The sequence below is a fragment of the Ascaphus truei genome, chromosome 1, assembly GCF_040206685.1.
Source record: "Ascaphus truei isolate aAscTru1 chromosome 1, aAscTru1.hap1, whole genome shotgun sequence".
NCBI lineage: Eukaryota > Metazoa > Chordata > Amphibia > Anura > Ascaphidae > Ascaphus > Ascaphus truei.
Genome location: NC_134483.1, coordinates 459,215,711 through 459,287,799, shown reverse-complemented (window position 1 = coordinate 459,287,799; position 72,089 = coordinate 459,215,711).

Genomic DNA, 72,089 nt, shown 5'->3' with positions numbered 1-72,089 from the left:
AATACAGAGGGGGGAAAGCAAAGGTTTGCAAGTGCTTAAAATGAAATTCAGCACTACTCAAATAACAGTTACTGTAAATTCATGAGAAATACATTGAAATTACCAGGGTGGTTGAAAGCACTGTTAATCTGAAAGGAGTTTAACACATACATGTACAGTATATAAATATTCTTGCAGATACACTGATACAGGGCTTTAAAAACAGAACAAAAACAAAAAAAACACAGTTACTCTGAAATGTGTGGCTGAAGCAGAAAACCAAAACTGATGATCATACAAGAAGCATTAGCATAATGAAACTATTTCAGTAAAAGTAATTAAGTATGTAAGCATTCAAAGAAAATATATGTCATCGAAAATAAGGAAATATAAAAAAAGAGGCAACTAGCTTCCCACAATACCAGCCCATTGTGTTCAGTAATGCAATCCCCAGAGTACCATTCAGCAAAGTAATTTCCCATAAGTCATCCTTGGTCCAAGTAACATTTAGTACAATCTGAAAAAGTCACGCAATGCATGGAGAATGTAATGCATCCTTCATACCATACGGCATGGAGGTTTATAAGGTCCATTGCTCTTCTTCCAGCTTTATTTGTTATTCTCTTCCATTATCTCTCTATTTGATTATCATGTCAGACATTGTGAATTATTCTTTTAGGTTGTATTAGAGATGTGCAAAAGAACTCATGCTTTATAATAAACATTCCCGTGCTGTAAGACACATTATAGTCCATTCAAGTTTAATAGGCATATTTACTATATGGTACTTCTTCATAAAAGATCTCCCAGGCCACAAGACACATTGCAGCTCCCTCACTTCCATAAGGAGTCATATTTAGTAAGCCCTACTGGAGGGTACAGAAATAGGGGACCTCACTGTTTCCTCAAATACCTCAACATACCCAGGCATGCCTCAAAATATAAGAGTTTCCAGAGCATTAAATGTTTATGTTGCCACAAACTACTCCAGTATGTACGGGCATGAATTACCTCAAAAAAAGGAACAGTTGAGGAGCAGATTAATCAAGCTCTGATACGGTTTAAGCACCCAATCCAGTGTTAACTCGCGGTCATTTGATGAATCTGTCTCTTGGACAGCTACAGGTGTAGCCAACATTATTCACCAATCGATGTAGCTAAAAGAAATCAAGTTAAATGACACTGACTGGTGCATCATTTTGTGTGCATCAACATTTGTCTCATTGGCCCTGAAACAGGGCCTTTCTCCTGTCTTAAAGGCTTCAAAAATAAAGTATGTGTTTAGCTGATGAGTAGAGCAGGGAGCTGGTTAATTTCAGCAGAAGTTAATTGACCAGTGTCCACCTGGATCATCAAGCCTGCTTACAGCCTGCTGTACAGACTGCAGGGGATCTCTAGCACAGAGAGAGTATGTGCTGCTAGAGAAATCCCAGGGAAAGAGAGACTCCCTGTACCAGGCAGCATTGGTCCCTGGAAACCGCCAGAGGGATCACTCCACAGACACCACCACAGAACCTGGAGAGGACCCTGCCTACAGGTTATTTGGACTGATGTCCAAATGTTGGTAAGAGGCCTAGCCTTTCAGTATTCAGAAAGGGACTGTTTAATGTTAGTCAGTCCTCGACATAGGTTTAGGCCTGGATATTATTTTCTGCCCTCATTTTGTTTTTATTTAAAGCTGCTGGCTAATAAATCCTGCGTTTATTTCTCCTAAAACGTCTCCAGTGTTTAAGCCACTGTGCACATGTCCTACAGGCCACAACTGTCAAATCTCATGTTAAATTATGCACCCGCTTTGATGGATTAATTAGTAACATTGACTGCATCTCTGCATCTTTACATTATGGAATAGCATAGCTGGGATTACCAGCAATGATGATAAAAATACCATAACTAACAGACTAAAATATTTCCTGACTGAAATATTTTCTGAATCTTTGACTAGCATGCAGTAGGTAGTATAACACAGTAGGTAGTATAACAAGTAAAAGATTCTAAATCAATAATTTCTTCACTTATAATTCAGATTATGCAATAGAGCATTTGTGGGCAAAAACACTTTATCAATGGCACTTAATAACATAACAATATATAAACATAAAAATAAGTTGGCACGTATAAACCTTTAACTTAAAAACAACTTTCCTGATAAAAAAAAAAAATACAAAAGTGCATTAGTGTACAGATTAGTGAAATGTGTTAACACATAGTAACATGAAAGCATAAAATAAATTTAAATAATACTCTTCCTGCAATCTAACTATGAGAATCCCCCTTAAAATGATAAGATCAGTCCACTTGTAAGGAATAAGAGTTAATGAATTCTTTGGCACAAAAGGAAGAAATTTGAATATTTTAGTAGTAGTAGATTCATTAGAAATAAATTGTGAGCAATACACTCACAATACAAGAACTTGTTGTCAGTGTTTTACAGGGTTAGATAATCTGTCACGAGTTTAGTGGATGTCTTTGGGAACTTCACTGGTTCCACTGGTTGTGTCCTCACATAAAGGAAGGAAAGCAGATACAGTATAGTGCAATATGTTTTATTTGGTTCTAAAACACAGTAAATAAAATTACCACTTGTGGTGCATTTGCATGTCTCAGACAGTTCTGCACCCCGGTCTTTCCCCATTATTGCTTAGCAAACAGTGCTTCCACTGCAGTCATGGATTCTGGGTAATGACATGCAAATGAGCACAGTGTGTCACTCTTTACTTCTCCTCCATTTTAACATGGATCCCTACAAGCTTATGCCTGCCGTACTACACAGCCCCATTAAAATAATGTATGCAGCTCAACCCGTCTCTGATAACATAAATCATGCTGTAGAAAAAAACAGAATATAAATAACAACAAAAAGATAATTCTATAGATGATTCCTACTTTGAAGCAATAATTTATTATTAATATTATTATAACATTACAACATCTTCGCAAATGATCTGTTTACAGTATGTGCTTAACAGAAAATGTATTCCTGTAATGTGTCAATGACAAAACATTTGGATGCTATACAGGTTATGCTAAAGGGTATGCATTTCAGCAAACTCTAGTTTAATGGTTTGTTATTTCGGACACATTTTCTCTTCGACTTTTACAGTTTTAATTTATTATTTTGTTGCTTTCTTTCCTCACTGTGCAGTGTAGTGAAACTGAGCATAGATGCATTGTTATTGGTAAAATAGTTTATTTAAAAATATATATATATAAATATATAGAAGGAAAATAAACCTTTCAATGCAAAGAAAGGTTATATTTTACTGAAGTTTTATACTTCCATATAAAATAATGTCACATACAGTTTCATAAGCTTTTATTTTTCTCCTCACCCCCATAATCAGTGATGTTCGAGAACTGGACTGTGTCCAATATATCTTTTTTGACAAGTGTCTTCTTTACCTTATATATACATTATTCTTCCGCTTCTGACTTGCCAGGCATACTTTCTTCAGCTAATAATACCTCTCGCTCAATCAATGTATGATAACTTTAGTCAGATGCATTTTTCTTATGGATTCTCTCACACATAAATGAAAAATTGTCTTTTCTTTATTAAAGTGAATGTAATCACATTTCTATCATTCCGTTCTCTTCATTTTTTATTTATTTTTTGACCAAATAAGGTAACAATAACCTTATTATTATTATGACATTCTACACTTACATTAGTAGACATACTGTAGGACCCAATATATAAACTTAGCCTTTTATTACTGATGAGAGATAAACATGTTTGCACAGAATAGGTACATTTTAATATGTATTGTTTCTTTCTATAGTTTGCGGCTATTTCATTACATCAGCGAATCATGGGACAACAAGTGCTCAGTATGTTTACCATATTGTATAATTGCAAACATTTTCTAATTAGAAATGCCTGGCAACAAGACATGATGGTCTAAGCCATGTACTACACACCTCCATAAAAAAAAACCTCTTGTGCCCATCCATTAAATTTATAATGTCTTGAAAAAAATATATACCGTAAATATCATAGACATATTTTTTTTAAACATAAAGGTTTAGACAAAATAGAAAATCTAACAGTAGTTGTTTTAAGGAGTCGTATATTAATAGGCCATTCCTCAATATACAGATGCAGCGGCCGTTATTCGGTTGCTTTGTTTGAATTTCATGGATTCCGATTTCTTTGGGCACAATTCTTTGCGTTTCAGTGGCAGAAATGAATGAATTGTGATGTGTACAGTACAGTACTGTGTCAATTGAGCATGTTTTTAAAAACCAGAACACTAAAATTCCATTTTCTGCACTCGATAAAACGAGTCAACACGCGGTAAGGACGCTCCATGACATGGGTATTCCGATGTATACAACGCGTGATATGTTCGAATAACGGCCGCTGCATCTGTAGATAAATTCTACATTTGTTTTATGAATTCACGAAATACATGTATTGTGATGAAGGTTATTGATATAAACCACAATTCAATAAGGATTGTTATACCAGCTATAAAATTTGGTGTTAGGAATATATTTTGCCGTGCAATATTACGATTTAATGACTGATTCACTAAAAATAGTATATATTATATATATATATATATATATATATATATATATATATATATATATATGTAGCCATGTTCTAAAAATGGTATACAGTTCTCTCTCATCCTGGCAGTAAACCTGGTAAGTATACAGGATTGCCAGCATTAATCATGGAGGTTTGCCCTCACACCCTGGTGAGGTGTCATATGTAGTCAAGGGGAGTGGCAACATGCTCTGAGTCCACTGTTAGTGACATCAGAGATGTGGCTGTTTCCTAAGGTATATAAGACACAGCACTGCCCAAAGTTAGAGGTTCTCTATGTTGAAGGTCAAGTGTGTTAATTAAGAGTGGTTCTACAGCAAGTAGTGAGAGCTGCAGCAGTAAGGCTGGCAGGGCCTACACTGTGTCCAGGGACCTGGCACAGGTGGTGATCTCCCTGAGGGGAGAGGTGATCCAACTCCATTGGGAGGGCAGAGCTTCTGATAGGAGAGTGCTGAAGAAGATGAGCGGCTAAGCTGTCTGCTGCGAGGGGCAGTCTGCCTATACCATCAATAAAGATGCCCTTGTTCACAAGCACCCCAATGTGTGAGTGTGAAGTTACTCCACAGAGGAAGGCACCACTGAGGAGTTCCTCATCAGAACCATCTCCTTGCGGATGCAGAGATCCTGATGAGGTGGAGGCGCTGCACTGTATGTAGGTAGGACTCACGCACACTACCTCAGCTGCCTGTCTGGGTTGACATTCCCCATACACCATCATGCGGGAGACTCAGGAGTCCTGTTGCCAACAGGTGCACCACCAGACACGACCATGTAGTGGGGACCGGTTAGACCACAGAGGCCAATCTGAGGTTGGGTGGGTCAGGAGAGTCCAGAAAATCAGTTACATTTGGAGGCGCTGCTGAGAGAACTGTCAACAGGACAGGCTTTTTCTAGGCACACTGGGAAACAGGAGAGTGTATGCTGCCAGTCAGTGCTGTGTTGGGACGGAACCTAGGGGTAGTCAGGGGACTGATGGAGTTGTCAGTCCGCAGGGACGACCTGGGAGCTTGAAAGGAGTTGGGGGTCTGGAGACAGGGCTATAGCTGTCCTAGTCACCTTGAGGTAGTGCTAGTTGGTAGGATGCCTAAAGGGATAGCCTGTAAACAAGGTCAGGAATCCTGGAGAGCTTCTGCGCTAGGCTGACCAACAGAGGTAGACGCCCCAGTACTGCATGGAGATGCCAGAGTACTCTAGCCCATACCAGACCACTTACCGCTGAGAGCACAGACTGGAGAGAGAGGAGAGACACAGCATACACAGAGAGAGTGAGCCTAGCCTGAGGTAGAGCAACACGAGTCAGACCTACGTTAGGTACACAAAGTGGTGCATCGGGCAATCTTTACTGTATCGGTATGGCAGCTGCCCTGCAGAGAGGAGCTCCATGTACAATAACAGCATACACAGTGAACAAATGGCGACCACAAGAATGGAGGATCCGCGCAGCGCGGAAGGTCCAAGATGGCGGACGGAGGCAGATTGAGAGAGCGCAAGGGTCTCTGCCGATATTTATTGATTAAAATATTTCTACAGCAGTTAAGAGCATAGCTCTATGTCTTCACTGTCTCACTACAACGCTGTACTACCAGCCTTTAATTCACTATATGGACCTTTGTATTGATACACCCAGTTAAAGAGGTGTTTAGCTCTGTGTTTAGCAGGGCTGTGCTACTAACCTATATACACTCACTTGAACCACTAACTGAATATTTGCCCAATTTTAGCCTCAATGTACCTCGGATCCCACAATGTGTAACAATATGACCTGGTAAAATATCACACTGTGGGACTGCCTCCTGCTACTATGGGTCTCTGCAGGAATCACTGATCTGAATGAAACACTACAGAGCATACAAATGCGGAGACTCAGAGTTTTGTCATAACAACACAAGAATGACAACACTGATAATAAACTTCCAGGTCTGCTAAGTAAACATAGCAATACTCTGTGAAATTAGATACATACACTGTAGGCACATTCATAAGAGTGCAGGATACAATAACGCTATCTGTGTACTCCCCGACATTCAAATATATATGCACGGGGTCTACGGGGCAAAAACTAAGGGGCGCAAGGGGCGACACGGCAAGTTTTCACCGAAGTGAACACAGACACTTTCAAACTTACTAACAAGTCTGTCTATAGCTCCAAAATTACAGCGTTCCTGCGCGCCCAGCTAAAACACGCAGAGCAAACATCTCCATATGTATAGTGGGTATTAACCCCATCACTGCTGAAATACTATACATGTGATCAGAACGAGGTAGCAACACACCATCAGGGTATATCTACACCCACACCAGAGTAATACTCACCCAGCCAGCCACACTGAACAGCTAGGGACTCTCCATCTACTGTATATATATGCATGGCTGATCCTAACGGTGCATCTACTCGCGGGACCACACACTGCTAGTGGTAACAGTAAAGTACAGAGGCATAGAAGAATTAAGCTTAAGGCATAGGGTGTAATATATCTCTGCGCCACCAGATGTCACATCTGAGTAGCTAACATCCACTTCAGGATATACCTTGATATACCCTGATATACATTTGAGATATGCTGAACATCTAAGGCACCACAGTGAATTGACATAAGCTACACCTGCTGATGGGCCCAGAGTAGTCCCTCTGGACCTACCGTTGTGACATAACTAGTGTCTTTTAATATAGTAAATACTAGTTTTTCAATATTTGCTATTTTTACTGCACAAATCACAATTTTGATTAAAATATTTATTATTTTGTTAAACACTTTTTTTTCCCCTGACCACATTTATTCCATAACGGTCTGCGGTGCGCCTACAAAGGGATTCTATTCTGTGTACCTCTCTAGATACACTCTTTTTCCGTTCAACAGAAGAGCAAGCTACTGAAGTGACTTTGGCTAGCCTGCTGTGGAGTGGCGCTAAGGCTGTGGCCGCGCCATTGTGGTCCTGCCTAGGACCGTGGGGTGATACCCTGGAGGACAGTATGGAGGACATTGTGGTGGTATGTGGTGGAGATGAAGGATCTGCTTGCCAGCCGGCAAGCGCTATACAAAAAGCTACCTCAGTCGCTAAAGTGATTGGCAATGTAAACCAAGATGGCAACTCCCGCTGCCCTGGGAGACCGCGTGGGCTGAGTGCAGAAAATGCTGAAATTGCTAATGTTGCAAAAGGAAAACCCCACCTTGATGGGAGGTATGGCGCGAAAGCTGCAGCCGCGCCCTCATGGACAGTAACAAGTTCAGCCCCAGTGCTGGGTCACCCTGTAAACTTGTGGGACCCTCCCCTAATCTCAACCAGGGGGAGTGGTTTCCAGCTGTGCCAAATGAGGCTGGAGCTAGAAGAGGGAGGAGTTAACAAACCAGTCCCTGCCCTTCAGTTGCGAGGAGCCGACATACTGGGAAGACCACTGCAAAAGTGTCTCCCTTGAGGAAGATTTGGACATTTCTGCCCATCCCTATTCGGCTCCAAGAGGCTTCCTGGTGCTCAGGGCTGGGGGGAAAGAGACTGTCAGATGTTTGTACATGCAGTGTCGGCTTCCGGGTGGTTCTGTCAGTACCACGTCCCAATGCCCGCTATGCGGCATTCATTATCTATGGGCCGTACAGCCCTTCGTACCAGGGCAGACCGTGGAGGCGGGGGCAGACACAGCCATGCTGACGGCTGAAGCCCCGTGTGCGGCCTGGAAGGAGCCCGTGGATCCCGGAGTATGGGGATCGCTCCTAATGATAAAAACGGAGCCTGAGGAGAAAAGGGCCTGCACGCGAGGTGAAAGCCGAGCACATCATCAGCGGTCCCCGACGGGAGTGCCACTCCCTGCATTGGAGTTTGACTCCTCGGACGAGGAGCAAGTGACCCCGACACCATTGGTGATGCGCCTACCGGCGGACCACTGCAGCGGTGCTGTCAAAGAACCGGCACGCACCTGTCTTACGACAGAGCGGAGTCCCGTGTTGCCGGTACAAAGACAACCCGAGAGGAGGAGTCCCACGGCCGTGGTGACTGGCGGAGCAGATGGCGGAGGAGGAACCATCCCAAGCCGACGGAGCGGTAAGCGACATCCTTGCCCTCCCCAGACGCCGGTGGTGGCAACGGCGAGAGAAAGCCTAGCCCAGGCCCGAGCAGAGCGGAGAGCAGAACCATCACTTCCGGCGGTGGATGTCGTTCTGGAGGAAGAGGTTCCGGTAGGGAACCCAACGCAAGATGGCGGCGAGTCCCGCGAGATCCATGACATAATTTCCGGTGGGCACAGCGGAGCCGGATGGAAGATGGCGGCGTCCTCGCGACCAAGTAGCTGTACCAGATCGCCTGGATCCAGGAAGAGCTGGCAGGCCCTGCGGAAGCCTGGGAGCAGTGAGACGGGAGAACCAGAAGGCCAGTCCGATGGCACCGGGCAAGGTAGAGGAGAGATGCGGGTCGTAGCCACGCGAATGCCGATAGCACTCCCTATGCCCGACTCCCGGCCATAGTTAAAGCCACTGTCCCTGTCACTTTTTCCTACAGGTCCCAGTCGAGCCAAGGGTTGTCTGGGGAGTCCCGAGCCACCTCGGAAGAAAGGACTGGGGAGAACTTGGACTATGGCGAATGTTTCACGTCGGATGATGGGTCGGGTGGGGGAAGGTACATGCGACAGGTGTCCTGTTCGAGTGATTGCCCAAGTTCAGTATTAAGGTCACCAGTAGGCCCAAAAGGTTAGGGTCTAATTCCCGATTGACCGGTACCTCGGGGATATCCTCAGGGGGAGAGCAGGAGGATGGTGAGGGTACTGTAGCGGTACCAGAGGATGCTGGGGAAAGAGAGACCAGGTGGTGGGCACCCAAATTTGAAGGGTACGAGGCCTGGCTGGATCGCACTAGATTCATCTTAAGAAGAGAGGGGACAGTTGATTACTGGTGGGGAGTAGGTCAGTTCAGCGAAGAAGAATGGCAGGAAGAACTGAGGCTAAGGTGGCATGACATCAATATGGGGGTAGTGGATCCCAAGGGGACAGCCAGATTTAGGGACCCCGTAGCACCAGATGAACCCTTGTCGTGGGTGCTGCCAGGCAAGGCCGGTAATGTGAGGCTAATCAGGACTAACAGGGCTGAAAGGGCTATAGTGACAAGGTACAAGAAGTCCCACGGGTTGGAGTATCCTTATGTCCCTGAGCCCTTAATGCATGAGATAGAGGACCAGAGGCATGGATGGTTACGGGAAACCATAGAGGAATATATCCTGACTAAGGGTGGCGGATGTGCTGCTTACAAGACGGAGGAGAGGATTTCTCAGTTAATGAGGGTATGGAGCATTGGGCGCAATGTGTACATGCATAGGGTAGAGTACAGGCCGGAGAACGGCCACCCAGGGAGTACAGCATGACGGTTAAGGACATTGCTGGCCGGGAAATAAAGAAGCCAGGCCCCAGGCACTATTATTAGGACGAGAGACACTGGGGTCCACTTTAGGATAGTGCTGTCTGCTGGCCAGCCAGCATTATAGCTGTTACTACGTTAGTATGAGAACTGTATATATGAAAATCTGATCATGTATATTGTTATGTTTTGCAGTGCTTCCTGGAAGAAGATCTGACAAATTTAGGTCCCAGACGGGTCATTGGGATTCACCAGGGGGAGAAAGTAGCCATGTTCTAAAAATGGTATACAGTTCTCTCTCATGCTGGCAGTAAACCTGGTAAGTATACAGGATTGCCAGCATTAATCATGGAGGTTTGCCCTCACACCCTGGTGAGGTGTCATATGTAGTCAAGGGGAGTGGCAACATGCTCTGAGTCCACTGTTAGTGACATCAGAGATGTGGCTGTTTCCTAAGGTATATAAGACACAGCACGACTCAAATTTAGAGGTTCTCTATGTTGAAGGTCAAGTGTGTTAATTAAGAGTGGTTCTACAGCAAGTAGTGAGAGCTGCAGCAGTAAGGCTGGCAGGGCCTACACTGTGTCCAGGGACCTGGCACAGGTGGTGATCTCCCTGAGGGGAGAGGTGATCCGACTCCATTGGGAGGGCAGATCTTCTGAAAGGAGAGTGCTGAAGAAGATGAGCGGCTAAGCTGTCTGCTGCGAGGGGCAGTCTGCCTATACCATCAATAAAGATGCCCTTGTTCACAAGAACTCCAATGTGTGAGTGTGAAGTTACTCCACAGAGGAAGGCACCACTGAGGAGTTCCTCATCAGAACCATCTCCTTGCGGACGCAGAGATCCTGATGAGGTGGAGGTGCTGCACTGTACAGAGGCGACACGTTTTATTTGAACTTGGCTAGTTCCGCAAGCCGGGAGATGTCCCGGCTTGCTAGCCGAATCCCCTCGGCGTGCCACGCGTCACCGATGCGCGGTCACGCTTCATCGGGTGCCTGCGCCCCCTGCGCGCGTGCCCAGGGCTCCCCGAGGGAGCCCTGGTGTCCCGCGATGTGGGGGACGGCGGTGGGGGGTTCCGGGGGACCTGGCAGACCCGGAGAGGGGAGGGGGAAGCCCCGATCGGAGGGCCGCTCCTCCGAGGCTTCGGCGCGCGCCCGGGACACCACGGCGCGCGCCCGGTTACTGTCGCGGCGGAGACCAGGTAAATGCTCAAATAAACTTGGCCGCGACAGTATGTAGGTAGGACTCATGCACACTACCTCAGCTGCCTGTCTGGGTTGACATTCCCCATACACCATCATGCGGGAGACTCAGGAGTCCTCTTGCCAACAGGTGCACCACCAGACACGACCATGTAATGGGGACCGGTTAGACCACAGGGGCCAATCTGAGATTGGGTGGGTCAGGAGGGTCCAGAAAATCCGTTACATATATATATAAATATATATATATATATATATATACACGTGATAGTCGTGTGTTACCGACCAAATTTGCATTTAGGTGATTTACAATTGTAGAGGATGTCCAGTGTGGTCATTATAATAATTTCTTCCACTAACACCAAATATCCGCATGCATTTAGCAAACTTTACTAACATAGGAAATGTGATCGGAATAATAACATTACACATTGGTACTAAGCACATTAGGGAGAACTTGTGACTCATTGAGTAAAGACACTGAGTCTATAAACGACACTGAGGTTGAATCAGGGAAATCTTATTCATTTCCCGGTGTCAGCTCTTTGGGCAAGTCACTTTATCTCCCTGTGCATCAGACACCAAAATCTTAACACTTGTAATCTATAACCAAAAGTAATATTTTGGTGTTGTCTGACAACAAAACTCTTTTCCCCATATCTACATTATCATCTGTATGCTTTTTCGAAAACAACTTTTCGGTCTAAATTACAAGTGTTACGTCTGGAACACTGCACATCACACAGTTAACACCATCCCAACTGTCAAGCATGGTGGTGGCAATATCATGTTATGGGAATGCTTCTCTTCAGCAGGGACTGGGAAGCTTGTCAGGATAGAGGGGAGAACGGATGGTTCAAAGTACAGGCGAATCCTTGAGGAAAACCTGTTTGAGTCAGTCAAGACTCTAAAACTGTGGATGGAATTCACATTTCAGCAGGACAATGGCCCAAAGCACAAAGCCAAAGCTGCACTGCGGGGTTGAACAAGAATAGAATTAATGTTCTTGAGTGGCTCAGTCCAAGTCCTGACTTGAAGACAATTGAACATGTATGGTGAGAGTTGAAGATTGCAGGTCATCGACAATCCCTAACAAACTTATCGGAACAGGATCAATTTTTTTGTGGGGAATAGGCAAAACTGTCCCGATTCTATTGTGCAAAGCTAGTAGAGACGTTTCCGAAAAGACTCATCACAGTAATAGCTGCCAAAGGTGCTTCTACAAAGTACTGAATACTATCTGAATATTTACAGTATGTAACCAGTAAATTGCACTGTTTTTCTTTTTTCTTTGTTGACATTTAACCTCCTCATGTGTTCAATTTAACCACTAAAGTTTCATACAGTAGCTTGGAATAAAAATAGTTCGTTTGAAAAAAATGTGCATACATTATTTGTAATTAAACAACTTGTGAGATTATTGGTAGGGAGTGAATACTACTGCAAACCACTGTGTATATATTTTCTTCTTCTTCTCCAGCAAAAACCAAGATCCAGGATCTGGGGGACCTAAATCCACCTTTAGGTATGATCTAATGAATTCGTTCTTGAATTCCTATATTAACTACTGTATGACTATACCGGAGCTATGTGGAGGCGTGAATAGGTGTTTTTAGAGGGAACACCTCTTTTGCATATCATTAGATATCCATTATGGTTAAAAAGGCACATCATGATTAGCGTTAATTAGCTTTTAAGATACTTGTAAACACTTAATTATGTGTTACTTAAGTTAATGCCTTATTAAGTCAATAACAGAGCTTTGTGGTTCTGGGCCATATTTGGCTAATGTTTCACTGGGGATCCTCTGGATCAATGTAAATATAAATATAGGATAAGGAAACAAAACACTATTAGCAAGTTCGGCTCAAATAACCACTGTTCTACATGACCATATGTGATAGTCAAAATAGCACACTAGAACTTTCAATTAAGAATGTATATTTATTAAAATGTCATACAAATAGTTTAATCTATAATACATTTATTCTCAATGTAAATAAAGGGTAAATGCAACCATACACTGAAACTGCTTGTATGAATGCCCCAAAATGTATGGTAATGTTACCATAATATAAATCATGTACTGTATATCAAACATAACACTAGTTAATGATACCTAAACATTCTTGCAGTAAGGCTGCGAAGATACATGGGTGGTCTGAGTATAGGCTTTTATTCAGCCTTAACCATAGAACACAAAGAGCTTACTTTTAGAGTAAACCAGAGCAAAAAGTACTGAACACGGTAGTGCCTTTTTCCCGAAAGGGACAGTCCTTAGTCTCTGCCAGGGCTCTATCCTCAGAAAGCTCAGAAGAGTTAAAGTCCAGCATGGTCTTGCAGAGTTCCAGGGTGGGTAAATCCCTGGATCTGAGAGAGTCCAGACTGCTGTGACATCAAGGCTTTTAACCCCTCCTAATGAGCCAGCTGAGTCCTGGCTAATTACCTCAGCCTGCTCTTAGACTACTGCCACGCTGCCTGCGCTGCGTGCGCATCTGCAAGGCTGGCGGCACGTGCAGCTGAATTCCCTGGTCTGCAGTGAGCTGCAGGGGGAAAGACAGGGGGCGTGATGGGGGAGTGACGGGGGCGCGGCCATGACGTCACCCGGCAGGTTCGCCATCATTGGCTGAATCACAGGGGCGTGGCCTAGAACTCCATTACCCGTGTCCATCTCAATTTTCGGGTCTGGAATAAAAACGCATTGCGTGGTGGCCCCCCCTCGCAGCGGGCCCGGCCCAATTGAGAGGTGGTTCTTGTCCCCGCAGTGCCCGCCATAGCGAGCGCTGCAGTAGCCAGTGGGAACCAAGCCTTAGGCTAATATTTACCAGAACCCTGCTGAACTCCCTGCATAGATATCAGAGATGGAATTGGGAAAAGCGTGAATAAATAAGAGTCATAATTAGAGGATCATTGCAGAATGACAAATAAGTTTATTGCAGTGTACGTGCACACGCAGAGGAGAGTTTCAAAATAAAACTCCCCCAACGACATGGTGGCATACAGACCTTATTTATTCAAAAAATACTAAGCCCACGCCCCATATACGAGGTTGCGTGTGCGTCACTACGTAAGCATCTAAGATAAACAAAATATGAACATGAACACAACGAGTTAATAACATTATTATGGGATTCATCTTAGAAATGAAATGACTCAGCTAATATTCCTTACACGGGCCGGTGACTTTTCCTCTACATACGGGACTTCATGTGCACCTCCCTCGGAATGCGAGACACTGCGTTATCTGTCTCTTATTTTCATAACATTGGCACTTTTGCTCTTCTCGTCAAGGTTTTTCAGTTAGCTGCGTAGCTTATTATCACTTTAAAATTGGAAGCAAAAATCTCTTTCAAAAAAGTCTATTCTCATACCCCTTTCATTCAGACAAAACCTAAAATGGATGCTGACTTAAAATGGTTGCTTAGATCCCAGTGCTGTTATGTCAGACCCCCCTTACGTCATATTCTCACTTTGTCAGAATCTACCCTGTCAAGCATAAAAATATATACTACAACATCTCCAGAATCCACTCCTTGTACCCTCCCCTTAAAAAAATACACAAACGACCTTGATGAAGGGCAAGAGAGTCTCAATGTCTAAAAGACAACATGTTTAATAATTCTGCTACCATGTGTTCTATAATGTATGTCCAAATTGCCAGAAAGCAGCCATAGTGGAGAAAAATTATTATGCAGTTCTTAAGCATGTTAATAGGCATCAATATACTATATAATTTATTCCTTCAAAACGGAGCCATATCAAAGTTCCAATTCAATGCGTTTGGTTCTGGATCCACCGTCCAGTTTCTAAATGCACCGCTGCTTTCTGTTATAGAATAAACTTTTGAGCACAAGTGTTCATGGATTGTAGTGTATTTCAGTGCTGGAGGGGCCAGCAATGCATCGCAAAACACTACAGAGAAGGCGGAAATGTTGCAGAATAAAGAACCATGTCCTCTTTCGGAGCCCTGTCCGTGCCCAGTCTTCCATTTAAGAATTTGACATTTACCTTTATGTTTTCACTGTATGACTGTGGCAATGTCCTTTAATATCTACAGTACATGCAGGATAGTAAAATAACAAACAGCAATATGTCAATGTAGAAATAATCCGCTGATATGCTGTAAACTGTTAAAATAGTAAATATGATACAGCATTTTCAATCATTCAGCATGGTACTGACATATTGTTAGTGCTCATGTTCCTCGCTGGATATCATCCCACGATACCAAACATTACCATATGAATCATTTTAAAAGTTCCATTGTCTCATTTGTTTGCAGATTATATTCATGTAAGAAACAATGTTCCCACGTTGCTGAATTTTTAACAATTACATAAGTCTGATGTTAAAAAATAGTAGAAGAGCAAAATATTTCTACATCTGAAGTAAGCTGCAGCTCTTGTACAGTTATTAAGTGAGAAGCAAAACTAATTTTCAAATCAGTTTAAAGAAAAGTTATTCTTAACCCCAATTATACTATTTGTACTAGGAATTTAAAATACCACTCTAGGTGGGCTCTTTAAAAATAAAACTTTGTATGCAACTACATTTCTTAAGCAATACATGTGAATAAAGTAATATAATCAATGCCAACATTGCAAAACAAATAATCCTTCTGGGCTTTATACCCACTGTTAACTTAGGCATTGGGATTCCATCTGTTTTGTTTTTGTGCTTTTGTGTATGTTAACTATTAATAGCAGGTAGACATCTGGAAGTAAGATACAATTTGCCTGAGAATTGTTTGCAACAAAGATATCACAGGCTAATTGCATTATCAATCACAGGGAGATGAACCTCTTAACTAATGCTATATGCAAACAAAAAGTAGAAAAGTCAATTATTTTTATTTTTCTATACTTTTATCACTCTATTTTCTCCTGGGAGAAATAAATAAGTAAAATACATAAATTAGCATATTAAATTTGCAAACAAGCCTTGTTTAATTTAAAGTGCTTTTATTTGTTTATTGTGTTACAGTATGCCTATTTTTACATAGTTACATAGTTACATAGTTGATGAGGTTGAAAAAAGACGTAGGTCCATCAAGTTGAACCTATGCTAAATTTAGACAACAGATACTTTATCCTATATCTATACTTACTTATTGATCCAGAGGAAGGCAAACAAAAAACCCCATTAAGGGGAAAAATGAATTCCTTCCTGACTCCAAGAATTGGCAATCGGATTTATCCCTGGATCAACATCCTTCCCATGTATACTTATTTGGTATTTCCCTGTATACCTTTCCCATCACTCCTTGAAAAAGCGCCATAGTAGGCTTGAAACGCGTGGGAGAGTTTTTGTGTGCTGTCTGTTTTTTGTTTTTTATGGAGTTTAATAAAATAGCATTTTTAACCTCTTTGCTAGTGAGTTCTTACCTTTTTTCGTAGAGCGGATGGACCACCGATCCTTCCCCTTCTCTGCTGTCACGTGAGAGGATCAGCGTTCACCACCGCATGCAGATGCAGATGCAGACACAGAGGGAGACGCTTCTTCAACAGCTTCAGGACTGGAGCTGGAAGCAGGGAGAGCAGAGCGGTGATCCCTTGTGAGTCACGTGGACTCCACACCGGGCACGATTTGGCCAGGGCTAGGGAGACTGAGTGAGTATCTCGTTGTCCCCACTGTATTAGCCCTCTCTTGCTTAATCCTTCACCAAGCGTTATAATCATCACAGTCTTTCAACCCTTATTCCCAGTGTCAACTCCATTCATTATTTATTGATTTTGCCCTGCCTGGCATCACTCACTTATACTCTTGGAGCTCCTACACGGTTGTTGTTTCCCATTTATCTGTATTAAACCTCATCTGCCATTTACCTCCCCAAGTTTCCAGTCTCTCCAAGTCCTTCTGAAGAGAAATTACATCCTGCTCTGATTCTATTACCTTACACAATTTAGTATCATCAGCAAAGATGGAGACTTTGCTCTCGATCCCAACCTCAAGGTCATTAATAAACAAGTTAAAAAGCAGGGGTCCCAGTACCGATCCCTGAGGTACTCCACTCACGACTTTAGCCCAACCTGAAAAAGTTCCATTTATGACAACCCTTTGTTGTCTGTCCTTTAACCAGTTTTCAATCCAGGTGCATATATTATTACTGAGCCCAATTTTCCTTATTTTGTACACCAACCTCTTGTGTGAAACCGTATCAAAAGCCTTTTCAAAATCTAAGTAGACCACATCAACTGCATTACCCTGGTCTAAATTCCTACTTACCTCCTCAAAGAAACAAATAAGGTTTGTTTGGCAAGATCTATCCTTCATAAATCCATGCTGACTATTACTAATAATTTTGTTTTCCATTAGGTATTCCTGAGTATTATCCCGTATTAAACCTTCAAGTAGTTTCCCCACTATTGAAGTCAGGCTTACAGGTCTGTAATTTCCCAGTTGTGATCTACAGTAGCTCCCTTTTTAAATATAGGCACCACATCCGCTTTATGCCAATCTTGTGGTACTGAGCCTGTGGAAATGGAGTCCTTGAATATTAAATATAATGGTTTTGCTATTACTGAGCTTAACTCCTCGAGAACTCTTGGATGTATGCCATCGGGGCCAGGTGCCTTATTTACTTAATTGTTTTCAAGTCGCTTATGAACTTCTTCCTCAGTTAACCAATTGTTCATTAATATGGAGGTTGTGGCTTCCTCCTGCGGCACTACTATTGAACTTGATTCTTCCCTGGTAAACACAGAGGCAAAGAATTTGTTTAATACCTCAGCTTTTTCATTATCTCCAATAATCTGCCTACCCATCTCACACTGAAAGGGTCCTATATTTTCTTTTCTCATTTTTTTGTTATTAAGCTACTAAAAGAACTTTTTAGGGTTGACCTTACTTTCTATTGCAATCCTTTTTTCATTATCCATTTTTGCTAATTTGATTGCCCTTTTGCAATTTTTGTTACATTCCTTATAATTCTGATACGATGTCTCTGTCCCTTCTGACTTAAAGAATCTAAACGCCTTCCTCTTCTTGTCCATTTCCTCCCCTACCTGTTTATTTAGCCACATTGGTTTTGACTTATTTCTTTTATACTTATTACCCAAGGGTATACACTGATAAGTGTGCTTTTCTATATAGAGGAAATCAGGGGAGCATCATTACCTATAGGAAAAAATAAATACAACCATAGTGCAAAACGTAATAACAAAATACACTAAAATGGCAGATCTCTCTCAAGAGAAAAAAGACGCTAGATGGTAACACTGTAACCACAGGCTAGCGGCAAGGAGCAGGAGGAAAGTGCGTCCAGGACAGAGACACAGAGTCAAAAGATAAAATGCCAAACTTTATCCGACAATGATAAAATTGGAGGCTTACGAGATATCAGATGTTTAACAGCATTGGTGTATGGTAAAGTTGTTCGCCGAGTCGCGTTCTCGGAATCCCCGTACACTGCTGCCTTATCCACCGATCTCCGACCTCCGAATTGCTGGAGCCGATACGTCACATCCGGTTCTTTCAAATCGTATGGAAGACGCCACCGGAGCTTCACAGCAGTCTCTCCCTCTGGATCTAACACTGGGGGGTTACGCTCTATGCATTTCGCCGTGCGTGATGACGGCTTCGTCAGGAGTAACTCTAACCCCAAATCGGATACTTTATATACCCTTCTGACTTCAAATGACCTTTCCTCCTATTGGTCAAATTGTCACATCTCTGAATAATTGGGTAATTGGCCACATAAGCTCTCCCACTAATTTAAGAGGTATCACAGCAGTGTTATACATATCAATTAAAATACAGCCTATATTCTTTAATACACATAGCTAATAAAAATTACATAAAACACCATTGTTTAAAAAATGCTTCTCAGTACAACAGAAAATCTAAACTATTGCACCAATTGCTCATAAAATATAAAATACAAATATCATCTTAAATTTTAAATTTTAAATGAAACACAATTATTTCCCCATTTGTTTCCCTAATCATATAGAGGTTGGCGATTGATGCATCTCAAAAACAAGAAAAAAACTTAATTAGTAAACAGATTATAACACAACCAATGTACATTATGAGTATTCTTATTTGAGCTGACTTCGTATATCATGAGCATAATATTTAAACATTACCATGTTCATAAAAAAGCATTTAATTCGAAATCTATGTTCAAACCCAAAGGTACAAGTGATTTTAGTGTAAAGGTCCAGAAGCTCTCTCTCTTTCTTAAAGCAACACCCCTGTCCCCACCTCTCCAGTGTGGTAACACTTGTTCCAAAACTGTAAATTTAAGGCCTGATGTATCACCATTGTGCTTTTGTATAAAATGATTTGACAGATGATGTGTGGTAAGCCCTCTCCTTACAATCCCAATATGTTCTAGAATGCGTGTTTTGACTGTTCTTGATGTTTGGCCTACATATTGTAATCCACAGGGACAGTATATGAGATATACAACATAGTCAGATTTACATGTTAGAAATTGTTTAATATGAAACCGTTGACCCGTAACATTAGATGTAAAACTGTATTTGTCCTCTGCTCTATGTTTACAGGCCCTACACGTGGTACAGCCAAAAAAACCTTGTGTTTTTGTCAACCATCTATTGCCATCACCGGTTATTTTTGGCAAAGCACTAGGGGCCAAATTATCTTTAAGTGCTTTTGCTCGTTTGAAAATCACAGTTGGTTTTTCAGGAACAATTTCCCCAAGTACAGGGTCATTTTTGACAATGTGCCAATGTTTATAGATTATTTTTGAGATTTTGTCAGACTGTCTATTATAATTGGTTAGAAATGAGAATTCAAAATTCTTTTTCAAACCTGTCTTTTTGCTGTTATATAATAGATCTTTTCTGTCTAAACCCTCTATTTTTGTTATGGCATGTTGGATGGTTCTATCGTCATAGTCTTTCTCTCTGAACCTGTCTTGTAAGAGAGCTGATTGGGTGAGAAATTTTTTTTCTTCAGAACAATTTCTCTTTACCCGTCTTATCTGACCATGTGGGACATTCTCTAGCCATTTGGGATGGTGGCAGCTCTTAGTGGATATATAGTTATTTGTGTCTACACTTTTGAAGAAGGTCTTGGTTTTGATTGACCCATCTTCAATGTAGATCATTAGATCTAGAAAATCCACTTTTTCTTGACTATAATCACACGTAAACTCCAAATTTAATAGATTATCATTTAGATAATGGGTAAACTGTTTTAGTCCTTCCTCATCTCCCTTCCAAATGAATATTATGTCATCTATATATCTTCGCCATAGGCACAAATTCACACCCAGCTCTGCAATGGACCAAATATGGTCTTCCTCCCATGCTCCCATAAGGAGGTTTGCATAACTGGGTGCAAATTTTGTGCCCATGGCGGTACCGCACTTTTGCAGATAATAAGTCCCCTCGAACATAAAGTAATTGTGCTCTAAGATGAATTTTATTCCATCAAGTATGAAATTTGCCTGTTCGTTTGACATGTCAGGATCTTGTGATAGTACTCTATCTACTGCTTCATGCCCATCTCTGTGGTTAATACATGTATACAGTGACTTAATGTCACAAGTTACCAAAAAACATCCTTCCTCCCCACACCTGATTGTCAAGCACACGTAAGATGTCTGTCGTGTCTTTTAGGTAGGAGGGAAGTTTGGCAACATACTTCTGCAAGTATATATCAATATATGCGGATAGATGAGATGTTAAAGAGTCTATGCCTGCTATTATAGGCCTCCCTGGAGGGTTGGTAGTACTCTTATGCAATTTGGGGAGGTAATAGAATATTGGTTTGATAGGGTTAGTTCTATACAGATAATTGTATTCCTCTACATTAATTACCTCCTCCATTTTACCTTTAACCAAAAGGTTCTTTATCTCTTTTAAAAAATCTGACGTGGGATCTTTGGTGAGGGGTAAATATGTATTCCTATCTCCCAAAATCCTTTTGGATTCGGCAATATAGTCCGTTCTGTCTAGGATGGCGACTCCACCTCCTTTATCAGCTTGTTTTATGACTATAGATGTGTCTTTTTGTAAAGTTTTCAGAGCATCTCTTTCTGACTTGTTCAGATTGTTATTAAATCTACCCTCACTTTTCACTAAACTTTCAAAATCTGATTGTATTAGCTGGGAAAATACATCTAAATTGTTACCCTTTACATGTTTTGGATAAAAAGTAGAGGGCATTTTGAGACCAGAATGAATTAATACTGGTGCTACTTGTAAAGGTTCTGATCTGTTAATTACAATAGTTTCTTTCTCTAAATTGTCAGTAGTCCTTAGTTCTACTTCTTTTAATCTAAAGAATCTTTTTAGAGTAAGCTTCCTTAAGAATCTCTGTGCATCTAAAAAAAGGCCAAAATTGCTTGGCCCTACAGTAGGAGCAAATTTAAGGCCTTTTGAGATCAATGATTTTTCTGAATCTGAAAGTAATTTGGAACTGAGGTTAAAAATGTTATTTCCTAATTCTTTCTTTTTTTGAGGCATTTCTTTTTCTCTTCCTCTTCCCCTTTTTCTTCGATTCTTATTCTTTTCCTTTCTGATGAGGGGTCCCTCTTCATCAGAGGAGCATAACGATTCGCTCCCTGAAGTGAAGTGGACCCCCCCTCCCCTAAAAAATCCTTCTTGTTACCATTTTTTGGGCCAATTTTAGTGAACAGTTTGTCTTTTTGAGCATCTCTTTGCTCTTTTCTAGTGGTCACTATTTCTACCTCAGAATCAAAGTCTGTACTTATTATCCTTTTTGGAGTTCTTTCAACATTAATATGTACCTTGGCTGGTTTAGTTGATTGACGAGGAGATTTAAACTGTTTGTTTCTCCAATTGTCTCGTTCAGGACTTTTCCTATACTTGGTCTGTATATCTTTTGTATTCTTGCTGGGTTTTCTTTTTTCCCTAGATTTATCTCTTTTTTGGGTAGATTTTTTAGGGTTTTTTTTACTCTTTGTAGGATTAGGGGATTTGGGGGATTTTACTTCTAGGGGTTTATTTCCTTCCGAACTATCTTTTTCTTCTGGATCACTCCTTCTAGGAGGCCCATCTTTGTAATCCTCCTCATCTCTAAGAAACTTTTTCACCTTTTTTGTGATAGTCTCTTTTCTAATTTTATCTAATTTGTTCTGCAGATTGGTGTCTTTCTCTTTGAACAAAGCAGTTTGACTTAAATTACCAAGTCTAAGTTCAATCTCATTGATCTCTACATCAATCTGCAGAACATGGTTTTTCTGTTGTTCAATAACCAGGCTCATAAGATCCTGTGAGCATTTTTCTAACAGATTGTACCATTTTTCAACAAAAACCTCATCTTCAAGATCTATAGACGGGTGTTTTTTAAGTCTTAAACCTCTTGGGACTCTGCCACTTATAATGTATTGTTCCAAAAAAGTGTAGTCCCAAATTTTTTTAATGTCTTTGATAAAAAGCTTTTCCAATTTCTCAAACTCAGATTCCAAAGTATGTGACTCCTCAACTATAGGATCAGAGTCCAAGTTGAGTTTTAGAATACTGCCGAAGTCCACAACCCTTGTGTGTCTTCGTGAGAAAATATTGGAAAAGTTAGTATCAATTACTATATCTTCCATATTATGTGGTGCTGCCTTACTAGTGATAGAAACAAACAAATACTATACACAAAAGACACTAGATGGCGCTCAACACTTATAAACAAACATGCAGTGATTAAAGTGATACTATAATAATATACAACATAAAGTGCAATGAGTGTTATAGGAAAAAAACTCAAACCCTGAATGGACTGTTTCAATTGTCCACAAGAAAGCACAATATAGAGGAAATCAGGGGAGCATCATTACCTATAGGAAAAAATAAATACAACCATAGTGCAAAACGTAATAACAAAATACACTAAAATGGCAGATCTCTCTCAAGAGAAAAAAGACGCTAGATGGTAACACTGTAACCACAGGCTAGCGGCAAGGAGCAGGAGGAAAGTGCGTCCAGGACAGAGACACAGAGTCAAAAGATAAAATGCCAAACTTTATCCGACAATGATAAAATTGGAGGCTTACGAGATATCAGATGTTTAACAGCATTGGTGTATGGTAAAGTTGTTCGCCGAGTCGCGTTCTCGGAATCCCCGTACACTGCTGCCTTATCCACCGATCTCCGACCTCCGACCTGCTGGAGCCGATACGTCACATCCGGTTCTTTCAAATCGTATGGAAGACGCCACCGGAGCTTCACAGCAGTCTCTCCCTCTGGATCTAACACTGGGGGGTCACGCTCTATGCATTTCGCCGTGCGTGATGACGGCTTCGTCAGGAGTAACTCTAACCCCAAATCGGATACTTTATATACCCTTCTGACTTAACCAATAGGAGGAAAGGTCATTTGAAGTCAGAAGGGTATATAAAGTATCCGATTTGGGGTTAGAGTTACTCCTGACGAAGCCGTCATCACGCACGGCGAAATGCATAGAGCGTAGGTCGGAGATCGGTGGATAAGGCAGCAGTGTACGGGGATTCCGAGAACGCGACTCGGCGAACAACTTTACCATACACCAATGCTGTTAAACATCTGATATCTCGTAAGCCTCCAATTTTATCATTGTCGGATAAAGTTTGGCATTTTATCTTTTGACTCTGTGTCTCTGTCCTGGACGCACTTTCCTCCTGCTCCTTGCCGCTAGCCTGTGGTTACAGTGTTACCATCTAGCGTCTTTTTTCTCTTGAGAGAGATCTGCCATTTTAGTGTATTTTGTTATTACGTTTTGCACTATGGTTGTATTTATTTTTTCCTATAGGTAATGATGCTCCCCTGATTTCCTCTATATTGTGCTTTCTTGTGGACAATTGAAACAGTCCATTCAGGGTTTGAGTTTTTTTCCTATAACACTCATTGCACTTTATGTTGTATATTATTATAGTATCACTTTAATCACTGCATGTTTGTTTATAAGTGTTGAGCGCCATCTAGTGTCTTTTGTGTAAAGTGTGCTTTTCTAACAATGTTTTAAAGACTCCCATTTATCTTCTACATTTTTCCCTGCGAAAACATCATCCTATTGTATTACTACTAGATTAGACCTCATTTTATTAAAATCTGCCTTTCTAAAGTTTAAGGTCTTTGTTGAACCCAAGTAATCTGTTTTTGATAATTTATTTCAAATGAGACCATGATATGATCACTGTTACCCAAAAGTTCCAGGACTTGAATATTTGTTATTACTTCTACATTTTTTGATATGACCAAATCCAGAACTGCCCCTCTCCTGGTTGGTTCCTCAATAATTTGGGTCATATAATTGTCTTTAAGCACCCCCAAAAACCTGTTTCCTTTTGTTGTAACGCTGATCTCATTGCCCTAGTCTATGTCTGGATAATCAAAATCCCCCATTATGCAAACATGACCCAGTTTTGATGCCTTCTCCATTTGCAAAAGTATTTTAGCTTCCTCAATCTCACAGATATTTGGTGGTTTAAAGCATATTCCCAAAAACACTTTCTTTATACTTTTATCTCCACTGCTAATTTCTATCCACAAGGTCTCTACATTTTCATCATTCCCTTCATAGACATTAGCCCTTGTAATAGGTTTTTGATCCGGTTTAACATATAAACATACTCCACCTCCCCTTCTATTTGTTCGATCCTTCCGAAAAAGAGAATAACTCTTTAAATTAACTGTCCAGTCATGAGTTTCATCCCACCATGTTTCAGTAATGCCTATGATATCATACTGCTCCCTTGCAGCTATTAATTCAAGCTCCCCCATTTTATCTGTCAGGCTTCTTGCATTAGCAAGCATGCATTTAAGTTTTTTTTGAGCCTGTAATATTATCTTATCTGCTCCTTCCTTTCTGCTCCCACTAGGTTTAGTCTTTAGAAGTTTTCTCGTATTATCTGTATTTACTATGGGTATCTCACTGCTTGTCAAACTTGCACTTGCCCCCATTCTACCTCCATACCACCTTGTATCCTCATCTATTCCATTTAGTTCATTATCTGTTTCATTCCCCTCCCCCCTCCTTTCTAGTTTAAAATCTCCTCCAACCTTTTTAGCATTCTCCCCCGTAGCACAGAAGATCACTCTTCATTGAGGTGCAATCCATCCCTAGAATATAGATGGCACCTCTCAGAAAAGGAGTCCCTGTGCTCTAAAAACCCAAACCCCTCCTTCCTGTACAACTTTCTTAGCCATGCATTAACCTCCCTGATCTCTGACTGTCTCCCTGCGGTAGCGCAAGGCACTGGTAGTATTTCAGAAAATACTACCTTGGAGGTCCTTGCCTTAAGCTTTTGGCCTAGATCCCTGTAATCATTTTTTAGGACCCTCCATCTTTCTCTAACTGTGTCATTGGTGCCAACGTGTACCAAGACCACCGGGTCAATCCCAGCCCCCCTCCAACAATCTGTCTACCCGATCCACAATGTGCCGAATCTGAGCACCCGGGAGACAACAAACTGTTCGGTTCATGCGGTCCCGGCATCTGATTGCCCTATCTACCTTGCTAATAATGGAGTCCCCTACCACCACAATCTTTCTTTGTATCTGAGCATCTTGAGTCCCCACTGTACTGGAGGAACTATTCCCCTGGCTGCTAGGGGAATTAGTCTCCTCCAGCCTTGCCATTTCTGCCCCAACATTCCCAATATCTTCACTCAACATGGCAAATCTATTGGTATGTGTCAGCTCAGAAACGACCTGCCTCTCCCTATTGCCCCAAATGGTTTAGAAGTATATATTTTATAGAAAAACTGCATACAAATCCATCTAAACCTCAAAATATAGTAAGTAATATTATTCACATAATGTAGGGCATCTTGTATTAGAGAAAATGAACAGATAGACCTGCCATAAAAAGCTACGTGGCCAATTCTATAAAGAAAACAAAGCAAGTCAATGCCAATTTATTTAATCAGCCCATAAGATTCATATTTACAAAGCAGGGTTATTCCATAAAACACCTTCCGGACAATTAATATGTCTTATGGTGGTAAAGCTTTGTTTAGTACATATGACCCTAAATGCCTCCTTCTTTATTCTAAATTGATGTCGTCACACCCCAACCAACTTAACCTGTGAGTGTTCCTAAAGGAATTGATTACTTCTTAAAATATAAGGGAGATGTGCCTACTGTATTCCCTCTCCATCAGATCTTTAGTAGGAGTTAGTCTACTATAGTGTAATTAAAAGCTTAACGATAACAAATTCAAGCAGATTTTTTTCTCCCGTTTTGAATATTATTACTGCACTAAAAGTACAAGATAAAAGTAGGATGAAAAAACTGTTACAAAGAAATGTATGAAAACAGACTTATACACTATTCATTGCTATAGATATAGACATACTGATTGTCTCCGGCACTGGGGCAAGCTGTAAGAATGCTGTGGGGGGGGGGGGAGGGTTCGATCCTGAAACTTGGACCCCTCACAGTGATATCATGGCCGGTACTGTCTCCAGAGCAGAGGCTTTTTCCCTTTCCAGAAGCAGCTTTGAAGACAATGAGTCTGGCTCCATATGTATGTGATTTGAGGAATATTACTCATGCATATAGTTCACACCTTCTAATGAATATTAATATATTCAATGGTTAATTTGAGTTTATTCCCGGTACCTTCTATAGGGCTGACTTTATCCTGTTCCAAAACTATTGATCTATTGATAACATATCTCCTCCTTATCAATCCCAACCAAAATATATTACCTATCTTGCCTTCGAGTAACTAGCTTCCTATGTCTGATCCATCCTTACTGTATCTTTACTGTTTTCCCATTCTAGTATTTCAGTGAAGCATGTGTAGCCCTCTTTCCCCTACCCTCTGGGAAATGTTCTGCTATCAGTGTCTTTCTGTGGCTGGTGGTGCATACCTGTATGTAAACAGAATGCCGGAGATCTCCGTGGTGGTGTGGGGAGTGTCCTGACAGGTTTGCGATGAATTCCTCAGTGGTCAGCGCCTCCAGTCCAAGAGGATCCTGAGGATTCAGGATGCACCTCATGGACACTTCTTTCCTTTAGCCATTACCATGCTTCAAAGACTACACCATGTGTATATTTGACTGAAGTTTAATCATCTTCATAGTACATGCACTGAATTGTACATCATTGTAACCTATCCCATCTTGGACTTGGCCTCAGCCACTTCTCTTTACAGAGTATATATATTCTGGCATCTTCCAGTAGCACTCCTTACTCCTTGAAGGTTAGGATAAGATTTCTATCTCTCTAGAGCTATCCCTGACTGAACCAACTCACACTCACTGCTCTACACTACATAGAAGAACCCCCTCCATTCCCTGGGGAGTGTCTAGTAAGCCAGCCTATTTCTGAACATTATAATGAATTCCCTGAACATTAGAACATTAGAATGAATTCCCTTTTAGGAATCATGCCCACACTGCCCACAACCTATGTGGCACTTAAGGTAAGGAATAGTAGTCCAGAGAGACCTGGCTACACATGTCAACATAAATTAGGAAAAAGTCCAACATAATTAGAATGTAAAAATCATAGTTTGTTGGTACTGCATACACAACTCCGTGGTGGCCTGATGGTACTGCATACACAACGCAGTGGCGGCCTGATGGTACTTCATACACAACTCAGTGGCGCCTGAGAGTACAGCATACACAACTCTGATCCCTGTGGATTATGCAGCTGTGCTGATGACGGGTATTGTGCGACATCAGCGACTCTGGGTCAGATCATGGGACTTTATGCACGGCCAATCAGCTACTCTGGTTGAGTCAGTTTGGTGGGGGTATGGGGGTATTTAAGGGATCCACTGGCCATTAGTCTCAAGCACCACCCTGAAGTTGATTCTTATATTTATTTATTTTTCTCTCTCTCTGTAAGGAATCCGCTCCACGGTTTACTGGTTACCTTACCTTGCAGACCGGTGCAGTCCGGGAACAGCTTTCCTGAGGTTTGCTGCAGCCTGGATTCACTCAAAGCAATACACACTCCCTCTGCTATCTACTGCAGCTGTGCAGCCTTTCATTGCAAACTATACTTGCATTCACTCATTAGGGGCAGGACCTTCACACCCCCGCCGGGGATTGGCCCGCTGGCCTTTAAGTATTGCTTGCCCATAATGCTCCTTGCCGAGCATAGTCCTTACTGGATGTCAACTGTTTTGCCACAAGCTCTCGCTTGTTCCCCTTTGCTGATACCAGGTCACGCCCTGCGTCCTTCAGCTTCCTTCAAGCCGCTTGTTCTCCAATGCTGATTCCAGGTTACGTCCTGCATCCGTCAGCTCCCTGCAAGCCGCTTGTTCCCTTATGCTGATACGGAGGTTTCCCCTGCGTCCTTCAGCTTCTGTTCTCCTGTGCTGAAGCAGAGGTTTCGTCCCTGCGTCCTTCAGCCTCCTGGATTCCTGCACTAGTAGAGGTTCGTCCCTGCGTTCTGCAGTCTCCTGGATTCCTGCACTGTAGCGGAGGTTTCCCTGTATCTACAGCTTCCTGGTTCCTGGGGCCTACTCTTTCCCTAATATAGAGAGGCCGTGTCCTGGTTCCTGCGCTAACAGTGGATTCCCTTGCCCGCTCAGGACTTTTGCGTTGTAGCACTGGTGCACCCGTACAGCAAGACGGTGTGCTATTCTGGTCTGCCTACCATCTCCTGTGACCAGCACCATGGGCCATGGTCGTCGCTCGCGCAAAGGCCAACCCCGCGCTCCTAAGCTGAAGCGGGTCTCTCCTATCTCCTTGTTGCCGAACTCCTGCATGGACAATGTTTATCCTGACGTCTCCTGTTCTGACCCTGGCTTGTACAACGACGACTCTGTCTTCTCCAATCCTGATCCTGCGACATACGACTACGAACTGCGCAACCCGGATCAGCCTGCGCGGTCTCAGGTCGGTGCTTTTACAACCCCACCTCAGCCCCGCGGTCCGACCCTGGTTTGTGGCGAGCAGAACCCTGACAGTATGCTCGGCCCTACAAACTCGGACCCCGCTGAGGTGTGGGTTGGTAAGTTTTTTCCTAAAAACCTGTCCCAGCCTGTAGACCAGTCCCAGTTTGAGGATAATTATTTGTGCGATATAATACCTCTGATGGAAGATCCGTTTATGTTGGAGGGCTTGACTCCCTTGCAAAAGAAATGCCGTAATAATCTGGTTTATAAGGCTTACTGCCTCAGAGACTTAAAACAGTATCTGGCCAGTGTTTTGGCCATTGCTAAAATTGCTTGCTCCCCTGATTCCCCTTTAACTGGGGAGGAACTGTGTCCTGTGGAACTGGTCAACGCCTGTAGTACACTCAATGCCCTGACAAAATCCTTGGACATTCCTATAGTATTCCTGGAACCTTCCGTCATGGTGGCTCTCGCTCACGAGACGCTGCATGTACTTTCCCGTGCATTGGATGATTGCTTGTTAAAACAGGATCGTCTCTTAGCCGCTCACGCCGTCGTTTGGCGGTATCCCTCGGCTACCAGTCCTGTTGCTAAACCAGGGGATGTATCTCTCTCTCCGGGAGATAACCAAACAGAACTATTACCAATATCTCCCAACGTAGTAACTGCCACAGTCCCAAGCTCTGATTGTATACCCGGGTTCCCTTACACTAATGATATGTCTACATTAACCCCTGCCGATCAGTCCTGTGAGGTCCCCTTGGAGAACACATATGTGTCACTAACTAACACTAAGGTTCTTGTATCCGAGAATAAGTCCTTTAGTTCTCCTATTTCTAGCTTTGAATCCCTCTCTCTAGGTCTTGAGGGTTTTCCAGCTTTAAACTCTGCTAGACAGTCCTGCGCGCTTTCCCCGTCAGAGAAAGAATCCCTAAGTTCTGTTCCCAGGGTTATTTCTGTATTAACCTCTGTGGGGCAGCTCTCTGAGTTTCCTTTGGTAAATCCCTGTTCTCTGTCAGCCACGGTCACGCCCCTAGCTTCAGACGAGAGATTCCGGCTCTCTTCTAATACAGAGAAAAGGTTACCTATGTATTACTCTCAGGCAATGTCTGCATTAACCCCTGTAAATTTTTGCTGCCTCCAAGTTAATGCCTTCGTTGTAGCCTCAGAGAATGAGTCCACAAGTCAGACAGCAGAGGTTGCATTGAGGGATTCCCATAACCGTACGGAGTCTCTAGATATTCTTTGCTATAAATCCCCTGCTTCAGCTCAAGTTTCCGCAGTTTCGTCTCCGGAGACTTCGGCTAAAGTTCTGGTTCCTGTTAAATGTATTCAGGAGTCAGGTTTTTCCCTAAGCTTAGTCACAGAGTTCCTTCTCCCGGGTATTTCACTGAACCAGCCTGTCGCCCACATAGCGGTGATCCCTGCTTCAGCGCATAGTTCCCACATTATGGAGTCTGCAGTAAGTTCTGGTTTCCCAGACATTCCTTACCAAATACCTACTTCAGAGACCAGTACAGTTATGATTAAACCCCGTGTACTGTCTGAGTTCTCCTCCTCTTTAAGCTTAGGGTTAAAGGCATACTGTAGTCTGTATGTCTCTCCTGGGGTTCATATTATGTTCCCAGGAATGTTTGCTGACGCACGGTTTTCTCCCAAAAGTGACGCTTTTCCATATAGATTAGTAAAAAGCTTGCACACTCTTTTTCTTTTCGCTGAATTGTGTCTTTCTAGTTTTGAGACTCTGAGAGGTAATGATTCCCCTTCTGATTCTGAAGCTCTTCCTACAAGGAGTATCCTGTCTGGGGGTCCCCCTGATTTCTCTCTCCAGGCTAATTCTCCAGGGATCAGCATATCTGTGGTCACTCCCTTAGTACTGTCTGAGGTCACCATGCATATATTACAAGTCCTGGGGTTTAACTCTGAGCTGTTTAGCTGTCCTTCCTTTGCTGAAACCCAGTCCCTCAGTACTGTGTCTAAATATGCCCCAGCAAACACGGGGTTACTCTGGGAAGAAATTAAAGCTCCTGTCTTAAAGGGTATTTTTTCTCACATGTCCAGCAAATTTAGAATCTCAGTAAGTGTTTCTATGTCACTTATCAATACATCTGATTTTTTCTCTAATCAAACCCAGATACCCTCACTATCGGTTAGGAGTCCTGTGATCAGAGATTTTGCACTAGAAAACACACCAATTCATGTTTTTGTCAGGTTAGGTACCCCTGTGGTTAGGGCCATTGCAGTTTTAGAGAGGACTCTTTGTACTCCTAAGGTGCATGTCATTAAGAGTTTTCATAGTTCATACTTGCTGCTTGTTGATTCTCAGGGCCCTGTCATTGAGGTACAGACTTCAGATTCTGATGTTAGCTTCCCTCCCACCACTACCCTGGCTCTGCCTTTTTCTCAAGCTACTGATTTGAAGATCCCAAGGACTATCCCTGATTCACTGACAATATATTCTCCCAATGAAGATTTCCCAGTATTAGAGAGCTCTACTGTTGTTTGCTTCTCTGCTCCTGCTAAAACATGGTTTTGTCCCTCGGAATTTTCGGTTGCCCCTGTTATTTTCTCTCAGTTGGAAATACTCTGTACGTATCCCAAGATTTCGGTCCCTATGCCAGGTTTACTGCTTGCCTTGTCACCTTCCATACCAATACCGGGAGATGCTTCTAACCAGCCTATACCTTTACTAACCATTACTTGGGAGCCTTCTAGAGGAAAAATTCCTCGCAAATTCCAACATGCAGTGGTCAGCCAAGACTTTTTCTGTTACAAAGTTTCTCCTGGTGTATTCGATCAACTATCAGGGCCGCTGATCCTAGATTCAGGTTTCTTTATTAAGGACTGGGCTTTCAGTGGGGGTTCTTCTACCGTTTTTGCTCTGGAACTCTCTGGTTCTTCACAGCCCTGGATTTCCAAGACATTTTGCAAGGCAAGCCATGTACCAAGGATGTTTCCTCCATCAATCTTATATCCTAGAACTGTACTCACCAAAGAACTGCTTGTTTACGGAGGCCCTTTCTACCTAAAGAATTTTAGGAACAACTCAATGTCCCCAAGGCCCATGGATGGTCCTGTCTGGCCACAGTTCTCACCGGGGGGTGGGGGTACACTAAGGACTAATCATGAGTCTCTGGAGTACGACTCTAGCCCCAATCCTAGACGGTTCAGCAACAATTCCCGGGCCTCCAACTCTATGAGTGCTCATGTTCGCCCGGAGGTCTCGCGTGAAGGGGGGGGTACTGTAAGGAATCCGCTCCACGGTTTACTGGTTACCTTACCTTGCAGACCGGTGCAGTCCGGGAACAGCTTTCCTGAGGTTTGCTGCAGCCTGGATTCACTCAAAGCAATACACACTCCCTCTGGTATCTACTGCAGCTGTGCAGCCTTTCATTGCAAACTATACTTGCATTCACTCCTTAGGGGCAGGACCTTCACACCCCCGCCGGGGATTGGCCCGCTGGCCTTTAAGTATTGCTTGCCCATAATGCTCCTTGCCGAGCATAGTCCTTACTGGATGTCAACTGTTTTGCCACAAGCTCTCGCTTGTTCCCCTTTGCTGATACCAGGTCACGCCCTGCGTCCTTCAGCTTCCTTCAAGCCGCTTGTTCTCCAATGCTGATTCCAGGTTACGTCCTGCATCCGTCAGCTCCCTGCAAGCCGCTTGTTCCCTTATGCTGATACGGAGGTTTCCCCTGCGTCCTTCAGCTTCTGTTCTCCTGTGCTGAAGCAGAGGTTTCGTCCCTGCGTCCTTCAGCCTCCTGGATTCCTGCACTAGTAGAGGTTCGTCCCTGCGTTCTGCAGTCTCCTGGATTCCTGCACTGTAGCGGAGGTTTCCCTGTATCTACAGCTTCCTGGTTCCTGGGGCCTACTCTTTCCCTAATATAGAGAGGCCGTGTCCTGGTTCCTGCGCTAACAGTGGATTCCCTTGCCCGCTCAGGACTTTTGCGTTGTAGCACTGGTGCACCCGTACAGCAAGACGGTGTGCTATTCTGGTCTGCCTACCATCTCCTGTGACCAGCACCATGGGCCATGGTCGTCGCTCGCGCAAAGGCCAACCCCGCGCTCCTAAGCTGAAGCGGGTCTCTCCTATCTCCTTGTTGCCGAACTCCTGCATGGACAATGTTTATCCTGACGTCTCCTGTTCTGACCCTGGCTTGTACAACGACGACTCTGTCTTCTCCAATCCTGATCCTGCGACATACGACTACGAACTGCGCAACCCGGATCAGCCTGCGCGGTCTCAGGTCGGTGCTTTTACAACCCCACCTCAGCCCCGCGGTCCGACCCTGGTTTGTGGCGAGCAGAACCCTGACACTCTCTCTCTCTCTCTCTCTCTCTCTCTCTCTCTCTCTCTCTCTCTCTCTCTCTCTCTCATTAATTTTTTCTTTTTATTGTTTGATTAATGTAACTGTTATCCACATTTGTGGAATATTGTTAATGATATACTGTAAAAAAGTTTTTCTTTGTGTCTACTGTTATATGATAGGCAATATTATTTCATGTCTGGAATTATGATAAGAGTAATTAAAGAATATCCAGTATATCATTCACAAAGGATTTGAAAAAGGCAATTTGGCACAAGACATTATGAAATCCCACCAAATGATACATCCCAAGTGAAGAGTGAACGGGGAACAAGAAAAGTGGGACAGTCCCAATTTAAAAAACATCAAATAATACCAATAAAAACAATTTAACTATTACATGAGAAACAGTTGCATATTAAACACTTGGCAACTTTTGATAAAATGGTCATAAATCAAAATCAATCTATAATCATCTTCAAAGAATAACATAAATTGCATCAAATACTGTAGATGGTACTATCCACAGACTGAAATGAACAGGTACCATACTGTAGCCCTACAAAATAAACTGATAAACGAGTTCCACATTTAATCCCCTGATTGAGCAAGTGTCAAATGTGTCTATCCAAAAGGCGTCCTTTGATTTTTATTTATTTTTTACTTTTATTGTAGAAATGTTAAAACTGTTATAAGGGGTACAAAAAGGAAATAGGGGAATGGTGAATAAATAATACAAACAGTTAAAGGGGGTGAATGGTCAATAAATATAATAAACATTTACAGCATAAACATGTACAGGGGAAAAAATGAGAGAGAATATGACGTAATATTGTGACAATTATAATGAGTATCAGTGCTTCAAATGTTCTAAATAAATAATCTCTTATAGTATTTGGGTATTTCTGCTGTCTCCACCAGGGATCCCAGGTCATAATGAAGTAGTGCATACTGTGGAATCTTGACTTAAGTAACCCCCATTAATACCCCCTTCTCCCTTAAATCAATAATAGATCAACACAATTGTATAAAGACTTTTTGGAGTTTAACGGCCACAGATTTATTTATATACAGTAAAAACCATCATAATGTAACCATTTAACACCAACGCCTGCCACACGTCCCGTTGCCATATATTGAGCCCACACATACATATGACTCGTGACCCTTTGCTGATTGGATAACCAGCTCAGTCCACATAATATATATATTACAGTACCTTGTGAGAACACCTATTCCATTGGTGATGCTATCCATTATGCCACTTCCACCATGCTCAGCAAGGCATTAAGCTACATGCTGCCCAAGTCCAGAGTCTGGCAACCTCTCAAAGCCCTGCAAGCTGTGGCAATAATTACACAGTCAATCTATATTTCACACTTGTATTGCTGTTTCTTTTTGTTTTATTTTATAAATATAAATGGCAGTTATTACAAAACATTCAATAAAATATGTAATCGTCGATGCCAACACCCGATCCAATGATGAACACATCACACATCATTTCCACCCTACCAAAACAAAAAAGGGGTGTGAAAAAAGGGATGGGTGTGAAAAAGGTGTGGGTGAGTGAGACGACTCTCAAAGCTGCCAGAGGTACTATAAGAGGAAGGGGTCGCCCCCTAACTCCTGTCTATATGCCGTCTGAATACTCCTCCGCCTACCATTCCTGAGACACCGAGCCTTATCCCCTTACAGCCACCCACTGAAAGCCTAACAAAAGGGAGGGATGAGGGAAGGGGGGGCACCCTATGCCAATAGCTCCTGGTTTACTTTAATAAAGAATGTCTATTTTTTCATGTAAATAATTTTCCACATCCATTAAAAATATGAGCAAGTTTTGGGGATGTTTTCTTTCCAAGATGCTACAATACTGTACAGTGGCTTCCTTCTGCTTTAACCTGTCTCCAGGATAAAGATAAAACAAATGGCACACAAGTTATATTACTAGCCTGGGTCACCCTTTGTTTTAATACACTGTTGCATGCTGTTTAGCTGCTTTCAATGATATTTGTCTTATATTCCCAGCTTATAAATGTATTCATCCTGCCATCAATTCTCTTTTCTGTTACCGACTCCTCCATGATGATCTTCTTTTCTCTCAGGGATTCACTGTGTGGTAAACTCCTGAGGGTAAATAGAGGATTAAAACTCTTTTGATGAAGAACATTCTTTTTATCAGTGGATTTATTGCAGATGTCTATGTGAGTTTACACAAAGTCCTTGTGGCGATATTTACTAACAGCGCTTGCTGTTTCTGGTTTGAGGTTCCTCCTGGTCTTCTTGTGATGTTGCTGTTGACTGTAGTCTGGGATTTCTCTAAAAAAAAAAAAAGTAATTTTATCAGTTGAAAAGGTTGAAAATGTGTTACTCAAGCTCCTCTAAGGTGCATGGTGTTGGCTCAGCACAGGTGTGGGATTGTTATTGTTGACCCTTCTAGGAATTTACTTGATTGTACAAATAGTCATTAGTGTCTCATCTAAATTATTCAAATTTGGATTGTTCAGTCTCAGCTTTGTGCTGTGCAATAATGTTTTCTAGTTAACATTTTTTGCAGTTACATTTTTCAAAGAGGATCACTGATGTCATTCAGATCTAGATAATGTTAATGCACAGTCATTGAAGTGGTTTATACAGTCCATCTATTGTCAGCAGCATCAAGTCAAGGCTGTACTCATTGAGAATCCTATCATGTTTGTCACAGAAGTCAAGATTGTCTTTGCAAAGAGTTGGTTTGAAGTTAATATGCAAGCCTCTGGAGATCCTGCTGGCCTTATAGTACTCCGTCAATGTTGATAAGTACACAGTAGTGAGAAATAAATCTTCTTGCGTTTAGAGTATTCAAGTCATCTTTTACTCTTCTATTTTTTAAAGCCATCTTCCTCCTCTTCTTCTTTTTTTCATCAACAGGTTGTGGCCTCTTTACAGCCTTCTGAGCGGAGCCCAGCCTAATATAGGGCCAGGCCCATCAAAGAAGGCCTGAACTCACAGGGTACATCAGATTGGTTGATGTACCATGTGCTCCCAATCCTATTGGTTTATGTTCCCTGTAGTGTCCTCACTTTTACCTGAGATGTCACTTCCATCGTGCTTAGATTGATTTTTAATGGTTTTTTTTTTTATTGTTGGGCATCGGCCCTTTATTGGATTCTCAACCAAGATGGGGGAAGTGCCTTGGGGTGATAGTGATAGTTGCCCTGGAGTGGATGGGGGCAGGGATGGAGGGTGGCAAGAGGGTTTAATCCCTTTGTTACCATAGCGGTTAGTAACGTATTTTTATATTGTTAATTATTCTATTGTTTTATCGAGCTTACCATTGATTGTCAATGTGGCTATGTAGAACCCAATTCAGAGGGTTTAGGTAGCCTCAGTGACAATCAATGGATTTATGGTTAAGATGTAATTAAAAATGTGTTTATTTTTTCGATATGGACAAAAGCACTATTAGCCACATTTGGCTATTGGCCATTGGTAAGGGGTGAAATGTCTGTTGGGGGGGGGGGTAGGGGTATTGGGGGGTGATAGAAATAGTTGCACCATGGTATGTGGTTAGGTCTCCCAGGGAGGAGTGGTAGTAGGAGTTATATTTTATCACGTATCCAATGCTGGTTTATCTTATCTTGCCTATGTGTATAATGACCAACATACTGGCCATTATATACATAGGAAATATAGGCCTATGCCAGCCTGGAGTAGGTGATAAAATATTGGTGGTATTTCTGCCATTAATACCATTGAGATAAATATCGAAATGATGTATTAGGCCTCTTTATCAGATCTGATATTTTTAACGGATCTAATAAAAAGTGTGTTATTTGTGGCGGTGCAACATCGATATATTGCACTATTAAATTAAAATTAAGCCCTTCCACATTTTTAGGTTACTGCAGCTTCATGCATCTGGCCCTATGTCTTATAATTGTTTATTTTTATTTAACCATATTGTACATTGTTTTCCTATTACATGACAAAGCACTCACATCTGCATTCTTGTATGATAGTCATATAAAATCACTTACACCACTGTTTTATCCATTATCCAAATGAAAAAATCTTATCCAACAAAGAAGAAGATCCAATAATGACTAAATAGAAGGTATACATATCAGGTAAAACTTGAATTCCTGAAATTATCTCATGTTGTTTTTCCTGCTGTTGCTTATGTTGCTTAATTGAGTCTTTTCTTAACAGCTAAAAGCCACTAGGTATTATGGTACATTTCTCAGCAGGAACATTATATTTTGCACAGATCAGTTTAAGAAACTTGTTTATTTAGCAAATTCCTGTAGTAATTAGGAATTTTAAAGAACCCATAATAACGCCAAAGAAACATACTAAAAAATAATGTATTTGGACTGTACTCATCGATATGCTAAAGCATATTGTAAAAACAAAGGATCAACCATGGAATTTTGTGTCTTACATTAAAATATGCTTACATTTAAAAGGATTACATATTAGGAAAAAATGTGATATTCAGCATTGGGCTTTATATGTAAAAGTTTTCAGTCAGCAAAACTGGACAAAGATTAAGCACATTTATTGCACCTACAGATGCAGCGGCCATTATTTCAACAAATCACGGGGTGTATACCTCAGAATACCAATGTCATGGCGCGGGATTGCTTCCAACCGTACAGCCTTAAGACGCGAGTGCAGGCGAGTGCATAAAATGGCATTTTAGTGTTGTGACTTTTAAACACCTGAAATTGACACAGTAGCACAGTACTTTACATATTACAATTCATTCATTTCATTGCATTTAATTGCACACAATCCATGAAATTCAAACAAAGCAACCGCGATAAACACGTGTGCCTGGGGTGATTGCCGCATTCATGCCGCGTGGAGTACAGCAGCGCACACGAAAATGGCGCCATGATTTCTTAAAATAATGGCCGCTCCATCTGTAACTTATAAAAGGGAAAAAAATAGGTAGCAAAAAAAGACAGGTTTTTCTGAGACGTTGATAATCTTAGGTTTTGGATAACTTGTTGAAATAACCTTTTTCCATTGAAGGTGTAGTGATCACTAATATTCATACATTACAGGTTTCTGGAACATTAATCAGTTGAAACCCTTAATAAACATTATTCCTTAAGTGTACTGCCATATGCATTCTACTTATGGGGAGATACAGTACAGTACTATACTCCAGATCAGAGACACTCAGTTAGTAAACTGCACAACAAGGTATTTTACTTAACCCTTGAATTACTCACACGTTTTCAATTAACATTTTTCAACATACTGTATATAGATGTGAACTTTTTTTTAAGGAATTTTAAATTGACTGAAATTGAAAACTATGAAATTGTAAATATATTTATAGATTTTTTTTTACACGTTAACATTGTGTTATTAGCTACCATATATTTTATTGCCAATCTTTGTTAAATGTACCTTAGATTGTAAGCTCTTCGGGGCAGGGATTTTCTTTCCTATTGTCTGATTTTGCTGCATGTGACAGGGCTGCTTGCACTATTGTATAAGTTAAATGCATGTTTGCTTTCTGGCATCAAGTACACCACTTTATTTTTCTGTTTTGCTTTTTGCTGGGCCCAGCAATCTTTTTTTGTTTGACTTTATCTGAAACTTTACTACCCTTTAATGTGGTGTCCTGAGGTCAGCCAGTATAACGCAGGTCTGGTTGGTGTTAAACACACTTTGATGTTACACAGCCATGGGCAGTCTCTGTTATAAAGGAAAGGGGCGTTTCCTTCCTGCATACCATTCAGGGTGGATTATACAGTAGCGACATCTTTTATTGCACTAAATGCCGGCGGCATGCCGGGATCTACCCCGGCTGCCGCCAGTAAAAACCGCGCGCCGCCGCGTTTCCCCCACGCACCCCCCCTCCACTTCGCGCGCAATTTACCCCCCCTTCCCGACCCCGAACCCGGCTCCTGCTCTGCCCCTCTGCTTCCCCGCACCCCCGCTTACCTTAATTTGATCTCCAGGGGTGTCGGGGAAGCCTGGGGAAGACGGGGAAGACAGGGAAGCCGGGCGCGCATGTGACTGTGACGTCACAGTGCGCCGCCACGCGCTGCGGCTACCCGCTTCCCAGACGCATGCAGCCGGCGGCTTTTACTCGAATAAAAGCTGGTACTGCTGTACCATGGTATGGAGGGGGGGAAATTAAAGTAAGTGATACTGAATGTAATTTATTTTGCAGAGTAAAAACATGCATGGGATGTTTGTAAAATGTACTGTTGTTTATTTTGGGGCTTGCTATAGAAAATTGTATGTTGTGTGAAGTGTATTATGTTTTCAAATTGTGAAAGTTTTGGGAGACAACTCCCCTTTGTGGTATACTTAATTTGGTCCAAATTAACCAGTAATAAAAGGGAGGGAGTTTCTTTCCCTGGTGGCCCTGCTGCACTCCTTGTTGCTGCTATATGATATGGGGTTGTCTCTATCTGCACTCCTTATTGCTGCTATGTGATATGAGGTTAACTCTTTCTGCACTCCTTGTTGCTGCTATGTGAGATGAGGGTGTCTGTGGAACTTCAGTGAAAGGATGCAAACTTTCTAATGCAGATATTGCTGGCTACTCTGTGGCTGGAGACATCACGCTGGGAGAACTGGTTGTTGTACACCTGAATGTGGAATCCCTAATAAAAAGAAGGTTCAGAGAACAGCAAAAGCCTCTTTCATTCTTCTCAGGGTCTGATGCTGCTACTTCTTTCAATAAAGGCTGGGACTCAACCTTTCACACTGCACTTATTGTATTATTATAATTTCCTGTTCTGTATTCTTTGTGAAGCGCTGAGTACACTTTTGGCGCTATATAAATAAAGGCATTCAATTCAAATGTTTTGGCTGTAATTGGTAAATGATAAATTTTGTAGTAAGGTTACAAAATATTAATCTTGTATGCAAAACTAACATTACACAACTATACATTTCCTGTAGAAGAGTGACAAGAAAATTATGGAAAAGTTTTATATCTTATATACAGCCCGATATTCACATGAAAAAATCGGGAAGTACAGTAGATAAAAACTAAAAAATTTCGATCATTTTCTCTCCATTAAATGAGAATGATGAGTCATTTTCCCAATTACATACTACAATTTGCTGGGGACAAGGACAAAATAAAACAGTTTTATCACTCGAGGATGCAACTGATACATTGTCATACTCATGCTTTTCTCATATCTAGAAACTGGATAGATATCTATCCTTTAAAGTACAATATTAAATTCATCATCTAACTTCACAGATCTAGTTTAATATCCTCTAGACATATTGGTCCATATTTAGCAGTACAATTAGATGCTTTCCTGTGCTGGAAGACACTTTATGGCCCATTCAAGTGAAATTAATCTGCCCAATAATTTTCTGTGAGCCTATTTATTTGTTCATTTATACTTGTATATTTACCTATGCTTATTCCATTATCACAATATGCAAAATCACGAATATCATAATACAGATGTAGCAAGACACTGTCCTTGTGGCCATGGAAAATTGGAGCCCGATCACAGCCCCTTTTTCGGCCAAAAGGACACAGTGTTGTGTGTCCTGTCCAGCTCATTTGGTGATTTAAATGACCAAATATGGCCATTTATGTTCCTTCTCATGATGTAGAGACTCATATACATAATCCATGGCATATACATAATCCAGGGTGAAGAAAGTACAGTACAGCCCTGCATATCGTACCTTCAGCGCTGCTTGGAAACAGATCCAGATGGAGAGCTGGAGACAAGGCTGCACTTCTGATCTAAAAGGAAAGAACCGGTATTCTGTCCCTGTGGATGGACCAAAAAAATTAACTCTGCAGAGTACCATTCAGAAGCATGGAACCCCGCAGAGTTAATCTTCCTAATTAATCTTCCTGTCCTCGGGCCGTGAGAACTGTAGCTGCAGTACCACAACAGTGCGACGGTGAAAATCACGACAGTGAGGTCAGTAAGTCTTGTTACATCTGTAATCAAAGAAAAAATTATATCACCAAAAGAGATGTGAAAAGTGAAATACTACTGTATATAATAAAAAAATCATTTGTGTATGTATTGTGTAAAATCACTATATAGTGAGTGATAAATGTGATAAGGGTTAATACCTTAACGGTGTATATGTGCTAAATGCAAATATATCTAACCAAAGTCAGATAGTAGAGAGGGTTTGGGGAAGGAATAGGAGGTGTGTAGATACAGAATACACTGTTGGGCTGCTTCATACGAAGGCCAATCCGAATAGAATAAAGTGCATATAGAAAGTTAGAAGCGCTTACCAAGATGATACATAATGTATATTGACAAATATAAATACCATTTATTAAAAATCACAAAAACACATTTTGGGGTGCATCAGCAAAAATGATGAAGTCGCGCAATGACGAAATGCATAGGGCTGATGTCATGACCCCATCATGTGGTCTGCATAGAAGAGGAATCCCGAACAACCCCAGATGAGGATCTTTACATTTTTCATAGTTCCTTTGCTACACTTTAGCAATCACTGACAAGTCATTTGCATACAGCTCATTTGCATACAGACTGTCTTATGAGAAATTACAGATAGCTCTAATATGAAAATTTAAATATCAAAGACAGTTGAACATTTCTTACGGTACATATCGGGCCTGACTTACCTTAATTTTTTTGTTTATCACAACACATGAATACGACACTAGCCTTGTATTACATGGATTATCCAATGTTGAAAAAAAAATACTTTTCTCTATAAATGTTCTATGTAGTTTATGGAAAATGTCTTCCATCAGGAGTTTACATAAATGAACTGTTGAACCAAACACAATTGCACACCACTCTAGCTCTTGGATTGAATCTAGGTTTGTGACCAAGTAGTGTCAGTGAACACAATTATTTTCTCCAAGACTTTAAAAGTAGATAACCAATTTTCTTCAACTTAAATTCAAAGTATAACATGAATGGCTTTTCCTTTGTAGATTAGCTTTACTTGATTTCAATTGTTATAGTAATGTCAAATAGCTTCACATAGTGAGATCAGACTAGCCAAGCACACATCCAATGCTCACATTAGCATATTTCAACTAATTTGTCTGAACTATGAGTGGAATTCATGATATCGGTGATTACATGTTAATTGCCATTTCCCCTCTAGGCCAGTATTAAGTAAAGCGCCTGCATAAAGTTAAACATTCTGTACGTGTTTCTGAACATGACATTACTGTGTCAGGAGAAGTGTGAAAATGAATACATGAATATGGGTAAAATTACCTTTGCTAGAGAAATAAAATGTACCTTTTACATGTAACAGGTGTTCCCACACCCTCTGGGAGATTTCACTGTTACCTGGTATTGTTGTGCTGCTCACCTACTAGGCTTTCAGGATACTGAGTGTCTATCGGTGTTAGTTGGGGACTAACAGGACAGGTTTGAGTTTTCTTCTCAGTTCATACCTTGGTGCAGCGCCTCCATCTCTAGCAGGTCCCAGCAGAACTGGGTGCAGTCCCTGCAGGAGAACCCTCTTGTATTCCCCCTGATAAACTGCAGTCACAGACAGGAGTATGAAAAAGTAATTGGTTCTTTATTGCAGCAAGTACAGCAGTACACAGCATACTTCTTCAAAGGGGTCCCTGGACTCAACCCCCAGGGCTTGAGGCCCTAAAGGTCTAAAGTAGGAAGTCCAACTGTTGTGCACTCCGGTGAGCATCTGCTGGGGTTTTGATTGGGTATGCGCGTCTGAGGAGGGGGCTAGGGAGGGGGTTCCTTAGCTCCCCTATTCCCTGGTGGAATAAGGGGTAGTATCTGGGAGCTCTTACATTTTTTTAAACTGGACTTGGCCAGATCATTCATCACGCCCCCTATTTATACCCTTAAAACTTGCCCAAATTGTTTAAATCAGTGTTTCCCAAAGTGTGCACCGCGGTGCCCTGGTGTGCCGCGGCTTGGCTAGAGGGGCGCCGCGGCTTGGCTAGAGGGGCGCTGCGATCAGGGCCGCCAGCACCGGGAAACAAGGGCTGCTAGTTAATTTTAAAAAAAAAACCTCTGAAGCCGGCGCCGGGTCTCCCTGGCAGCGCCGGAAGTAAGAGAGAGGGAGGCCCGGCGCGCATGCTGGAGGAGCAGCACCGGGAGACAGATGTCTCCCAGCAGCACTGCAGCCTCCCCCCCTGCAGCACACCGGCCCTCCCCCCACGTGGCACAGGCCCCCGCAGCACTGACCTCCCCCGTGCAGGGACCGGGCCGTTCAGCCATACCCCCCCCCCCCCAGGCCCCACGCAGCATAGGCCCCACGCAGCATCGGCCCCACGCAGCATCGGCCCCACGCAGCATCGGCCCCACGCAGCATCGGCCCCACGCAGCATCGGCACGCAACCCCCCTCCCCCCGCAAGCCACCGGTCTACCATCATCCCCAAGGTAAATATATGTATTGGGGGTGTTGGGGTAATTTTTATATGTATTGGGGGTGTTGGGGTAATTTTTATATGCATTGGGGGTGTTGGGGTAATTTTTATATGTATTGGGGGTGTTGGGGTAATTTTTAAATATGTATTGGGGGTGTTGGGGTAATTTTTATATATGTATTGGAGGTGTTGGGGTAATTTTTATATATGTATTGGGGGTGTTGGGGTAATTTTTATATATATTGGGGGTGTTGGGGTAATTTTTATGTGTTGGGGTAATTTGTATATGTATTGGGGGTGTTGGGGTAATTTGTATATGTATTGGGGGTGTTGGGGTAATTTGTATATGTATTGGGTGTGTTGGGGTAATTTGTATATGTATTGGGGGTATTGGGGTAATTTTTATATGTATTGCGGGTGTTGGGGTAATTTTTATATATGTATTGGGGGTGTTGGGGTAATTTTTATATGTATTGGGGGTGTTGGGGTAATTTTTATATGTTGGGGTAATTTGTATATGTATTGGGGGTGTTGGGGTAATTTGTATATGTATTGGGGGTGTTGGGGTAATTTGTATATGTATTGGGGGTATTGGGGTAATTTTTATATGTATTGGGGGTGTTGGGGTAAAATTTATATATGTATTGGGGGTGTTGGGGCAATTTTTATATATGTATTGGGGGTGTTGGGGTAATTTTTATATGTATTGAGGGTGTTGGGGTAATTTGTATATGTTTTGGGGGTGTTGGGGTAATTTGTATATGTATTGGGGGTGTTGGGGTAATTTGTATATGTATTGGGTGTGTTGGGGTAATTTGTATATGTATTGGGGGTATTGGGGTAATTTTTATATGTATTGGGGGGGGGGTGTGATTGTGTATATATATATATATATATATATATATATATATATATATATATATATATATATATATATATATATATAAAAAAATTAGGTTTTTTTTTGTATGCATTTGGGGGGGGGTTGTATATATTTGGGGGGTGGGGATTTTTTTGTATGTATTCGGGGTTGGGAAGTTTGGGAGTATATCTTGTGGGGGGAATTGTGGGGGGGAAGACGGAATGAGTAAGCGTGGGGTAATTGACGGAGGGAGAGGAGAGAGGGGGTGAGTGAGGAAAAGAGGGAGTAAAAGTGAGAAGCAGGGGAGAGAAATACATGCGAGGCGGGAGGGTGTGAGAGAGAGTGTGAGAGACAGTGTGAGAGAGAGTGTGTGTGAGAGAGAGAGTGTGAGAGAGAGAGTGTGAGAGAGAGAGTGTGAGAGAGAGAGAGAGAGAGAGAGTGTGTGAGAGAGAGTGTGTGTGAGAGAGAGAGAGTGTGTGAGTCTGCGTGTGAGAGTCTGCGTGTGTGAGAGAGAGAGAGTCTGCGTGAGCGTGTCTGAGAGAGCGAGAGTCTGCGTGAGAGACATACCAACTGCGCACTGCAACTGTTAGGTATGTATATACAACTTTGTTTTCAATTTGGGCGCCGTGGAAAAATCCTGATCACCTTAGGGAGCCTTGAAAAAATTCTGATCGACTTACTGTAGGGAGCCTTGAACCGAAAAAGTTTGGGAACCACTGGTTTAAATGATGGAAATGGCCATTGACCAGCTGTCATCCACCACTATTTTGACCAATGCCAGTTGACAGGGGAAGCCTTCACACGGACATTCTGTTCCATGGCCAAGTGCCATATAGACAGATCGCTACAGTGTGCAGGGCATACCTACTATAGATTGTAATAACATGTAATGTACCTACAATCATTGTTATGTGAAAGCCTACAGACAAGGGTGTTTCAGAATTCCTTTAAAAATGGGTTTAATACAGTAAAAAATCAATATGTCACTGTTTTCAACTTTCAGGCAAATTAAGGTGTGGTGTTTTATTACCATAGATAGCTTTCTATTCCTAGGAATATAATGTAAACACATTTTTATTATAAAGAATTCTGACTATATTACAGTAAATATATTTAGCAATAGTCAAACTGGCCAAATCCATGTATTCCTAAGTAATTTCATCCAGTTGACTATTTAAAACAAATTATGTTTAAAAAATGGCAAACAATCTGTTAGAGGTCTTATCAGTATGCCAGATGCTCCCAAATACTGGTAGTTCACATTACCATGGCCCAGAGAACATTAGCTAATGCATGCTCCTCAAGATGGGATTAATCTGTAATTTTAATTTAGTATTTCACTAAATAATAGAGATCACTCTGCATCAGTGCCCTTAAGGGCAATTAGTGTCTTCTTTTAGAAAGATGGACAGATGTTTTTGTTGAAAGACTGGCATCTTCCCTCATAGAAAATTCCTATAAAAATATTCATATTACGCATGTCACTTGATATAAGTGCCATTTCCCAGGAAACAAAATTAATAACTATAATCATTTGTAGATACTTATACAAATAAATAAAACACATACTGTAGCTAATAAGAATACAATTGTTGTACATTGATGTTATTTGAATTTACTGAAAAATACTGTATATTTATTTCCCGATGTTATTAACTATTCACAGACTCTAAAGTCATAAATGTGAACAAAATAAGGAAAAGTGAAGGCCTCTCCATCCTCATTTCACTTTGTGAGTGGTAGTATGAAACAGAACAAATTAAGTCATACTTTTTCCATTTAATTTAAGAAATTATGAAATAAACTTTTATCCCAATGCGTTATTTTAATATTATGAGAGGGAACTTAAATAATAGGAACTACTCCATTAAGAAATATCTCATATTGGGGAATTTGATGTGCAAGTACAGTATACTTATTTATTTTTAAAATGTTTTACCAGGAAGTAATACATTGACAGTTACCTCTCGGTGTCAAGTATGTCCTGGCCATAGAGTTATGATGACAAATACATGGTTACAAATACATAGTTACATTAAGTGAGCAGGGCTAAACATTATAAAGTATACAAGACATTGCATGCACAGTTAAAGATATAGTTACATAGTTACATAGTAGATGAGGTTGAAAAAAAGACTTCCGTCCATCAAGTTCAACCTATGCTAAATTTAGACAACAGATACTTTATCCTATATCTATACTTATTGATCCAGAGGAAGGCAAACAAAAAACCCCATTAAGGAGAAAAAATAATTCCTTCCTGACTCCAAGAATTGGCAATCGGATTAATCCCTGGATCAACATCCTTCCCATGTATACTTATTTGGTATATCCCTGTATACCTTTCCCATCTAAAAAGATGTCCAACCTTTTTTTGAACAAATCTGTTGTATCTGCCATCACAGTCTCCATGGGTATTGAATTCCACATTTTAACTGTCCTTACTGTAAAGAACCATTTCCTTTGTTGCTGGTTAAATTTCCTTTCCTCCAACCTTAAGGGATGGCCCCGAGTCTTTTGTACTGCCCGTGGGATGAATAGTTATTTTGAAAGCTCCTTGTATTGTCCCTGAATATATTTGTATATAGTTATCATATCCCCTCTTACACGCCTCTTTTCTAATGTAAATAAATCTAATTTAGCTAGCCTCTCCTCATAAGTTAGAATGTGCATCCCCTTTATTAATTTGGTGGCTCTTCTCTGCACTCTCTCTAGTTCCATAATGTCTTTTCTTAGGCTTGGTGCCCAAAATCGTACTCCATATTCAAGGTGTGGTCTTACTAATGTTTTCTAAAGGGGCATAATTATGTTTACTTCCCGTCCATCCATTGCCCGTTTGATGCAAGAAAAGATCCTGTTTGCCTTTGCAGCTACTGCATGACATTGGGCACTATTGCTAAGCCTGCTGTCTACAAGCACTCCTAAATCCTTCTCCATCAAGGATTCCCCCAATATATCTCCATTTCATTTGTAAGTCGCCTTTTTTATTCTTGTATCCCAAATGCATAACCTTACATTTATCTGTATTAAACCTCATCTGCCATTTACCTGCCCACGTTTCCAGTCTCTCCAAGTCCTTCTGAAGAGAAATTACATCCTGCTCGGATTCTATTACCTTACACAATTTAGTATCACCAGCAAAGATGGAGACTTTGCTCTCGATTCCAACCTCAAGGTCATTAATAAACAAGTTAAAAAGCAGGGGTCCCAGTACCGATCCCCGATGTACTCCACTCACGACTTTAGCCCAACCTGAAAAAGTTCCATTTATGACAACCCTCTGTTGTCTGTCCTTTAACCAGTTTTCAATCCAGGTGCATATATTATTACTGAGTCCAATTTTCTTTATTTTGTACACCAACCTCTTGTGTGAAACCGTATCAAAAGCCTTTTCAAAATCTAAGTAGACCACATCAACGGCATTACCCTGGTCTAGATTCCTACTTACCTCCTCAAAGAAATAAATAAGGTTAGTTTGGCAAGATCTATCCTTCATAAATCCATGCTGACTATTAATAATAATTTTATTTTCCATTAGGTATTTCTGAATATTATCCCGTATTAAACCTTTTAGTAGTTTCCCTACTATTGAAATCAGGCTTACAGGTCTGTAATTTACCGATTGTGATCTAGCTCCCTTTTTAAATATAGGCACTACATCTGCTTTACGCCAATCTTGTGGTACTGAGCCTGTGGAAATGGAGTCCTTGAATATTAAATATAATGGTTTTGCTATTACTGAGCTTAACTCCTTGAGAACTCTTGTATGTATGCCAATGGGGCCAGGTGCCTTATTAACTTTAATTTTTTCAAGTCGCTTATGAACTTCTTCCTCAGTTAACCAATTGTTCATTAATATAGAGGTTGTGGCTTCCTCCTGCGGCACTACCATTGAACTTGATTCTTCCCTGGTAAACACAGAGGCAAAGAATTTGTTTAATACCTCTGCTTTTCCTTATCTCCAATAATCTGCCTACCCATCTCATACTGAAAGTGTCCTATATTTTCTTTTCTCATTTTTATGTTATTAAGGTACTTAAAGATTTTTTAGGGTTGACCTTACTTTCTATTGCAATCCTTTTTTCATTATCCATTTTTGCTAATTTGATTGCCCTTTTGCAATTTTGTTATATTCCTTATAATTCTGATACGATGTCTCTGTCCCTTCTGACTTAAAGAATCTAAACGCCTTCCTCTTCTTGTCCATTTCCTCCCCTACCTGTTTATTTAGCCACATTGCTTTTGACTTATTTCTTTTATACTTATTACCCAAGGGTATACACTGATAAGTGTGCTTTTCTAACAATGTTTTAAAGACTGCCCATTTATCTTCTACATTTTTCCCTGCGAAAACATCATCCCATTGTATTACTACTAGATCAGACCTCAGTTTATTAAAATCTACCTTTCCAAAGTTGAAGGTCTTTGTTGAACCCAAGTAATCTGTTTTTTGATAATTTATTTCAACGAGACCATATCATGATCACTGTTACCCAAATGTTCCAGGACGTGAATATTTGTTATTACTTCTACATTTTTTGATATGACCAAATCCAGAACTGCCCCTCTCCTGGTTGGTTCCTCAATAATTTGGGTCATATAATTGTCTTTAAGCACCCCCAAAAACCCGTTCCCTTTTGTTGTAACGCTAATTTCATTGCCCCAGTCTATGTCTGGATAATCAAAATCCCCCATTATGCAAACATGACCCAGTTTTGATGCCTTCTCCATTTGCAAAAGTATTTTAGCTTCCTCAATCTCACAGATATTTAGTGGTTTATAGCATATTCCCACAAACATTTTCTTTATACTTTTATCTCCACTGCTAATTTCTATCCACAAGGTCTCTACATTTTCATCATTCCCTTCATAAACATCATCCCTTATAATAGGTTTTAGATCTGGTTTAACATATAGACATACTCCACCTCCCCTTCTATTTGTTCGATCCTTCCGAAAAAGAGAATACCCCTTTAAATTAACTGTCCAGTCATGAGTTTCATCCCACCATGTTTCAGTAATGCCTATGATATCATACTGCTCCCTTGCAGCTATTAATTCAAGCTCCCCCATTTTATCTGTCAGGCTTCTTGCATTAGCAAGCATGCATTTAAGTTTTTTTTCAGCCTGTACTATTATCTTATCTGCTCCTTCCTTTCTGCTCCCACTTGGTTTAGTCTTTAGAAGTTTTCTAGTATTATCTCTATTTACTATGGGTATCTCACTGCTTGTCAAACTTGCACTTGCCCCCAATCTACCTCCATACCACATTGTATCCTCATCTATTCCATTTAGTTCATTATCTGTTTCATTCCCCTCCCCCCTCCATCCTAGTTTAAAATCTCCTCCAACCTTTTTAGCATTCTCCCCCCTAGCACAGAAGATCCCTCTTCATTGAGGTGCAATCCGTCCCTAGAATATAGATGGCACCTCTCAGAAAAGGAGTCCCAATGCTCTAAAAACCCAAACCCCTCCTTCCTACACCACTTTCTTAGCCATGCATTAACCTCCCTGATCTCTGACTATCTCCCTGCGGTAGCACATGGCACTGGTAGTATTTCAGAAAATACTACCTTGGAGGTCCTTGCCTTAAGCTTTTGGCCTAGATCCCTGTAATCATCTTTTAGGGCCCTCCATCTTTCTCTAACTTTGTCATTGGTGCCAACATGTACCAAGACCGCCGGGTCAATCCCAGCCCCCCCCCAACAATCTGTCTACCCGATCCGCAATGTGCCGAACCCGAGCACCCGGGAGACAATAAACTGTTCGATTCATGCGGTCCCGGCAACAGATTGCCCTATCTACCTTCCTAATAATGGAGTCCCCTACCACCACGATCTTTCTTTGCATCTGAGCATCCTGAGTCCCCACTGTGCTGGAGGAACTATTCCCCTGGCTGCTAGAGGAATTAGTCTCCCCCAGCCTTGCCATTTCTGCCCCAACATTCCCAATATCTTCACTCAACATGGCAAATCTATTGGGATGTGTCAGCTCAGAAACGACCTGCCTCTCCCTATTGCCCCTGCTTCCCCTTCTAACTGTCACCCAGCTACCTACTTGCTCCTCACTAACAGCAACTAAGCTACCTACCTGCTCCTCACTAAAAGCGCCACCATCTGCACCACTAGTTGAAGCAAGGGCCTGCTCAGTGAGCTCTAATTCCCTTTCAAGATTGCCAATGTCCCTCAATATTGCAAGTTGCCTCTTCAGATCAGCAATCTCTGATTGTAAAGAGACCACCTGCTCACACTTCTCATAGCGGTATGCTCCTTGGAACAGCTGCTCCAAGTGCACATACATGTGGCAAGATGTGCATTGAGTGGAATTTTCAATCCTGCTCATTCTAGCAACTATGAAGTTTAGAAGTACTAACAGTAAACTGTACTTCAATAAACTATACCTTGTTTAACTGCTTCCTTGTTCAAACTGCTTCTGGTTCTAACTGCACACACTTTAACCAGCCAGCACTTCAATCAACCACACAGATCAATCAGTACACGCAAGCTCAGGATTCGTTAGAAGCCTCTGTTTAAATAGAGACACCCACCAGGTGTGTTAGGTTATCAATTAACTAACCCCACCCACTGCAGGTGTGTTAGGCCAGCCAATTAACCAACCACACGCACTCTGCCTCAGGCAGGAGAAAGGGAAAAAAAAGTTACAGGCTTCAAATTACAGCACACTTTAAAAATAGATTAACCCACTGCACACTCCCCAAAAACAGCCACCCCTGCTAGTATACCCAGTACTTCCCTTTCCTTCTGGTTCTAACTGCACACACTTTAACCACCTAGCACTTCAATCAACCACACAGATCAATCAGTACACGCAAGCAATCAATTACCTAAATAAAACCACTAGCCAACCAATCAATTAAAGAAATTAAACCATTAGCCAATCAATTACCTGCAGTAAATAAAACCACAAGCCAACCAATCAATTAAATAAATCACACCACTAGCCAATCAATTAAATAAATTACACAACTAGCCCAAAAAATAAATGTAATAGAACATTAATAGAATTGTAAGAACTAACCAACACTACAATTAATTTATACAACCACTAGACAACACCAATTTAAACCAGTAGCCAACAAAATACATAATTAAATAAAAACGCAAAATAATCTGAAAAAATAAATATATAAAAATCAAGCCATCACAATTCAAAACTATTTAATCTTAATAATAAAAATACATAGAAAATATAACAGTCAATAGAAGAAATGCATTTAACAAAAAATGCATTGGCTATTACTGTATTCCTCTATACCCTAAACAGGCACAGATTAATACATTAAAACAAATACAGTACATAATCACTGCACTTCTCCATGTAAAGAGCATGCAGCTAGTGAAGGAATTGCAATATATATATATGTAACGGATTTTCTGGCCTGGCCTGACCCACCCAATCTCACATTGGCCCCTGTGGTCTAACCAGTCCCCATTACAGTGTAGTGTCTGGTGGTGCACCTGTTGGCAACAGGACTCCTGAGTCTCCCACATGATGTTGTGTGGGGATTGCCAACCCAGACAGGCAGCTGAGGTAGTGTGCGTGAGTCCTACCTATATCCAGTGCAGCACCTCCACCTCATCAGGATCCCTGCGTCCGCATGGGGATGATTCTGATGAGGAACTCTTCTGTGGTGCCTTCTTCTGCAGAGTAATCCCAGACTCACACACGAGGGTATCTTTGATCAAGGTCATCTTTATTGACGGTTCAGGCAGTCTTCCCCTCACAGAGGTCGTACTTAGCCGCTCATGTTCTTGCTGCACTCCATCTGGAAAGTTCCTCCTTCTCCTAATGGAGTTGCTTTCCACCTCTCCCCTTAGGAAGATTCAACAGCTTCTCTCTGTCTGCTCTGAGCTGCACAGACTCACAGCTAGCATGAGACTACTGCAACACTGTTGCAGACCATCACGTGCCTCTCACTGAACAGAGGCAGCACAACACAGGAAACTGAACCACTAACTTTAGGCAGTGCTGTGTCTTATATCACCTCAGGAACTGGCACATCTCTGATGTCACTAAGGGTGGACACCAAGCATGTTGTCACTTCCTTTGGGACATATGACACCTCACCAGAGTTTGAGGGCAAACCTCCATGATGACTACTGGCAATCCTGCATACTTACCAGGTTTACTGCCCGCTTGAGAAAGAGATATGTACACCAATTTTATACATGGCTACATTCTCCCCCTGGTGGAACCCAACGACCCGGCTGGGATCTAAATTTGCAGAACCTTCCTTCAGGTAGCACTGCAAAACACAACAATACACATTACAGTACATATCTTCATCATAACATAATAACAGATACATCCTAACGTAGATGTATAACAACCAGGATTACTCCCTGATGGAGTATCCATTAGTGGTACTACCATACCCTCTTAAGGTGGCCTACGCACAGCATGGTCCACTGGTTTTAGAGCAACCATGCTGTAACACTCTGGGTGACATACTGGACACCCACAAACAGCCCATAACTCTGGCCTGGATGCTAGTGGACTGAGAGGATCATGCCCATACACTTCCTTAAGGCATGTCCTGGAGATGTAAGCTATCCTTTCTGCTGTCTCAGTATACCAATTTTCATCTGATACTTCACGATCCCAATTTTCTATGGAACTATCAGTATCCCAATTCTCCTCGTCTGATCCTTCCTCATCATCAGAACTATATCCTCTATCCTCATCTGTGGAATCCATCTCAAACTCAATTTCTCCCTCCCTTGGATGGTGAAAATAAAGTAATAGCTTTTGGTGATCCCTGGCAACCCTTGCTGACACTGGAGGTACATAGGGGGTTCCCCGGGCAATAGGCACAATATGAGCAACATTACCCAAATCCCCAGAAGACACTCCTGTGGACCTAGAATTGGACCCAAAGCGCTTAGGCCTACATTTTATATTAGCATTGCAATCAGTATGACTCTTTTCTCCTATGCATTTCCCACCCCGCTCCCTCATCGGATGTAAAGCAATCACCCCAGTCCAGGTTCTCCCCAGTCCGTTCATCAGCGCTGCCCTGTGACTCCCCAGACCACCCTTGGCTCGATCGGGACCCCGAGGGAGACGTGACAGGGGCTTTAACTATGGCCGGGGGTTGAGCATAGGGAAATACTGCCGGCATACGCGGGGCTACGACCCGCAACTGTTCGCTACTTTGCCCGGTACCATCGGACTGGCACTCTGGTTCACTCGTGTCCTTGTTCCATCCGGTTCCGCTGTGCCCACCGAAAATGATGTCCTGGATCTCGCGGGATTCACCGCCGCCATCTTGCATTGGGCTCCCAACCGGAACCTCTTCCTCCAGAACGACATCCGCCGCCGGAAGTGATGGTTCTGCTCTCCGCTCCGCTCGGGCCTGGGCTAGGCCCTCCTCCGCCGTTGCCACCACCGGCGCCTGTGGAGGGTAAGGATGTGTCTCACCGCTCCGTCGGCTCGGGGTGGTTCTTCCTCCGCCATCGACTACGCCAGTCACCACGGCCATGGGACTATGCCTCTCAGGTTGTTTCTGCACCGGCGACACGAGACTCCGCTCCGCCGCGACACAGGTAAGTGCCGGTTCTTTTCCAGCACCGCAGTAGTGGTCCGCCGGTAGGCGCTTCACCACCGTCGTTAGGGTCGCTTGTTCCTCTTTCGAGGAGCCAAACTCAGACTCGGGAGTGGCACTCCCGCAGGGGACGGACGGTGAGGTTCCGGGTTCTCACCGTGTTTGTAGGCCCCTTTCTCTTCAGGCTCTGTTCTGATCATTAGGAGCGATCCCCATACTCCGGGATCAACAGGTTCTTTCCGGACCACGCACGGGGCTTCAGCCGTCAGCATGGCTGTGTCCACTCCCGCCTCCTCGGTCTGCTCTGGTACGAAGGGCTGCATGGCCCCTAGGTAGTGGATGCCACATTGGGGACACCTTGCCGTGGTGCTAGCTTCTCCGCCGGATAACCTGCACTGCATGCACAGGCACCGCAATGTCTCTTTGTCCCCAGCCGTGACTACCAGGAAGCCTCCTGGCAATGAATAGGGATATACCCCAATGTCATCTCGCTCTTTGTAGTGCTGGTTACGGGAGACACTTTGCGCAGTGGTCTCTCCTGTTCACTAGCTCCTCGCAACTGAGGGACAGGAAGCTCACATCCAGCTCCTCCCTCAGACAACTCGGGTCTCGCTTGGCAGAGGTAGAGACCCCTCCCCCTGGTGAATATTTGGGGAGGGTCCCACAAGTTAATTGGATGCCCCGGCACAGGGGCTGAACTTTTCACAGTCCTGGGGGGCGCAGCCTCCGATTTCGTGCCACTACCCCCTGAGCATAACTCCTTATTTGGCGCCAATCCCGGCCAATTTCCTGCAGCCACCTGCTTGCAAAATCCTTGTCCTCTTTTCCGCGGGCAGCACTGATTACAGGAACTACTTTCTGTAATGATACGGCCGGTTCACCAGCTCCTTGCTCCGCTGGAGTCATGCTCACGGGGCATAATTGGAAACCACTCCCCCTGGTTGAGATTAGGGGGAGGTCCCATAGATTTATCGGGTGACCCAGCACTGGGGCTGAGCTGGTCATAGTCCAAGAAGGCGCAGCCGCAGCTTTCGCGCCATACCCCCCATCAGGGTGGGGTTTTCCTGTTGGCGCCACTCCTGGCCAACTCTCTGCAAGTCCCGCATTTGCAGAATTTTCTGCAACTGGCCCACGCGGTCTCCCAGGGAAGCTGGAGCCCCCATTTTGATTTGCATCACCAATTTCTTTAGCAACTGAGGTAGCTTTTTGTGTGTTGTACGCTGACTGGCAAGCAAATTCACCATTTTCCCCACACATTACGACAATGTCCTCCTCGCTATTAACCGGATTAATACTCCGCGGCCCTAGGCAGGATAAAGAACGGCGCGGCCACAGCTTTCGCGCCACTCCACACCAGGCTTGCCAAAGTCACATCAGTAGCTTGCTCTTCAGCGGAACGCACACTACATGCGCTCCCTCCATCTGCCTCCGTCCGCCATTTTGGACTTTCCACAATGCGCGAATTCTCCACTTTTACGGTCGCCATTTCGTTGCTGTACTTTCGATTATTGTACATGAAGCTCCTCTCTGCGGGGCAGCTACTGTACCACACCGGTACAATAAAGATTGCCTTGATGCACCACCTTGTGTACCTAATGTAGGCTGGTCTCATGTTTGCACTACCTCAGGCTAGGCTCACTCTCTCTATGTCTGCTGTATCTCCTTCCTCCCAGTCTGTGCTCCCTTCGGTAAGTGGTCTGGAATGGGCTAGAGTACTCTGGCTCTTCCATGCAGTACTTAGGCGTCTACCTACTGTTGGCTAGCCTAGCGCAGACCCTCTCCAGAATTTCTGACCATGTTAACAGGCTATCCCTTTAGGCATCCTACCAACTAGCACTGCCTCAAGGTGACTAGGACAGCTATAGCCCGGCTCCAAACCCCCAACTCCTTTCAGGTTCCCCGGGTCGTCCCTGCGAACTGCCAATACTCCATCAGCCCCCTGACCACCCCTAGGCTACGTCCCAACACAGCACAAAGTGGCAGCATATACTCTCCCTGTTTCCCAGTGTGCCTAGCAAAAGCCTGTCCTGTTGACAGGTCATCTCAGCAGCGCCTCCAAATCACTATCAATAGTGCAACAACAATAAATATACTAATATCACTCTAACATGCTACCAAGAGAAATGAATAGTGAATGCAGACTTGCTTGCAAATCTTACAAGCAAATCTGCATTCACTATTCATTTCTCTTGGTAGCATGTTAGAGTGATATTAGTATATTTATTGTTGTTGAACTATTGATAGTGATTTTTAGTAATACTGTGCATCTGGAAAAATATTTTCACCTCTTCATGTGTTTTTAATACTGCACTTTCATTTTGGTTACAGGACCTGTTGCTGCTGGTGATGTGACGTCATCATGTTCAAACGGCTCAGTGCCCCTGCTCCCTATTGCAGTCTGCTTCTGCCTACACTCCCATGGTTACAGACGCTTTAGTTGTGTCGCCATGGCAACGGGGGATGCCTTAGAATGACTGGTGTGCTCACTGGCTCCACCCGCAGGCGCACATGTGCGGTGTGTCTGGCATTGATAGCTAAGTGTAAACAGAGGAGTGGTGAGGCTGAGCTGCTGCACAGTTATGACAGGGCTCCCATGCGCCTACAGTACTCCCGTTTTTAATTACAATCAGCTGGTTCTTGATTATGCACACAGGTGGGTGATGGGTATATATGTTTTCCTTGGGCAGTGTTCTCCAGCACGCCCCTGAGGAAGGTCATATACAGGACCGAAACGTTGGATTTATATGTGCCTGCTTTTTTTCTAATACACTTTCTAATACACTTTTGCAATATACCTTGAGTGCTGTTTTTTGTCTCCTTGGTGGGACACCTGATTTCCCATATATATATATATATATATATATATATATATATATATATATATATATATATATATATATATATATATATATATATATATATATATATATATATATATATGGGAAATCAGGTGTATATATATATACATACACACACAGTGGTTGACAAATCACCAAAAAATCTACTCGCCACACAAAAAAATCTACTCGCCACCTAGTACCAAACGTGTGCTGCTTGGGCCAATATTTACTCGCCCGGGGGTTAAATCCACTCGCCCGGGGCGAGCAAATGTATAGGTTTGTCGAACACTGTATAATATATATATATATATATATGTATGGTGTAAATACCTATAAGAAAAAAGGAGACTTTTGGTATACAATACATCCTTTGATCAAATAATGCCAAGCCTGCTAACCACGTCAAGGTAAGTCTCTTTAGCAGGTCCCTACGCTAAATGCATACTAGTGTTATGTGAAATAAGCCCAGAGCGGGCTTTAGAGTAATACAATAGCAGTCAATGGGCAATGAAAAACATAAAAAAAAGAAAAATCCAAAGAAAAACATGTAAAAAAAAAGTACATACATTCAATATTTATTTTACCTTTGGAAGCGTTGGCGCTCCGAATCCTGGGGAATAAGGAAGCTCTCATCCGGTGACATCACGAAACTTAATCCAACGCCATCTACGGTGAAGATCCTGGCCAGGTAACAAAATTCTTCATTCTTTCGTCTTCCATCCTCTTCTTCTTTCTTCATCACACCCTTGACAAAGCTGCCCGCCTCAGCGAAACGTAATCCGGGTTTGTTTGCGCAGTGACATAGTGTTGTCAGCAACCCTACTCTACACGGGGATATTTTCCTGCATTCCAGTCTCTAAGTAACATTATTGTTATCACTATGATATAGCTTGTATTTTTTCTTGGTAGGAAGCTAATTGTTGCATCATTTTTTGTGTTGTAACAGACTGGATTTTCTGTGATTTGATATCCACTCCCCTATCAGAGCCACAGTGTTTTTATTATCTATTGCATTATCAACTGTTATCAAGGGGCTGCTTAAAGGGGTATCTGTGTTTACACTTGCTATTACCAAGGATGTGGCATATATGTCACTAGTGTTATTAGACCATGACCACTATCTACATTTTTTTCTAATAGTACATTGCAACCTATAAGTTTTATGAAGATATACTACAGAGGGATTGTTATTTTCCCCTCGGACTATCTCAAAGCAACCCCTTTGTTACATTTTGTTTTCTCTCCATCATAGGGTAGTTTAAGAGTTATTACAATCATAACTCTCTTCTAATATTAGGTACATATTACATTAGGTTTATTAGGGCACTTTAGCAGATTAGTATAATCCATAGACACCACTCCAAACTAGTATAATATTACTCTAGGGTGCCTTAATTATGATCACTAGATTGACTGTTCCTTTATTCCTAGTTGGAGGGATTACTAGGACATTAGAACATCTGTGCTTTAGTTGATATGTCTTAGTGGTTACCATCCCACTTTGACAGTATATATCACCTGTGGCTCTGTTGTCCTTTTCCTTGATTGGCTTATTCGAGCCAATTTGGCAAGCGGCTATTTACCGCATGCATTTTTGTGGTTATAGAATTTTTTATAACATATCCACCTTTATTCGGCGTATCTCTTACCGCCAGGTGGGCTTATGTATTTGTGTCTAATGTTCCCATTTATTTTATCGGTCCAAGGACCAATTAAATTTGTCGTTTTCGCTTCCAATTAATTTCTGTATTTTTGCAGTTCAATTGTGGACTGTAGGAGGACATGTGCAGAGGTACATAATGGAGACTGTTTTAAGGTGAAATTAAAACAAGGCTTTATTGTGCCTGTCGCTTTAAACACAGCAAAAATCAACATCAGAGAAATAGTGAGCCCAATAAAACTTGCTCCACTTTGGCATATATGTATCCTTCTATTCCAGCCCCTTTTAACTGGTTGGCTACAAGGCTATTCATCAGCCCAAGTCATAGATATATATATATATATATATACAACAGTCAATGGGAAATAAAGTCTTATCTGTTTCCAGGGTTGCTGCCTTTTCTCTGGATTATCAGCATCCAGGTTTAGAAGTCTTATTTGTCAGCTCTTCTGTTCTCTTGGTCAGTCTCTCCTGGGAGACTGAAGAACCTCTGCTCTGTTTCCTTGTTCAGCTCACACGTGAGCTAAGGAGTCTCTCTTCCTGTCTCAAAGGCAGGCTTTTTATACCACCTGCAATCAGCCAGGTGGGGTTAGTTAATTGCCTACCAGCAGTTAACCACCACACTGCTGGATTAGAGGCACATTTGTGAACAGGGATAAATCCCCTGTTACATGGACACAATTAGATTCTCAGGTGATAGGCGAGTGCATGTTATAGGGAACTTTTGTCCGAGCCTACTTTTCCCCTTTCCCCCTCCCATTTTCCTCTCCACCCTCCCTCCCTTTCTCAGGGGTTCAGCTCAGTTTTTCATGTGTTCTTCATCTGTGACTATTTCTTTAATTTCTTTATCTTCTGTCTGTCTTCTATCTTCATATGTCAATCCAATAGCCCCATGTTAAATCCACGATGTTGACACGTCGGCTTCTTGAGCTCAAATGAGACGTCACAGCCTTAAATATTGCCAGTGATGTCACATTTGAGTGGCAAATGGTTCTCACGTCTGTGATTGGCTGTAAGAATCATGTGCCTTTTTTACTTTTTTGGGGGGGTGACGTCATGTAAAGGGACTGAAGCCAACCAATCAGAGTGGCTGTGCTTCCTTTCCCTTTAACATGATGTCACCAAATCCAAAATGGCTGCCCTCACGTGGTTCAGTACTTCAGCCAATAAGATTGTGAGAACTATAGTCCCAAACTGATTGGTTGTAGTAGACCATGTGACAGAGTAATTTCTGGGAAAGGATGTGACGTCATGCAAAGGGAGTCACATGGTCTACAACCAATCAGATATTACATTTATATTTTGGGCTGGTGGTGTGATTTATTTAATTGATTGGATGGCCAGTGTTTTTATTTCTTTAATTGATTAGTTGGGAAGTGGTTTAATTGATTGATTGCCTATTGCTTTTAATTTTACAATTTGCGTGTTTAGGTGCTTGTTGTATTGGTTTTATCATTGTGTATACAGTAGGGCCCCGCTTCTCGGCGCCCCGCTTTTCGGCGATCCGCCGATGCGGCGGCACCGAGGAGGGGGCCGCCGTCTTGGATCTTAAATCGCGCATGCGCAGAACGGGCGGTTATACCGGTCACGCATGCGCAGACCGTAGTCGGAGCGCGCACACTGTAGTTTGCGCGCACAGACCATAGGTCGCGCATGCGCAGAATGGCAAAAATGCCGATTTGCGCATGCAAACATCTGAAAATCGCCGGATCCACTTTCCGGCGATTTTCACTATACAGCGGGCCCCTGGAATGGAACCCGCCGTATACCCGGGGCCCTCCTGTATTGGACATTCAGGCTTTTGGATTAGGTTGACCATTGACTGCTATAGAAGCTTATGCCCATATTATATGCGTATGATGTACTACTATAACAATCAATCGATACAGGGTGGGTATAGTGGGTCAGGGGTGGGTGGATAGGCCTCCTAGGTGGGTTGTCAGGCCTCCTGGGTGGTAGTGGAGCAGGGTGGGTTAACCCCTTAATAACTATAGCGTTTATTAACCAATATGGTGATTAAGGGGTTAGGGGCCATTAGAGTATTGTATTGTATGTCTTTATTTATATAGCACCATTAATGTACATAGGGCTTCACAGTAGTAATACATGTGGTAATCGAATAAATAACAGATAATATAAATAACAGATCATGGGAATAAGTGCTTTAGACAAACATAACATTAAAGAAGAGGAGTCCCTGCCCCGAGGAGCTTACAATCTAATTGGTAGGTAGGGAGAACGTACAGAGACAGTAGGAGGGAGTTCTGGTAAGTGCGTCTGCAGGGGGCCAAGCTTTATGTATCATGTGTTCAGAATGTTCACAGTGCTATTCGTATGCTTCTTTAAGCAAGTGTGTCTTAAGGTGGGTCTTAAAGGTGGATAGAGAGGGTGCTAGTCGGGTACTGAGGGGAAGGACATTCCAGAGGTGTGGGGCAGTCAGTGAAAAAGGTTTAAGGCGGGAGAGGGCTTTAGATAAAAAAGGGGTAGAAAGAAGACATCCTTGAGCAGAACGCAAGAGTCGGGATGGTGCATAGCGAGAAATTAGGGCTGAGATGTAAGGAGGGGCAGAAGAGTGTAAAGCTTTAAAAGTGAGGAGAAGAATGGAGTGTGAGATGCGGGATTTGATTGGAAGCCAGGAGAGGGATTTCAGGAGGGGAGATGCTGAGACAGATCGAGGAAAGAGTAGAGTGATTCTGGCAGCAGCATTTAGGATAGATTGTAGGGGAGACAGGTGAGAGGCAGGAAGGCCGGACAGCAGGAGGTTACAGTAATCAAGACGGGAGAGAATGAGGGCCTGAGTCAGAGTTTTAGCAGTCGAGCAACAGAGGAAAGGGCGTATCTTTGTGATATTGCAGAGGAAAAAGCGACAGGTTTTAGAAATGTTTTGAATGTGAAGGGCCAATGTGAGAGAGGAGTCGAGTTTGACCCCTAGGCAGCGTGCTTTGGCTACTGGGTGGATGATCGTAGTTCCAACAGTAATGTGGAAGGAGGTAGTAGGGACAGGTTTGGGAGGAAGTATGAGGAGCTCTGTTTTAGCCATGTTGAGTTTAAGGCGACGGAGGGCCATCCAGGATGATATAGCAGAGAGACATTCAGAAACTTTGGTCTGTATAGCAGGTGTAAGGTCAGGTGTTGAAAAGTATATTTGTGTGTCATCAGCATAGAGGTGATATTTAAACCCAAAAGATGTTATTAGGTCACCTAATAAGAGTGTATTTATTATGTATGCTATCTGGCAATGGAAGACATGGCCCTGCAGTATTCTGACAAGGACGCCCTTCGCATTGGCAGGGGTAAGTAGAACATTTTTTTTACTTTGTTTATGCTGCCTGGCTAATGTTGTGTTTAATAATGGGCAAATGATCAATTATCCATATCAGGATAATAGTTATTTTGCCCATTACTGTACTGCATGTGTTTGGTGGGGGGGGATGTGTATTTATTGAAATGTAGTCCATGTTTATTTTATTTTTAAAACAAGAATGGTACCACGGGCCAGCAGGGACCACCTGAGTAATTTTTATTCAAGTATTTTAACTTTATACTTATTACCAGTGTTCGACAAATCACCCAAAAATCTACTAGCCCAAACAATAAATCTACTCGCCACCTAGTCCCGCCCCAAACCCCGCCCCGAACCCCGCCCCTAACCCCGCCCCTAGTCCCGCCCCCAACCCCGCTTTAAAATAAAATACATTTAATAAATTCCTAGTCAGAACAACATTCGTTTTTGACATAAATGTATTTATTGTATTACATTATACTACAATTAGTCCTTGTTACGTGTGTGTGTGTGTGTGTGTAAATGTCGGATCTAGAAATAAAAGCCAGGTGTGAATTACTAGTTTCCTGAACCCCTTAACCAGTGTCTGGACATCCCCGCTTCACAATATCTAAAGCAGCAATCCCGCCTGGGATCTTACCTGATCCGCAGTCCCTCAATGTCCAGGTACCCTCATTCCCGCAATGTTATACATTGGAGGTGAGGTGTTCCCTACCTGTCTTCTGGGTTATGGGGGGGTTCCGATGTCTTCTGTGTGAAGCTTGAGTCAGATCTGGAAGAAAGCAGTATAGGTTATTTCGGTGTAGTATAGGGCAGTTAAGATACATAGGGTAAGTAAGATATCCAGATCCAGAGTGTGAGACAGACACAGAGAGAGGGTGAGAGAGAGAGGGTGAGAGAGAGAGAGAGAGAGAGAGAGAGAGAGAGAGAGAGAGAGAGAGAGAGAGAGAGAGAGAGAGAGAGAGAGAGAGAGGGGGGTGTGAGAGAGAGAGAGAGAGAGAGAGAGAGAGAGAGAGAGAGAGAGAGAGAGAGAGAGAGGGGAGGTGAGAGAGAGAGGGGTGGGTTGAGAGAGGGGGTGAGAGAGGGGGTGAGAGAGAGAGTGAGAGGGGTGAGAGAGAGAAAGAGAGGGGTGAGAAAGAGAGAGAGAGAGGGGTGAGAGAGAGAGAGAGAGAGAGGGGGTTGAGAGAGAGAGAAAGGGGGGTGAGAGAGAGAGAGAGGGGGGTGAGAGAGAGAGGGGGGGGGTGAGAGAGAGAGAGAGAGAGAGAGAGAGGGGGGAGTGAGAGAGAGAGAGAGAGAGAGAGAGAGAGAGAGAGAGGGGGTGAGAGAGAGAGAGGGGGTGAGAGAGAGGGTGAGAGAGAAGGGGTGAGAGAGAGAAGATGAGAGAGAGAGGGGGTGAGAGAGAGAGGGGGTGAGAGAGAGAGGGGGTGAGAGAGAGAGGGGTGAGAGAGAGAGGGGGTGAGAGAGAGGGGGTGAGAGAGAGGGGGTGAGAGAGAGAGGAGGTGAGAGAGAGGGTGAGAGAGAGAGAGGGGGTGAGAGAGAGAGAGAGAGAGAGAGAGAGAGGGGGGGCGAGAGGGAGAGAGGGGGCAAGAGAGTGGGCGAGAGAGAGAGAGAGAGGGTGAAAGAGAGGGGGCGAGAGAGAGAGAGGGGCAAGAGAGAGAGGGGGCAAGAGAGACAGAAGGTGAGAGAGACAGAGGGTGACGGGGTGATTGGGTGGGGTGACGGGGTGATTGGGTGGGGTGACGGGGTGATTGAGTGGGGTGACGGGGTGATTGGGTGGGGTGACGGGGTGATTGGTTGGGGTGACGGCGTGATTGGTTGGGGTGATGGGGTGGGGTGACGGGGTGATTGGGTGGGGTGATTGGGTGGGGTCACGGGGTGACTGGGAGGGGTGATGGGGTGATTGGGTGGGGTGACGGGGCGACTGGGTGGAGTGACGGGGTGACTGGGTGGGGTGATGGGGTGATTGGGGGGTGGAGGGGTGATTGGGGGGGGTGATTGGGTGGGGGGTGATTGGGGGGGTGGTGATTTGAGGGAGGTGATTGGGGGAGGGGTGATGGGGGTCATGTGACACTTCTGGTATCACACACACACACACACACACTCACACTCACACTCACACTCACACTGACACACACACACTCTCTCTCTCTCTCCTCCCCTACACACACACACTCCCATGCACACACACACGCACACTCTCTCTCTCCCCCCCTACACACACACACACATACTCTCTTCCCCCCCACCCCTCCTCTACACACCTTGGGATCGCTGTGGTCTCTGTGACACCCGAGGAAGCGGCGGGGGCCCTGCCGCATCGGGAAACACCATATCCCACAGAGAGAGGGAGAAGAGGCGGGGGGCAGCGTGGGTGTCGCCCACGGCGGCTATCGCTGCGGGTCACCGGGTGTCAGACACGCCGGGACATGGGGGCGGCGGCAGCCTCAGCTCAGTTGCTGTCGGTGGAGGAGACCTTCCTGGTCACCGACCTGGCAGAGCTGCCATGCGAGATCGGGAGTGAGTGGGGAGATTTGGGATGTCGGGAGAGTTTGTGGTGAGGGGGGGTCACGGAGGCCGGGAGAGATTGTGGTGAGGGGGGATCACGGAGGCCGGGAGAGATTGGGGTGAGGGGGGTCACGGAGGCCGGGAGAGATTGGGGTGAGGGGGGGTCACAGAGTCCGGGAGAGATTGGGGTGAGGGGGGGTCACGGAGGCCGGGAGAGATTGGGGTGGGGGGGTGGCAGATGGCCCGTTAGGAGGGAGGGGGGGCGGATGGCCCGATGGGAGGGGCGGGCGACAGATGGCCCTGCAGGGGCCTGTGGCAGATGGAGGCGCGGAAGGGGCTGGCTGCAGGAAGGGGGAGGAGTGAAAGCGCTGAGGAGGGAAAGTATAGTATTGCTGAGAGGCGGGGGAGGAGCGAAGGCACTGCTCAGAGAGCCGGAGGCGGGGTAATCTCCCCCAACAACATGAACCCGCCTCGGCTTTTTTTTTTTTTCTCCAGCGCGAGCTGGGGAAAAACAGCAGCACGAACGGGGGAAATTTAAAAAAACACACGTGTGCTGCTTGGGCCAATATTTACTCGCCCGGAGGTTAAATCAACTCGCCCCGGGCGTGTAAATGTATAGCATTGTCGAACACTGCTTATTACCATATATGTTTTGTCAATTGGATGTAGCATTGGGCACCCCTGTCTTTTGTTGTATACAGTACATTTGCCACGCCCAGTAGCACTCTTTTTTGACATAAATATATATTCATGATGTGGTAGGGGTAAGAGTTTGAGCTATCTGGGAATGTGTGTTAATCAATTTCTGACTGCTAACAGTTGTATGGAGGTAGGTGGCACAACCCCCCAGAGCTCACTCCTCCTCGCCTTTTTAACTTGGGAGGTCTTTCACTTTGCTGCAAGAACAGGACCTACTTTGGTTCTTTCCCCTCATATACAGGTAAAAGGAAGGGTTCACAGTGTAGTGTAGGACCTGCACATTTGGTTATACCTTGACGTTTGGTATGCAGGCTTATGGCGCTGTGGCCAAAGGGTTAAACTAAATAACCAAGCAATTATTATTGAAGTATTTAAACTTTATACTTATTACCATATATGTTTTTGTCAATTGGATGTAGCATTGGGCACCCCTGTCTTTTGCTGTATACATTTGCCACGCCCAGTAGCACTCTTTTTTGACATAAATATATTCTTCATGATGTGGTTGGTGTAGGAGTTTGAGCTAGCTGGGAATGTGTACATCTATACCTCGCCACGCAGGGCGTTGTCCCACCACCGTGTACCCCCACACTGTGTCAACAGTACCAGAGGAGTCCTTTGGTCACTTCACCCACTGAGTGTCCCCAAAAGATGCCCACCCCTCTAGGTGTGTTCAGCGCCTTACAGTACAGTATGTTGGTGAATGGTACCTGCCGGGTGTGTCCACTACTGGGCGCGCTGACAAATAGAAGTAGGGGATCCGACAATAGCCTTTGCGAATGGAACGCCTCCCACTGGAATGACCGCTGCAGTGATGGCCGCTCTCTCTTGCAGTCTGGTTCCAGACTGTGGTAGCAAGATGTCCACTGAAGCAGCCGTAGCCCTAACCTGGCTGACTACTAAAGGACAGGGTTCCTAACTACAGGGGCCTTCCCTAAAGCAGCCACAATCTTAGGGTGAGTTAGGGCTTAACTGCGGCCTAGGGGGTCTCTGTCCTAGTGCAGAGGGTCACAGACCCCTGAACCTACACAACCTCCCCTATCTGCGTTCCAGCTCCAACTGCCGTTACTGTCGCGCGCCAAATGTATCTATATTCCAATTCCAGGGGAAGCTGCAGCCCTATTGGCTGATCTGCGTCAGGTGATCCATTGGCCCTGTGCATTTTAGGGCTTGTAGTTCCCCACAGAGCCTTTTAACATTGGCACCGTGTGCTCCTGCTCCACTGCGCATACGCGACTATCTAATGGCCGCCGCAATTTCCAGCAGCTAACTGCGCATGCGCGCGCATATCCAAATTGGCGGCGCCCTGAGCTCTTGCTTGCTTTGGATCTCCGGCGATGCGCTCGCCTGGCGCAACTGCCCCCACAGCAACCCTGAGCTGCAGTGGAGGTAAGGGTCAAAAAGGGGAACCCAGGCCACATGTTTATAATTAATTATTGAATACTGTAATTTAATGTATATTATTTTAATATGTGAAGCAACATTAGATGTAAGTAATGTTAGAATTAAAAAGCTGTGGCTGTAGCCATAGTAAAACACAGAGCTTAAGTTAGAGCATGATTAAGTCAATAACTGAACTTTGTTGATCTGGCCCAAAGAGAGAGAGAAGAAGAGCATGCAAGATAGAAAGAGAGAGAGAAAGTCAGGGTAATTCATTAAGCTGCCACAATACCAATTCCGCACTAAAACACAGAATCTCCTATTAAATCGAATAGTAGTTGTGTGGTAATTGCGAATCAGCCCTAGCACAGTTTAATACGTTACCCCGAAACATCCAGCGTCAACACAATTTAGATGCAGTTGAGTATGTTCCTTTACATTTTATTGGGTATGACAGGTAAAAAAAAAAAAAAGTTTCAGAGGTAAATTGTAGGATGTTCAAATTACGAATTATGGCCCATAATTGGATATAGGCTATATTTTATAATCTACATAGAATCTGCATTTTTTTAAAATATAACTTTCTTAATGCTATGATACTGGTGACTGGAAACCCTGTTATTGGTTGAAGGGCAATTTTCCCACGATATCAGTGCGATCATCGCAATTTAACAAATAAGATTAAGCTTTTTAAAACCTCCAGTTTTTGTTTAGTCCCACTTTTTAAGGCTTTTTCATCTCTGTTTTAGAAACAGAAATATTGTATTCTTGATACACATAGTAGCTTTGTAATTTTATAGCTTTTATTAAATATGTCAATTTGCTGTGTTTTTCATCATACAGTAGTACAGTATAATTCGTTCTCATTGCATACTGTGTTTTTGGGCAGCCACTGTGAATTTCCTAAAATCTAAATCTGATTTACATTTCCAAAAATGTAAATCACTGTTCAGTTGAAGCGATATGCATGTAAGACAAGTAATACTAGCCCTTTTTAATTTGGATAAATACAGATTTTCTCAAAGACTCCTTATCTTTCTACAGCGCTGATGCACAGTAGTGTTTTGTGGGCTTTAAATAGGGATGCGTCTACATTTATAAATAGTTTTGAAAGTCTAGAAGGTTGCCACCGACTGTCAAACAAATATTTATTTTCTTTTTTTATGCTGATAGTGTACACAAAGCTGTATGTAGAACTTTCCAGGCACAACACGTCACTGTCCCAGAGAGCTTACAATCGAATTTAGGTGCCTGAGAGACAGGGAGATGGAGTAACTTTCTCAGGGTCACAGAGAGAGCTGACACTAGAATTTTCACATACACCATAATCATACCTAGTCCTCACAATCTGGAATTATACATACACAAGTTGGTACTGTACAGTATGGGGCTTATTAAAACACCACCAGAACAAACTGAAGCATGTAACTAAGCAGATCACTGGAGCAACCAGATTCCCAGCCATTAAACAAATAAATCATTTTTTTTTAAACAGATGATCATTTGTATTGTACTGTATGTCTTTATTTATATAATGCCATTAATGTACACACAGTAGCGCTTCACAGTAGTAATACATGGGGTAATCAAATAAATAACAGATAATATGAATAACAAGTCATGGGAATAAGTGCTTCAGACATAAAAGTAACATTAAGGAAGATGAGTCCCTGCTCCGAGGAGCTTACAATCTAATTGGTAGGTAGGGAGAACGTACAGAGACAGAAGGAGGGCATTCTGGTAAGTGCATCTGCAGGGGGCCAAGATTTATGTATCACGTGTCTAGTATTATGCACAGTGCTATTCATATGCTTCTTTAAGCAAGTGTGTCTTAAGGTGGGTCTTAAAGGTGGATAGAGAGGGTGGTAGTCGGGTACTGAGGGGAAGGGCATTTCAGAGGTGTGGGGCAGTCAGTGAAAAAGGTTTAAGGCGGGAGAGGGCTTTAGATACAAGTTTGCAAGTATGTCACAGTACAATATGTACACAGTACAATTTCCCAGCAATTAGGCACTAAGCCAGTGTTTTTCATCCTTTTTTTGATTAAGGAACCCTGTCATTATATTGTGAAATACTGTGGAACCCCAACCCTCTGTAATAGCGTATCTGAGATCAGATGCATTCTAAGGAACCCCAACCCTCTCAAATAGTGCATGTGAGATCAGATGCATTGTAAAGAACCCCAACCCTAGCATGTCTGAGATCTGATGCATTAGAAATTCTTCGGCACTTTGTACAACTTTGAAATTACCTGAAAATTGCAGGGTACGTTTTAGGAATGCCTGGACAACTCAAAGGCTCCTAGGAACCCCTGTTGAAAAATGTGACACTGCTGTACTGTGCCTGACTTCATACTTGAATTATACAAGCATTCTGCATAGATTTGATTTGCTGGTATTCTCTGCTTGCACAGATGACAAAACTGGTGGTGACATACTGTATCAACACAAAATGAACTCATGCTGCCATCGAGTGGCAGAGCATTAAATAATTATTTACTTGTTGTTATGCACATACAGATGTAGCAGACGTTATTGCATCCATTAACGCGACGCATTGTGCATTATTTAACAGTTGTGCTATTGAAAACAATGGTTAAGGAGATAACAGGTGTTATTTAACGCATTATTTTGTGCCTTATCTCATGTTAACTGGGTTAATAACGTATGCTACATCTGTAGCTTAATTCCTGTAACACTTTCACTTAGCCAAACAATGTGGAAAAAGCTCTTACAGATTATATTAGAAAATAATGTGTTGGTTCTTTAAAAAGGCCTGACTTCCACTTTAACAAATGTATTCTCTCCTATATCTTTACAGCTTCACAGTTATCAGTTCATATACAAATGCAGCTAGCATTATTGCACTTGTGAATGCATTAGAAAATTATGGCTATTTGAGATTTGTTCCTTGAATATTGATGTGTTTCAGGTACTTGAATGGCGCCTTGTAGCCATTTAACAATAAGTAATCACTTTAAAACCTGCTTACTCGTGTCATTTTCATAATTCCTTTTGTTCATTCAAACCCCCATATAAAATTTGGTTGAATTCTGTTTGTTACTAAAAACTGAATAAATATTTTTTATGTTTAACTTTTTTTTAGTGTGCAAATACTGTGGACCTTTTTGTACAATAATTATTATAATTATTATTTTATTATTTATTTTCTATTATATACATTAAAACATTAATAAAATAAAAGTACACTGTTATGTGTTAAATATGATATAGTTCAGCTATGGAAGAATATTTCTTTATTGCTTTATATTATGATACAAATAAATGACTGTACATGCAAAGTTTTAATCTATATAAATCAAATAAACAGTGCAGAGGATTGAAAGAAACGTGGCATGAATGTAAACATCGAACAAAGCACGATTTGTGCTCAAAGTCCCGAGATAACATGCTCTTCTATTACACTTCATTATACAGACATCATTGTAGAATTCTTTATCAAGTGTTCTAGTGGCTTGTTCCCATGAGCTTAGACAGAAGCAATTTGTTATATGGAGAATGGTAACCCCATCTTCAACAGCACACAGTCAGTCTTTTATCATTTCACCTGCCAGAATGTTATCATTCTCTCAGTATGCTGCATATACCACATTTGAGAGTGTTTTCACAAAAGTCTACCAGTTGACAAAGAATATTTCCTACTATTCCAACAACTTACTCCCCCTGTGTAGAAGAATGTCAAGTACAATATGTATCTGTGTCACAGGGACTTATCCCTGTTAAAGAAACTGCCTCTAAATCCAGCGGGGAGCTGGTTAAGTGCAGTCAGGCAATTGACCAGACTCCCCCTGCCTAATGAGAGCTTTGTGAAAGAGTGTCATGTGAGACACAGGAAAGATTTTCCTCAGTACACAAGCGTGCTGACAAGAGGAAAGAGGTCTTGAGTGCACCGAAGGACTGAGCATTAAAAACAAGACAGAAGTTGAAGTCACTTCCGGTGACGAAACGCATAAGGACGCCACGTTGCACGTGGTGACGTCACCCAAGTCCGGTCCGTGCATGTTGTTTTCTCCAAAGAACTGAGTGCTGGCACTAATCTCTACTGGAAGTATACAGTGGTATACGGAGGCTGTTAACCATTTGAGGAAGCAGGGACTTTTATCCATGTGTTCATCTGCGGTATGGTGACTGGTGAGGGAGCCTGAACTGCGCGTTATACCAACACAGCTGTGGTCAGTGTGATTCCCCCAATACCTCATCTCCCTGCCTCACTCCTCCCTCCTCCTGCACTGTGAGACTTTCAACATCTTGCCTGCTCATAACACTGGGACTAATTACCTGCACTACCCAGGCAGTGACGTACCCCATTATTGAGATTTATCCATATATGCTGATTTTTATCTGATCTCTTGTGAGTGCATGTCCAAGGGACCTTTTTTTTAATTATTTTTCTATTTTGATTAAATCATCTCTACGGTATCACGCCATGGAGCTTGTGCTTCTTTTTCTTTCTTTTCTTTGTTATGTATGTATGTATGTATGTATGTATGTATGTGTAACAACATATATGTATGTATGTACTGTATGTGTCTAGCTGTACCTGTTTCTCCCCACATAGTGTATCTGTTATGTAAGCCCTGTTAAGATCCAGGCATTAGCAGGTTAATCTGTGGGCCCTTGACCCTCCTTCCTACTTCCCCAGAAAGTGATGGAAGGGAGGTGGTGTCTCATGGCCTGTATACAGCCCCTTGTGGATTGTTTTTAGGTTATATTTTTGTCTTTGAGCATTTATTGGATTTTGTAGTGGGTTCCCCTGAGGATGAGGAGGATGGTCTCTATGGCAGCAGGGATAAGTAATACTTTTATGTATTTAGTTTGTTAATTGAGTGGCCAATCTATGTCCCCGTTGCGGGTTTAGGTAGGCACAGTGTCAATCAATGGATTTAATGGCTTAGTATTTATTATGTTATTATGTATTGGTACGATGTTTATCACAGCACATTGTATATGTTAATTTTGTTTTATGTATATTTTTATAATAATAATAATAATAATAATAAAAGCATGTTCTTGTATAGCGCTGCTAGTTTTTTACATAGCGCTTTACAGAGACATTTTGCAGACACAGTCCCGGCCCCATGCAGCTTACAATCTATGTTTTTGGTGCCTGAGGCACAGGGAGATAAAGTGACTTGCCCAAGGTCACAAGGAGTCAACACGGGAATTGAACCAGGCTCCCCTGCTTCATACTCAGTGCCAGTCAGTGTCTTTACTCACAGAGCCACTCCCTCCTAGTTTTAATTGGGCAAAAGTCCTATTTACATATTTCACAATAGGGCTATTGCCATTACTGAGGTTGTGGGATCTTAATGGATGTAGGGGGTGTATAATGGTGGTACTTTACCTGTGTAGCGTGGTTAGGTCTCCCGGGAGTTGGGCTGGCTAGTGTAAGAACTTTAAAAGAGAAGATAGCGCCTATCTGGTTCCTCCAATTTTAGAAAGACACAGCAGCCAGGAAAAAATGGTGTCCAATATTTCTTCCAAGTACTCTGTGGGATAACCCACATAGCCCTTTAAATTTATTGTAGAAGGTCAAACACTCACTTGCTGTAATTAGTAGTGAGGTTTGTAGAAGTTTTCATTCATCCAAGGGTGTATCCTCAGTGTGAAGGTCCACAAAATAGATGATAGCAGCAAATTGTTGCTATCACAAACAGATGAGGAAAATAATAAGTTGTGTGAATTGCAGTTCGCAACTTGTTTTCACACATTTTATGGAAATGTCGACATTTTCACAAAATTGTTAGAATTATAGCTACAGTTGGTGAAAATTGTGTAATTGGGGCTCATTTTAG